The sequence below is a fragment of the Chelonia mydas genome, chromosome 1 (assembly GCF_015237465.2).
Source record: "Chelonia mydas isolate rCheMyd1 chromosome 1, rCheMyd1.pri.v2, whole genome shotgun sequence".
Classification (NCBI taxonomy): Eukaryota; Metazoa; Chordata; order Testudines; family Cheloniidae; genus Chelonia; species Chelonia mydas.
Window position 1 is genome coordinate 19,537,218 of NC_057849.1, and position 72,089 is coordinate 19,609,306.

The 72,089-nt window shown below is 42.1% G+C and overlaps 1 protein-coding gene across 1 annotated transcript; it reads right to left on the reverse strand.

The window, feature by feature from the left end:
• Positions 1-20,463: 20,463 nt before the first annotated feature.
• LOC102938756 (taste receptor type 2 member 40-like) lies at positions 20,464-42,087 on the reverse strand. The gene is given in 3 exon segments (XM_037889830.1): positions 20,464-20,809; positions 20,853-21,415; positions 41,983-42,087. Coding segments are annotated over 3 exon segments (1,014 nt in total).
• Positions 42,088-72,089: the final 30,002 nt, after the last annotated feature.

Below are 72,089 nucleotides of genomic sequence, written 5' to 3' on the forward strand. Positions count from 1 at the left end.
TTGGTTGTAAAAACTTTAGAGAAGTAGATTTGTGTCAAGGATTTTTATCGTTTGGATTGTAATGACAGATAAAACTTCCCAGGTCCTCTAGAGCATTGACCCTACAACTGGGCACAAATGTGGGAATATAAGGGGGAAGATGGCAAGTATAGACAAATTACAGAAGAATGATAAACTTTCTGCTGTAATACACATTGTAATAACATAATAGAGCATGCTTTCCTGGGAGGGAGAGCAAAAAATTAGCCCTCTCATTTCTTCTCCAGATTTTCAGGATTAATCTCCAGCTCTTAGGCTGTCTGGGTCATGGAAGTCACAGATTCCATGGCCCCAGGGCAAGCTGCTCAGGTGGCTCCAGGGAGAGCCACACCGGCCGCTGATGGAGCAGCCCCCCAGCCAGCTGCTTGGGCAGCCCCGCAGTCAGTTGCACCAGCCGCTGCTAGAGAGGCCCACAAGCACCCACACCAGCCGCTGCTCGGTGGTCCCTGGCAGCTGGCCCCAGGGACTGGCCGAGCAGCAGCCGGTATGGCTGGCCCCAGGAACTGCCCGAGCAGCGACAGGTGCAACTGGCCACAGGGGCCTCCCAGAACAGCAGCCCCGCCAGCTAAGGTTTAGTCAGGGGTATTTATAGTACCAGTCATGGACTGATCACGGGCCTGTGAATTTTAGTTTACTGCCCGAGATCTGTCCATGACTTTTACTAAGAATACCCATGACTAAATTGTAGCCTGACTTATGGTTGAAAATAAAACCTTCAAAAATTACCGTAGGGTAACCAGTGCAGCAACATCTAACTGAGTTTGCAGAGAGTCTGGAGCAATAGCTCTAAAGTCAGAACTCAGACGCCAGTGATGATACTTTCAGTTTCAACATTGTTTATTACTTCATAGCTCAACAACACATGTACTAAAGGAGAGGAAGTATCTTACTACAAAGATCTACGCAATCCACTCTGAGCTACTGCTCATTTTGGGTAGATGTTAAAGACCATGTGGTAGGACTAACGGGGGTTCAATTGCTTTCATTTTTCTGAAGGAGGTACAGAGCAAAAAGTGAAATCCCTGCAAGCTGCATGGAAACTTTTTAAAGACACCATAATAGAGGTTCATCTTCAGTGTATACCCCAAATTAAAAAAAACATCAGAAGAGAACCAAAAACATGCCACTGTCGCGAAACAACAAAGTAAGAGAAACGGTGAGAGGCAAAAAGGCATCCTTTAAAAAGTGGACGTTAAATCCTAGTGAGGTATAGAAAGGAGCATAAACTCTGGCAAATGAAGTGTAAAAATATAATTAGGAAGGCCAAACAAAAAATTGAAGAATAGCTAGCCAAAGACTCAAAAAGTATAGCAACAATTTTTCTAAGTACATCAGAAGCAGGAAGCCTGCTAAACAGCCAGTGGCGTCACTAGGCGATCGAGATGCTAAAGGAGCACTCAAGGACGATAAGGCCATTGTGGAGAAACTAAATGAATTCTTTGCATCAGTCTTCATGGCTGAGGATGTGAGGGAGATTCCCAAACCTGAGCCATTCTTTTTAGGTGACAAATCTGAGGAACTGTCCCAGATTGAGGTGTCATTAGAGGAGGTTTTGGAACAAATTGATAAACTAAATAGTAATAAGTCACCAGGACCAGATGGTATTCACCCAAGAGCTCTGAAGGAACTCAAATGTGAAATTGAAGAGCTACTAACTGTTGTCTGTAACCTATCATTTAAATCAGCTTCTGTACCAGATGACTGGAGGATAGCTAATGTGATGCCAATTTTTAAAAAGGGCTCCAGAGGTGATCCTGGCAATTACAGGCCGGTAAGCCTGACTTCAGTACCAGGCAAACTGGTTGAAACTATAGTAAAGAACAAAATTGTCAGACATATAGATGAACATAATTTGTGAGGAAGAGTCAAATTGGTTTTTGTAAAGGGAAATCATGTCTCACCAATCCATTAGAATTCTTTGAGGGGGTCAACAAGCATGTGGACAAGGGGGATCCAGTAGATATAGTGTACTTAGATTTTAAGAAAGCCTTTGACAAGGTGCCTCACCAAAGGCTCTTACACAAGGTAAGCTAACAGGGATAACAGGGAAGGTCCTCTTATGGATCGGTAACTGGTGAAAAGATAGGAAACAAAGGGTAGGAATAAATGGTCAGTTTTCAGAATGGAGGGAGGTAAATAGTGGTGCCCCCCAGGGGTCTGTACTGGGCCCAGTCCTATTCAACATTCATAAATGATCTGAAAAAAGGGATAAACAGTGAGGTGGCAAAATTTGCGGATGATACAAAACTACTCAAGATAGTTAAGTCCCAGGCAGACTGCGAAGAGCTACAAAAGGATCTCTCAAAACTGGGTGACTGGGCAACAAAATGGCAGATGAAATTCAATGTTGATAAATGGAAAGTAATGCACATTGGAAAACATAATCTCAACTATACATATAAAATGATGGGGTCTGAATTAGCTGTTACCACTCAAGAAAGAGATCTTGGAGTCGTGGATAGTTCTCTTAAAACATCCACTCAATGTGCAGTGGCAGTCAAAAAAGTGAACAGAATGTTGGGAATCATTAAGAAAGGAATAGATAATAAGACAGAAAATATCATACCCGCTCTATATGAATCCATGGTACACCCATATCTTGAATACTGAGTGCAGATATGGTCGCCCCATTTCAAAAAAGGTATATTGGACTTGGAAAAGGTTCAGAAAAGGGCAACAAAAATGATTAAGGGTATGGAGCGTCTGCCAGATGAGGAGAGATTAATATGACTGGGACTTTTCAGCTTGGAAAAGAGACGACTAAGGGGGGATACAATAGAGGTTTATAAAATCATGACTGGTGTGGAGTAAGTAAATAAGGAAGTGGTTTTTATTTCTTCTCATAACACAAGAACTAGGGGTCACCAAATAAAATTAATAGGCAGCAGGTTTAAAACAAACTAAAGGAAGTATTTTTTCACACAATGCACAGTCAACCTGTGGAACTCCTTGCCAGAGGATGTTGTGAAGGCCAAGACTATAACAAGGGTTCAAAAAGAACTAGATAAGTTCATGGAGGATAGGTCCATGAATGGCTATTAGCCAGGATGGGCAGGGATGGGCAAAAATTCTGTTTCCCAGAAGCTGGGAATGGGAGACAGGGGTGGATGACTTGATGATTACCTGTTCTGTTCATTCCCTCTGGGACACCTGGCATTGGCCACTGTCAGAAGACAGGATACTGGGCTAGATGGACCTTTGGTCTGACCCAGTATGGCCGTTCTTATGTTCTTATGTAAGGAGGCCTCAACTTTGAAAAGTTTGAGAAATGCTGCCTTAATTATTGAGATTATAGATTACATTGGCTTTAGACTGAAATCCTGTCAAATGGTGCCCCATTAATATTGTTATTACAATGGATATATATATATATATATATATATATAGTGGAACATCAGCATTACTTCCTTTTGCTAGAGGGATGTTCCTTGGCAAGTGATCTGGATTAGAGAAATAGCATCTTATTGTAAAAGTGTTACCGGCTTTTCATAAACAAGCTATTTTTAAACTGGTCTCTCAAATAACAGTGATTAGTTATTGCATTTAAATTACAATGTTTAAATGTATCACCAAGGTGGTAATCAAATGTCTTTCAATTCTGTACTGGTTACCTCTTGAATAATTGTGTATTCTTAATGATCCACTTGAGAATTACATGTATGCAAACACCAAGTTTTACCAAAATAAATCATCATGATTAATAGTCTTCCCCCAAGGGAATGCATGATGTGCCTTTATGAAAAGGTAGCCGTCAGGACTCATGGCTATATGAGATTATTCTCTGCTTCAACTTTATCTGCATGGGATTCCACCACTGTGACATATTTAATTTTTTTAATCAGAGACTGAAAACAGAGGTGCTTGGCCAGCAATGTGTTAGTCCTGATTCAAATTCAAATGTGAACATCTCCATTCCAGTTTGCACACTACTCATCTCTACTATTCTTATATTTCTGTTTGCATTTTTTCCACATTAAATCAAAGCCAAATAAGCGCAGGCAGGTGGGAAAAACTGCAAAAACCACCCAAGTGAAACTGTAAATTAGTTTCAACTTCTTCTTGAAAGTAGATTCACCTTCCTGACTAAGTCCTCTTAAAACTCTGTGGTACTTAAGATGAAATTCACCATTCTGCAGCAGGCCAGTGGAAGGCTTAATTGGGATCCAAATCATGTTTCTCCCCTTCCTGAATAGTTTTAAAGTCAAACAAGACTGGCCTTAAATGGTTGGATGTCTGGCTTTCTAGGGTCCCAAACACACTTGTAATAGAGCTGGCCAGAAAACAAGAACTCTGTTTTGGAAAAAAAAAAAAGGCAGTTATGGCATTTGCTTTCATTGAGCATTGAACAAAACCAAGACCTTTGAAAAGACTTCCTGAAAAAAACACGAGAGGTAACGTATCACCCCAGAACAGCCAATAGCTCAGTGATTGGGGCACAGACCTGCCATGTGGGACACTCAGGTTCAAATACATGCTCTGTCTGATTTAGAGCAGGAATTTGAATCTGGATCTTCTCTCCTACATCCCAGGTGAATGCCCTAACCACTCGGCTCTTCTGGAGGGGGGAGGGGCATCTCTTTTTCTCTCTCATTATGGACCTCAGAAACCATTTTCATGGATCAGCATTTTCCATCAAAAAAATCTTTTGTCGTAAAACTCATAGATGGACCGGATGTATCTCTCCAGCAGCAGGATGAGAAGTAAGCAATTTATTTAGGGCTTGCTAGATGGTGTGTTATGCTGCTCCATTTGGGGTTCCTTATCAGCAAAGTTCCTTTCAGATGTTTATTTCAAACTGTACTACATCAGCATGCACTAGGGAACTTTTAGCGTGTACCCACAAGGTCCACATGGACAGTTTGTATGTGACACACTGGTGTGCATTAGAATGTACACCCCAGCTGGTGTGCACTAACTCACTGTGTAGACAAACTGCTCAGTTTTAGTTCTGACTTACTGTCTGACTGGATCAAGTCACAGTCTCTCTGAATCTATCTTTCCCCAACTGTATAATTGGGATAAGAATTACCTACACACAATTAACAAACATCTGGAAGGAACTTTGGCTTTCAGCTAAGGATCTTGAAGTACTGCCATTTTTTATGTGTTATGCTTAAACCATAAGGTCTCAATATCAGATTTAAAGGCATCACCTCTAATAGGCTCTCATTCAAGTATATTGACCATTTACATGCCACTGATTCTGAGAAGCAATACAACTCCAAGAGAAAAGTTTGCCATGAAATGACATTTTCCTCAGAGAAGTAGGACACTGTTTGTTCCAAGAGCTGGAGATCAGGCTGCAGATGAGCAGATTGAAATGCCAGCAGAAACAAGGCTAGAGTTTACAAGCACAATGGCATGTGGGATTTTGAGGTTGTGTAAGCAGAAAGACCATGTTGGAATCATGTCCCGGCCCATTAGGTCTGAAACCCAGTAGTTCAAGTCAGAGCTGCTAGACTGCACTTGCACAGTGGGAGGACAGATTAAATGAATGTGCCTCCTATTCTAGTCCGGGGAAGTTAATTTCTTACAGGTGAGTTTATCGGTTACTTGGTGGTTCTCTCTTTATTGTGAAAGTGCAACCTACAAATGTAGATTTATTTTGTTACATAACTACACTCAAAAACAAAACAGTGGAAAACTTTAGAGCCTACAAGTCCACTCAGTCCTACTTCTTGTTCAGCCAAGCACAGACAGACAAGTTTGTTTACATTTACAGGAGCTAATGCTGCCCACTTCTTATTTACGTCAACTGAAATTGAGAACAAGCGTTCACATGGTATGTTTGTAGCCAGCATTGCAAGGTATTTACATGTCAGATATGCTAAACATTTGTATGCCCCTTCATGCGTCTGCAACCAATCCAGAGGACATGCTTCCATGCTAATGATGCTCGTTAAAAAAATAATGTGTTAATTAAATTTGTGACTGAAGTCCTTGGGGGAGAATTGTATGTTTCTGGCTCTATTTTACCCACATTCTGCCGTATATTTCATAGTTATAGAAGTCTCGGATGATGACTTAGCACATGTTGTCATTTTAAGAACACTTTCGCTGCAGATTTGACAAAACGCAAAGAAGGTACCAATGTGAAATTTCTAAAAATAGCTACAGCACTTGACTCAAGGTTTAAGAATCTGAAGTGCCTTCCAAAATCTGAGAGGGATGAGGTGTGGAGCGTGCTTTCAGAAGTCTTAAAAGAGCAACACTCCAATGCGGAAACTACAGAACCCGAACCACAAAAAAGAAAATCAACCTTCTGTTGGTTGCATCTGAGTCAGATGATGAAAATGAACATGCGTCGGTCTGCACTGCTTTGGATTGTTATCAAGCAGAACCCGTCATCAGTATGGACATATGTCCTCTGGAATGGTGCTTGTAGACTGAAGGGACATATGAATCTTTAGCGCATGTGGCATGTAAATATCTTGTGACATTGGCTACAACAGTGCCATCAGAACACCTGTTCTCACTTTCAGGTGACATTCTGAACAAGAAGTGGGCAGCATTATCTCCTGCAAATGTAGACAAACTTGTTTGTCTGAGTGATTGGCTGAACATGAAATAGGACTGAGTGGACTTGTACGTTTACATTGTTTTATTTTTGAATGTAGTTTTTTGTACATAATTCTACATCTATAAGTTCAACTTTCATGATAAAGAGATTACACTACAGTATTCGTATTAGGTGAATTTAAAAATACTATTTCTTTTGTTTTTTACAGGGCAAATATTTGTAATAAAATATTCTGTGTTATAATTGAAAGCAATATATTTGAAAATGTTAAAAACATCCAAAAATACTTAAATAAATGGTATTCTATTAATGTTTAACAGTGCAATTGTGATTTTTTAAATCGCGCTATTAATCGTGATTTTTTAAAATCATTTGACAGCTCTACTTATTACCTGCAAACATAGGGTGACCATATTTCCCAAAGGGAAAACGGGGCACCACGAGGGGCTACCCTGAGCCAAAGGGGTTGGCCTGAGCCCTGCTGCCCCATCGCTGCTTGTCCCCCCACATGTTCCTCCGCACAGCACCCCCACTTTTTTGGCAGAAGTGGGCATTTGTCCCATTTGCTCTTGCCAACTTGATCAGTTGGCAACAGACAAATGGGACAAATGCCCACTTTTGCCAAAAAAGTCGGCCAGAACAGGGCTTAACAAAGGGACTGTCCTGGCCAAAATGGGATGTATGGTCACCCTAAGGAATTCATAATTGTTTAGTGACATCTATTGTGTGAATAATTAGAAAAAAAATTCAAAAATCATTTTGAAAAAATGGAAGCACTGCTAGGGCAAATTCTCTCATGAACGTTTATTCCTGTTGTATTCACAATGCCTGTGCTTTCTGCAAACATTCCTGAAAACAAAAGTGTGCACTGGAAAGTATATGAAGAAGTGAATACAAGGGAGTCATGAATATCAATTCAGTGAAGCAGTGAGATTTATACTAAAGAATATTCTCAGATACCTTTTTTGGTTGTTGTATTCACCCAGCTGTAATAAATATAGTGATCAATTGAAACTTCTTTATATGTCTAGAAATGCTATATATTCCCCCCCTTTGCAGATGGAGAACATCAAAAAAAAAATTATAGATGCTTTCAGGAAAAGAATAGAAGCAGAGCGAGATTAATAGTGTGTCCCCACGAAGGACAAGTGGGCATTAAGGGTGAGGTGCTCTCGGTAAAGTTACTGCATAGGTTCGTTCATCTGCAGGGATATGAGGAAAGGATATTTTCCTTCCACAGTTAGTAGATAATATCTGTATCCACAACTTTAGCCTTTGCGACATTGACCTGTAGGAAGTGAGCAGTTTTATTTAAGATCCTCTTTGGGAAAGTAGGCAATAAGTATTTCCATGTCTGCATGTTCCTGCTTTTGTGGGGGAGAAAAATATCTTATGTTTTGTGAACAAAACTGCTTTGAAGTAATACTGGATTCAGCTAAAAGCTAAGGCGGTAACAAATTTCCTGGACTTGCCAGAAATCAAATATCAACTGTTTCCTACCTGGTAGCTAGCATGGAGTCACAGTATTACCTTGTATCATGCCACCACAACCTGAAGTAGTGGCTTAAGGAAGGTGATCTGCTTCCCTCAATAAATAGGGATTCTAGAGCATAGTAGGAAATGCCACAGCTTGACAGAACTTTATATGAAGCTGGATTCATAGATGTCAGTGTGAGTTCCACTTTAAGGACTGGATTGTGGCATTCAGTTACAACTTTGAGTAGAAAGTAGTGTGAAGCACCTGAGAGATTGTGCCTCCAGCAGGCATGCTCTCTCCTGGTGCTGCTCCATATACATGAGAGAGAGGAGTATATTTTGTGCCAGTTATTGAACTACTGTGGATTAATATTATAGGTGGTTCAGGCAACGTCACCTGTAGCAAAAGTTGCCTAAGGCTTCTCATTACAAGAAGCGGTTTCCAGTTGCTTATAACTTTGTCAAATTTTAACCATTTAACCATCTGAAATTTTTCATGCCAGGTGTCTGCCTCAGGCTATTATTTTTTTTTCCGAAAGTTTCAGCTAAAACAGTTCTGCTGTTTCAGAGAATGAGCATAAAGGGCAAATATTTTGTTTTTACCATGCTTAAAATATTCTTACACCTGTTTTGGTAAGAAGCTCCCACACATCCATGTTCTGTAGCAGAGACTTGAAATTTGCCAGGGGGTCTGCCTGGTGCCAGTGATGTGCCTTTTGGCTTGCCCATGAAAAAAATTTGACCTAACATTGGTCAAATTATGAACCTCTGAAAGTCTCAGTTCACATATGCTCTGCAGAGACCTGTTAGAGTTTGGCGACTAAGTTTTCACAGGATTCCGTCTGCACTGAGCATGCTCCAGCCCCTCATAGTTCCTATGTGCCATCCATCCACACAGAATGATTGAGTATGCTCCATCCTAGAGGCCATGGAGGGGAAAGGATAGGAGTTGTATGAGGAAACAGGAGCAGAAGCAAGAGGTCAGAGCAGTAGGGGAAGGTGAAGTGGGAGGGAGGGTATATGAACAAAAGGGACAGAGAGAGGCTGGGAGGAGACAGGACAGAAGGGTCTAACACCTACTGCACACTCCTCTGGACTAGAACCCTGGAGTTCAGAGAGTCAACATTTCTAGGTATCTAGCAAATAACTGTGAAACCCAATGGCAAATTTTGGGTCTCCATTTCCCCTTTTGTGGCAGGGCCATATAGAAGATAATAGCCTTCTACTGCTACGTACTACTCATAGACTCTGGTCAGAAGGGGCCATCATGGTCATCCAGTCTGACCTCCTGCACATGGCAGGCCACAGAACCTCACCCACCCACTCCTGTAATAGACCCTGAACCTCTGGCTGAGTTACTGAAGTCGAGTTACTCCATTAGTTCAAGTAAAGGGCTATGTTGTGGATGTAAAGATCCCAACCCTGCTGATGACCCACTGGGCGGGGGCGGGAAGGCACTATGGTTCAAAAGGATGACATTTTGTTTTTTCAATTTTAAGTTTTTAGAAAACATAAGGGGTTTTTGGATGCAATTTCCTATGTTAAATTAACATTAATGTTGAAAACCCAAGTACTCAATAGTTAGGAAATGCCAGAATTAAGGTTGCCCAGGCAAGCTTAATGAAACCGCTGAGTGTATGCATTATGAGTTATTCTAAACATTGGATTACATGCGGATACAGAGACTGCTGCACTATCAGAGCTCAGTACCATGAGTAAAGGCACAATCTTAGCTCTGTTTTGTTGGTTTATATGACAATTTTATCACTAGGATTTTTGTTTACACCATATCCATACATGCATCCTAGTGCATAAGGAATATAATTGTCCTGTTTTCATTACAAACATTTTCACTGTAAAGATAAAACACATAAAAGATAAAATCTGGGAAGGTGATATAAAGACTGTGTTATAGCCTCCATTACACGGAATTCATTTGATCTGATATATTTTGTTCACAGCTGTATTCAGTAGTTTTGATCTGCTACCTTATAATGAGAAATCCATAACATTCTGAACCATCTGAAAATCTCCCCAATGCCTTGGATAAAAAAAAACAATGGTTGAGAAAGCCAGGAGTGGTTTGTACCTTTGCCTTAAATTAGCTTTGCTTGATTATTGCCCTCCTCAAATCCATCAGCTGGAAGTTGAGGTTAACCTTTCAGAAATAATGAATGAGTGGATGACAGAATATGGGAGTAAAGCAGGCACCAGCTGAGTTTTATGCAGTGGATGACAAGCTGTCAGAACCTGTCACTTTCGGATAAGTAATAACAAAGTATTTCCTGGTTTCTTTTCAAAGGGGTTGGTTAATTTAAAAAGAATTGATACAGCATTGCATTTTCTTTATGAATTCAGCCCACATCCATACTTTAGATAGAAACATATACATCTTTGTCACATATGACCTTGCTAATGCAGTGGAATGAAAAACACAGTGTCTAGGTAAGCTGGGGAGGCTTGATGAGGGCTAGTTGCTTGCGACTCAGTCCAAATAAGAGTGAGATGATAGTGGTGGGATTCAGTGGTAAAGCAGCAGGGGAATTGCTGAAGGTTATATAAGACCAACAAACTGAGGCCCATTTGTAAAACAGAACCCTTATCCCGAGCTCAGTGACTTCAAGGGACTTTGGTTCCAGGCCATAAGCAGATGCCCAAGTTGCAGACCTGGCTATGAGCGTTGTATTCCACCTCTGCCTTGTACAAAGTGTGTGACATTTCCTTTCCCAAGCAGACCTTGCCATAGTTATCAATGGCTTTATCACCTTGAAATTAGTTTGCTGTACCATGTTCTACATGGAGCTATATTTTAAGATCAGTTGGGTATGGAAATTAGCACAGAATGAGGCTGCTATTTACTCAACAACATTTCAGTCAGGAGCACATTGCACCAGCACTGCCAAGATCAGCACTAGTTGCTGATAAGTTTTGGTGCAATCCATGGTGTTGGTTGTTACCTTTGAAGACCTAAAGTGTAGGGAGCCAACTACTTGAGAAACTGCTTGTCTCCACATTACATACATCTAAATCAGCTGGAGAGCCCTCTATATAAATTGGGGTGGCGGAAGGAGATGCTGGCCCTGAGTCCTCCATGAAGGGCACTTGGGTTTGGAAACCACAAGCCTTCTTGGTCAGGAAAGGGGCTAGGGACTAACTTTTAAAAAAACAAAATGAAAACTAAGAGTCTCCTTTTTGGAGCCTTAAGACTGGCTATACTAACAAGGGCCTTGTGAAAACTCACATAAATTACTGTGAGGGAAATCAAAATATGGTAACAGACGAGGCGAAGAAAGTCAGTACTGTATCATAGCATGAGTCATGTACTGAACTGTAGCATGGGAGTTTCCAGAATATGCTGGGTCCACAATTTAAAGACTTAACATGTGGAGACAATTTAAAAAGGCACATATGTAGCTACAGCTGCTGCTATCCTTATAGTCAACATCTCACATAGCACAATCCTTGACTGGATCCTTGACTGGAGCCTCTAGATGCTGACACAATACAAATACATCAGAAATAATAATGGTGGTTGCAGCAGCAGAAAATAAACAGAAGCAAGTGTATTCTTGTAATCCATACCTCCATGCCCCAAAGGGTACTGGGATGGGGGGGGGAGAGGTAATCATCTTTCTGTCAACCAAAAAATCCCCTTAAATTAGGTGCATTCCACGGGGCCTCTTTCACCCAGTATAAACACCTCCTTTATCCAGAGTGATATGGAGCGGGCAGGGCAGAATGGGGAATCAGGCCATCAGTCTCCATAGGAGAGCTGAGGGCTTCCACAGAACAAAAACACAGCTGTTTTTCCTGAATGAATCTTAACCTATATTGATTTTTTCTAAAGAGAGGATTTTAAGTGCCCTGTAGCTACCATGTTTGGTTTACATTAAAATATATTTTCCGTAGTACTTCAGAGATGATACCTGTGCTAAGCTGTAATGGTTTCAGCAAATCTATATTCATTTTAGGCAAAAATGTGCTGGTTAAGAACTTCACATTAGATTTAAATAAAGACAGGCACTCTGCTGGTTTGAAGACTAATATATCGGTTATATCTAACATGCCACTATTTAAAATGTATTGATTTAAACCAACAAACAAAAGTACATTGCTTCAAATAAATTCCTGTTGATTGCACTGGGAGAATATTAAGTCACTGGAATGTTTTTAGTTGATATGGGTTGGCTAAAAAAGCAAAACTGCTTATTTCCATTACCAAATGAAAGGAGATTGTTTTCAGATAATTTAGAGAAACATTTATTGGGATAGTCTTCCATTTTTAGTTATATTTCATATACTCACACATTGTGCCTATCTATAATCTATAGACACACTTATCAGAGTAGCAGCTGTGTTAGTCTGTATCCGCAAAAAGAACAGGAGTACTCCACCTTCTCTGTTGATATATATATATCTTCTTACTGTATGTTCCATTCTATGCATCCAATGAAGTGGACTGTAGCCCACGAAAGCTTATGCTCTCATAAATTTGTTAGTCTCTAAGATGCCACAAGTACTCCTGTTCTTTTTGCAGACATACTTATATAAATTAAAACATGTTCTTATTGTAAAAATATTGTCTCAAATAATATAGAGTACAAAACTAGTCAGTCCCCTTTCATTATTGTTTGTGTTCTCATGTTATCTGGAGGCCCCAACTGAAACTGAAGCATTGTTGTGCTTGAGACACAGGGTAAGAGCCAATCTAAATAGATAAGACAGTAGGAAGTATTATTGTCCCATTTTCACAGATTGTCCACATAGCTATTTTTAGAGGACGAGCCCATGTCTGTGGCCCTGGGCTGGGACTGGGAGGCTCACGCCTGTGGCCTCTGTAGATATATCCAATGTGACTTGCTTGAGTCTACACAGTAAGTCTCAGACAGAGCTGGATGTCCCAATTTCCAGTCCTGTACCTCAAATACAAGGCCATCCTTCCTCTCCTTTGGGCCCCAAACTTAACATGCACAGACCTTTGGCTTCAGCGGGGCTCTGCAGGGATTTGGTTCACAAATCATTCACTAGCTGATCCTTGTTTTCATGAATGTATTCATTATTGTAAAGTATTCACTGACCAAATGGCATGATATATTTTTAGTCTGCCAGTCATGCAATTATTGAATTGTTCAGTTGTTATTTGTGGTTCAATTATTTACCATTTGTGGTGTGTGGTTGGTTACCTGAGTCACACAGTGTTGTTCCTATTATCTGATTGGATGACTGAAACTTTTAAAACAGAATAATAATAAATTGTGAACAACATACTTTCAGTAGGAGTTTTCAGCCCAAAACTGTGAAACTTCCCAAGAGTCACATTCACGGGCAGCCAGTGGTTATCAAAATACTCACAAGTAACTTACAATACAACCACAGTGAATCCAACCTTGTGCTTTTATTTACAAAAATATTCAGAAATCAGGATTATTTTAAAAACTAAATGACCAGAGTTAACATAGATTCCTAGAACATTTAGTCTGACCTTTTGTATAACACATGCCAAGTAACCTGTGATTCAATTAGCACCTACATCTCCACATACTAGAATAATCTTATATTTATTTGGCACCTGTAATCGGAAAGGACTACAAAATGCTTTGTAAATATTATATATACAAGAATCTTTTCCTCCACTACCAAGTGGTAGCCAGCTCTGGGGTGGTAGGAGGCAGCCACCTAGCAGCACAAAGCAGTGAGATTTAAGTAGGGCAGAAAGTGTTGCCAACTGGAACAAGCCAGAGCAGCAGCCCGAGGGGATACAGTAAGTGGGGTTATGGGGAACACGGCTCACCCTTCTGTGCTGAAAAGTATAAGGGCGATCTACCTCCTTTTCCTGGCTGGGGGACCTGGGCTCCTCACACTACTTTACCTCCTCCTTGGCTGGCGCAACCAGAGCTCCTCCTATGGTTTCAATCTATGTTGAAGCACAGAGCATCCCCTAACACCCTACTGGTTCATCTCCAGCTTTCCTGACATAAAGTCCTTTTTCATATAAATGATTTGGGAGAGAAAAAAATAAAGGATAACATCTATTTAATATAGAAAAGTAGTTAGTGAGCAAGCAAAGTACATTTCTTTCCAACCAACAATGTTCTGTAGCAGAGGACAGGCTCAAACTCCATCCTTCACATGACCCATTGTCACTACTCAGGAGTGCTTGTTATATGGGACTCTCCTCAACGCTGAATGTCCTGCCTTTTATCAGTTCAAGCCAGACCTATAATATATTTTAATGTATTGTTTATTGTGTTCTTAATGTCATATTAGTGGCTCTGTTTGCTAACACAATTCCAGAGCATTATTGCTTAAGTAGCTTTCGAATTAAATTAGCAAACTGAATACTAACAGGAAAAAGAAACACCACAGTATGCTGCTGGATAGCACCTATAACAAATATCTCCATACCAGTCAGTCTGAGAAGCTCTGCTCTATGGTTATAAATAGACCCCCATCTTCATAAATAGGAGGCATATTGCTCAGAGGAACAAGCACATTGACCTTGTCGTAAAAAATAACACTAGTCTCCTTTCTTGGACCAATGTACATTTTTTTCTCCAGCAAAAAATGTTCAGTGTCTTATGTGGATATATTGACAGGCTGATATTAAGTGCCCATGAGTTTTGGTTTTACTCTAAGTATGTGTCCTTCCTGAACTGACCCTTATAAAAAGCCCTCCCTGAACTGATCTGTAAAGCACCTAACTATACCTCTCTTAAATCCCTCTTGGAGATCCATTTCATCTGTCATGCTTACAAGAAAAGGGTAATGATAATGGACAGCTTGAGGGGAAGTTGAGGAAGGTCAATGTGTCTTTATTCCATAACTCAAAGTAAACCCTAACTTAGCATGGAGAATGCTCCTGAATCCGTAATTTTGGCTGAACGGACTTTTGCACTTAAAAAAAGCAGGAATTAAACCTCTTCCTTACCTATGAATAATCTATCATTCTCAAACTTGACTTCACTGGTACTACTCCTATGTGTAAAGTTAAGCACGGATTTCAGTATTAGCAGGATCATGGCCTGAGTGAAGAATTTAAGAATTTACAGTTTATTCATTTATTATTAGTTTATATTTTATTTTATCTGCCTGTCTCCCCTTTCTCCATACCCCTCACACTGACTGTTGCAATTAGAACATTTGCGCATTTGTTGATTTTGAGAGCATGTAAAGATTAGGCCATCTTTAAGTTTTTGTGTTAGTTAAATTGGCAATTTTACCGATATTCATCATCTGTCATTATGTTCATTGCTGAATACTTTTGACGTGAAACTGATGTTTGAGTGTCTCAGCTGTCATATTTAAAAGGTTATGTTTTCAGCTCCAGAGTCATGAAAAAAACCTTGAACATGTGAACCAAGTGTAATCAATGAGGTACTGTCTTCCCCATTCTGATCCTGATGATTCCCCCCCACTGCCCACTCTCCCAAGACAAACCCTAGGCTACCATCTAGGCTACACATTTCCTCAATCTCTGTACTATCTGACAAGTATTTATCAATTTGTCCTCAACACTCCTGAGAGGAGGGAAGTATTATTTTCCCCACTTTACGCAGAGAGAGTTGAGGCACAGAGAGATTAAGGGACATATTTTTAAAGCTATTTAGGCACCTAAAGATGCAGATAGGCTCCTAATGGGATTTTCAACAGCATCAGTGAGAGTTAGGTACCGACCTGCCAGTGAAAATCTCACTAGGCACCTATCTGTACATTTAGGTGCCTAAATACCTCTTAAAGGCTGGCTCCAAGTGACTTGCCCAAGGAAACAGTGGAAGACTGTGACTGAGATGGACACTGAACCCAGACATCTTGGGTCCCTTAACCGTGGCAACTTTTATCCTCTTCAGAGGCTAATAGATGCCATTTTCCATCTCTGGTCATGCTCTGGATCCTTGCCCACACACCCAAATGCACAGTACAAGTCAGAAAAGGATTCTGCAATAAGCTCTCACTTACACCACTGCTTCTTGGTATTTCCTGATCGGAGAGCTCTGCAAAAAATCACGATTACCACACAGCGAACTGACCGGAAAGTGATCCAGAAGCAAAGCAAACCTGAGAGGTTTAGGGGCACTGCCTTGTAATCCCTATGACTTCAAAGGGCAATGGTGGATTAGCGGATTCAATTTGGAGCTGGAAATCAGACCTTTTGAGTTTGCCACTCACTTGCTATATGATCATCTAACCTCTATTCTCTCCAGAGACTTTTAGATAGTCTCATGTATAAAACTACCGCTGTCATATAGATGTTTGCAAACCCTGATGGTCTCTGGTTCACCGCTTGGCTCAGCGTCTCCAGGTGTATGAAGATGGTCAATTTCACTTAGCTAGTTTTTCTGCAACTGAAGCTGAGAATTGCTAGTATGGTTTCCTTGTGCTCCTGGTTTTAGTGCTGTTCCCTCTGTCACCTCTCTCCCTTTTGTCTGGGTTAGTTATAGAACTTACCTATTGAACTCAGCAGAGACAGCAGGGCAGCAGATATTAACCGGGACATCTCAGATTTCCATATCTTTCTTTTGTGTATGATATGGAGTCTTCCTTTTCTCTTGTGATATTTTTGGAGGCATCCATAATGTTAATTACCTCTCTTTGGTACACCTGGTGGCTGTAACAAAAGTGTAGCCAGGTTCATGACTCTTACTGCAGATGCTCATATATAGGCCATAAAAGCTCTGATCTTTTCCCTTATCCTCTGTATTGCCACCTTTATAGCTGAGGTCTACATATATATTGCCATTTTCTCTGTCCTATTTAGGCTTGTTGTTTCTCTATTTTCCCAAAATGTGAAGAGCAAAGGAAGGAAGGCTTCCCTACCCATCTTACTACTCTAATCCCTACTTCCATTCACTCCCCAATCATTTTTCTTCTCCCACTGTATGGGAGTACCCCTCGTCCCCTTCCTGGAATTCAGATGGTCACCCAATCACTTTTTCTAGAGCGAATAGGTAAAATGCAACTGGGCATCTGTAAACAGTGGTGTGAAAAAAATATTCAAATACCATTGAGCAGCACGTCGACTCAATAATGAAATGCTTCCAAGATTTGCATCCCCAGGAACGACAACAGAAAACATTTTCAGGTATATCATTTTCAAATTTCTTTCTGCTCATAGACAAAAGGCAGATGAGCATTTTCTACACTAACCAATTGATATTCCACACTGGACAACTGATGTTGCAGGAAAACTTGATCCATTTCAGAGACATCCCCTGAAATGCATTAGAGCTAGTCAGAAATTTTCCAGCAGAACTTTTTTCCTCTGGAAAACGGTGATGTGTGGAAACAGAAATGTTCAACAGGAATGTGTTGATTTCAATGGAAGCCAGGCAGGCTGCCACAAAACCAGAGCCCCCAGGCTCTTGGGCAGCCCACTTGGAAGGCTTCTGCAGAGTCAAGGAGTTTTGGGAGGTGGAAGCATTATTTCTTGACAATTTCCATTCCCTGGGAAAGATCGCATTTCTGACCTTTCATTCCTAACTGGAACATTTTTTTAAAAATAGGAAATTCCCTGTGGGATTGAAATTCCGATTGCAGCTCATCTTTAGTCAACATCTTGCCACTCAGATTCACCACATTTGCCATACTTGCAAAGTCCCTATAGAAATTCCGCATTGGGCTAGGTCTGGACATGGGAGGTAATTGTGACCCTCTACTTGGCACAGGCCTCAGCTGGAGTATTATGTCTAATTCTGGGTGTCACATTTTAGGAAATATGTGGACAAATCAGAGAGAGTCCAGAGGAGAGCAACAAAAATGATAAAAGGTTTAGAAAACCTGACCTGTGAGGAAGTGTTAAAAAACTGGGCCTGTATAGTTCTGAGAAAAGAAGACTAAGGGAGGACCTGGTAAAAGTCCTCAAATATGTTAGGGGCTGTTATAAAGAGGATGGTGATCAATTGTTCTCCATGTCTACTGAAGGTAGCACAAGAAGTAATCTACAGCAAGGGAGATTTAGGTTACATATGAGGAAAAACTTTCTGTCAGAGTAATTAAACTCTGAAACAGCCTTCTAAAGGAGAATGTGGAATCCCCGTCATTGGAGGTTTTCAAGGACAGGTTGGACAAACAGCTGGGGAGGGTCTAGGTTTACTTGGTCCTGCTTCAGCACAGGGGACTTGATGACTTCAAGGTCCGTTCCAGCCCTACATTTCCATGATTCTATAAGTATGTCTACACTACAAAATTAAGGTGACTTACATTATGTCAACGTACAGTCACTGCAGTAATTGAATCAGTGTTGTACGTCCACACTAACTCCTTCTGTCAGCCGTGTGCATCCTCATCAGGAGTGCTTGCACCGCTGTCAGTGTGGTGCATTGTGGGGCAGTGAGAGCTGGAGCAGGGTGGCGGGGCTCTGGCTGTCAGCCCTGGGCGGTGGGGCTCTGGCTGTCAGAAAATCCTCATAGATTTCGTGGTGTGAACTCTGACTTACACAGTACTGCACCCCCAAACTCTCCCCCCATCAAAAGTGTAGAGAACTTTAAAACTGAAGTGAAGGTTTTTCTTTCCATGTTTACCAACCTAAGAGATATTGACAGCAACTAGTTTCCCCAGTACACCCTGCACCAATACCTGCTATTACATCCAGCAGTGATTGAAAATCACATACACATTTTTTCTGCTAAGTTGATCAGCAGTAAACCACTTATTATTTATTATTAGTAGATTTCAGAGATAAGACTAACAAGATGAGAGAAAGAGAACTGGACTTGTCTTAGAGCTATTGTTTTTGTACTTTGGGGCAGATATCACCATATCATTTCACATTCAGCTCACATTTTGCAAGTTAACTTTGCAACTCTAAGTATTGCAAACTTCATCATTTAAAAAATTATGAACCTAGATTCTTCAGAAAATTATGCAATGAATTTCCTACTCTTACCCACCAAAAAGCAAGTATGTGGTCATTTACACATTCATTATGTTGAATAAATGTTTATTTACCTATAAAAGCTCCTTCGACAAAACCAATGAAAAACAAAGAAAAGAAAAAAAATCAAAGCAAACTGATATATTTACCATTTATATAGCAATTTTTGGCTGGTGATCTAGAAGCATTTTACAAATAGGGGTAAAACCCCCATTTTTAACAGATGGAAACAGACACAACAAGAGCAAGTGATTTACCCTAAACCAGGCTGCTAGTCAGTTTCAGGACTGGGAACCTGCAGACTTACAATCCTGTAACCAAGCACACTCCTGCACACAGAACATATAGCCTGAGAAAACGGGAGCTGGGCCAATACCTTAAAAACGGAACAAGTCAGCACATTATTTGATGAACCATGGGAACATGTGTTGAATTATGTATTTGATCAAAAGTATTCCACTAGCTCTAGTGGCTGTGCTGTATGTAAAACTGCATATGAATGTACAATATAGAAGGCTGCAGTAATAGAAATAGCTCATGACTGCTCACAACAAGCAACCAGTTATCAAATCATATGACAGTGCAGGGACTAGATTAGAACATTGACAATTCAATGCAGAGAGGAATTTTCTAAAGCAAGCATGAAAGTCAGTCTTTGTGCCTATATCTAGCTATACCATATTCATCACCTTGGCAATAAACGTCTAAAAAGCAAGCCATTATAAGGTATATCCTGTACAAGAGGGTGAATTTGAATCATCTATTTAAATCCCGAAATTGCTCAATGCATATCAGAGGCTTAATGCATACAAATGCTGTTCAGGTTATTATCTACAAACACAACTCAACTGCACATTTTCACATGCCTAGTTTTCTCCATTGTATTACTTTTAGCTGAATCATCAAGCTGGGAAACACATCCTGTGTACATACTGAGACAGTTATGTATGAATACAGGCGTTTCCTCCAAATCTAATCTTTCTTTGGTCTCAGGTCTTGCAGCAATGAGATGACGTTTGATGCCAGATTCACTGATCCCGGTGTAAGTTTTGACTGTGCTTTTCTCCCCCTGCCTTCAGCTGTGCATATACTTTTATTGTCTGATTCAAATGCCACTAAACTGGAAGATTGTGCCCACACTGCATCCTGTCCATGCTTTGTCACTTAAGCTGCCCAGAATGTTAATGTCTGGCTTCCTTTCCATTTATTCCCACCGGTCTTTAGAAACCACAAGCTCAAATACTCTTCTTCGTGCTTACAGAGATGATTTGTCCCCACATGGATGACCAATTCAAAAGGATTCCTCTTGTGACGTGCTTATGGAGAAAAGTGATGGAAATAAAATTTGAATCTCTGCCAATATTCTGAGGTTGTAAAGAGTGCCAGTCATATTAATACCTAAAAGAGGGAAATCATTTTTAATTGAGGGATAGGATGGAAAAGAGAATAAATGTTGAGAAAAGAGGGATCAGGCTTGATTCCAGTTCTATTTCAGGAGGGATGGCATCCCTCTGGGGTCTCATGATATGGTTTAAGAAGTCTCTTTTCTCAGATGGCACTATGTACATTGGAGAATCCTCACTTTTAGTTTGGAATTAATTAAAATCAAGATAATGGAGTGTACCGAAGCATATGCAGCAACCATTATTGCACAGATTTCAAAAGTCCAGATGTAGTTATCTACCTTGTTAAGCAGTAATAATAGAGTTTGAGCAGCAAAACTGGAAACATAGAGGATAAGGAAAGAGATTAATGCTTTTATGGCATTTATATAAGCTCCTGTCTTGGGATCCCTGAAGCTGGTTATATTTTGTTGCATCTTCTTGGTGTGACTCCATAGAGAAGTAATTAAAAGAATTGAAGACACCAAAGATATTGTAAGAGGAAAGAAACTCCCTACAATGTACAGAAAGAAAAAAGAGATCTGGGCTATGCCAATTATTGTCTGTCACAGAGTTGTTCTCTAGATGATCCGCTGTTGAGTTACAGTGCTGAATTGCACACAGAGTCCACAACAATGGGATAGAGGTGACAGAAGAAACCAGCACCGACCCCAGGAGCAGCCATGGAACCATCCCATAGATTCTCTGCTTCATTCACAGTAAGAGCAGTTGGGTGAAACTGATGATCTTCATGCAGTACAAGATGCTGAGGCAGGTGGCAAACCAGAGACTGGCATGGTTTACAAACATCCGTAGGATAACAGATGCTGTATACAGAGGAGCCAGTTTGAGTATATTTGGAAAGTAGAGACTGTGGATATGCGCTGTTAACGTCCCCTGCAACACAAATCTTGATGTGTTCAGAGGGATCAGGATCATATCAGAGGAAGAGATTTTTCTACTTTTGATCCAGTCAAGGCAATTAATGACTGCAATAAATCCATTTCCAACAAACCCTCCAATGACCAAAATTATTAAAATAATTAGTGGAATGCTAAACAGAGGCAAAATTTTTCTACTCTCAGTCACCACTGCCTGCCACTTGCGGAGTTCCAGAATAAATCTCCTCTGGGGTCAGTTGGTATTCAGCTAGCTGCATGCACAGCCTGCCTGCCTTTTAACTATGATCTGAAAGTGACCATGGGAAGCATTTTGCCAGTGCTGATATTTGGGATGCAAATCTCAGAATGGTTTAATTCTGGAATCCACATCCTACTCACACATCTGGTATCTACATATTTTCTTCGACAGGTTGGTGGACAGATGGTCAGCTGCTACTCACCATGGTTTACCCTACCATTGATATTCCTACTTAGAGTGAGAGGTGAGACCTCTGTGGCTATGGTTCTGAATGTACCTTATACTGTGGGAGAGGGGAAATGTTGGAGAAAGTCTGTGAATGTGGAGGATGTGCAAGGGCAGAGGTAGGGGGAAGAGAGAGAGAAGGATGCTCCCTCATCCCAACTCAGGAGAGAAAAAATAAAAATTAGAGCTCCATGGGGAACAGCTGGGAAAGAAAAGAACTAACTTTGGGGATAAGATGAAGAGTTGCATATAGTTATGTGGGGGAATAAGCGGGAAAGCTGAAAGGGAGGAATAACTAAGCAGAAGTAGAATATGAAACAGAAAAGTTCTTGGCCTGATTTTTAAGTGGCTGAGTGCTCACAGCTCTCATTGCTTTCAAGTAGGGTAGCTGGTGATCTGTGTCTCTGAAAAGTTCTCGGCAAGTTTTGTTCACACCATTGTAATAAGAAAACACAAAGTTTAATCTGGCAAAAAATAGACTGAAAAAAATATAATACAGTAAAGGGAACAAAGGAAAAGTTGAAGAGAGAAAAAGTATTCTGTCTAACCACATTTTAATGTATATACCTTTCGAATATATCTATTTCCTGTCCATTTCTATCACCCTGAATGGCTAACAATTATCACTGAACCATTATAACTGCCATGAAGGCTTTAGTAGGGGAGGGTATCTTCGGAGTAATGCAAAGAGGACAGAGCAGGGGCCAGCCAGGGGTTCTACCACCATGTGAATTCTCCAATCCTCAGCCTGGTGCCAGGGAATCACATACAGAATCTTCATCTGTCCAAAATCTGAAACAGCCTCAATGGAGTTGCTCTGTATTTTGGAGAGAGGAAGACCGCTCTCCCTTTGGCTGGGTGCTGCAATGAGGGCAATGAGGTCCGTAGTGAGGTATATGCGTGCCGCATTGTGCAATAGGCCAGGGCCTGTTAGCCTATGCAGTGCCTTAGACATAACTAATGTGGCAAGAATCATGGATTTATGGAGTAATCTCCCCGCATTTTCCCACCCCCAATCCCATCTAATTTAATCTAATATGGAATCCCCTTGTGTTCACTAATGTTGACATTAAATTCCTTCCACAGAAATAAATGGGGAAGTGGAACTAGAGATTTTGATGGGTGGATAGGGGATAGTTGAGGTATTTGGCACATAGAAAGAGATGGGAAGTTCTTTGGCACTAAGTCATTGGGTGGTGGTGATACAACTCTTTGGTCCATCGTTTTTGGCAAGGTGGAGGTGACTTTAAATAAGAGGAGGAGAAAGTTTAAAAATCCTCAGTTCTGAAGCCTGGAAACCCAGCCAGCCACTAGCTACTCCGCAGCCCCATGTGCAAATATTGCCATTACATCCTAACTTAATTTTTCTGCTAACATGAACAGCAATGAAATAGTTAATCTAGATTAACATAAATAGACTTTATAATTAAATTCTATTGTGATGTAAACAAGCAATTAACACCTTCCTCAGAGGTATTGTTTCTGCAGACAACACTAGGACAAGTTAACACTGGAGTTGGAGGTGTAATTTCCAGCTTGGGTAGACATAGTCGCACCCGCTTTGATCAAGCTAGTGAGCTAAATGTAGCTGTGAACCTGTGGCAGTGCAGAAAGCAGCCTGGGCTAGCCACCTGAGTACAATCCTGCCGAAGACCCTAGGTACGTACTTAGCCAGCTATCCTGTGCCACCAGGCTTACACTTCTATGTTTTAGCCCACTAGCTCAATCAAACCTAGTGTGTGTATGTCTACCCAAGCCAGAAATGACACCTCCAGCTGCAGTGCAGATGTACCTAGTTGCGATCAATTTATATTTTTGAGGTTATATTTTAGCAACCGAAAACACTAGAAACTCGTCTTTTATAATGTGATATTACACTCTGCAGCGTGATAGTTCAATCCACTTCCAAAAACTCAGTTAGGAGGCCATTTGAATGTTTACATAATAGCATCATATATGAGTCCCCAAATATTAAAAAAAATCTAAAGCTCCTTCAAAATGAGTGTAAGAAAAAACTAAAAGCAAATCAACGTATTTAGCATTTCACAAAGTGCTTTTCACCCAGAGGTAGCAGAGCATTTTATAAAGGAGGTTAAGTAGCATTAGCCATATTTTCCAAGGGGGAAACTAATGTTAACATGGACCACAACTTCCTTCTCAACAAAATGTGGGTAATGATACTCAATTTTGTAAAACAAAGCAAGACAACGAACTAGAATGCAGACTAGATCTAGATCAGTTGGTTTCCAGTCATATGCACACTATTTCTTACACACAGCATATGTATATTGCAACTTGTCACATACCATAAACATTTAATTGAATCCTAAATCACTCAATGAAACATGGCAACTTTTAAAAATTATGTCTTTGTATGAACAATATTAAACAAACTAGTGGTGGCAGAGTATGAAAACGTGTATTTGAATAGCCAGCTAGTTCAGAGCTGCTTACAGCAAGCAATATGTTGTCACCGTACTGGCATATACTTTGATAGGATCATAATTCATTCAATCAATTCAAATAAAAGGAGGGAGATTTTGAAGAAAACCATTAAAAAGTCCGCCTGTCTATATCTTCTTACACCACATTCACAACCTAGGCAATCAACCTACAGATAATAAGCCACTAAAAGTATAAAATAAATTACTATATGGGAAAGTAACTTTAATCAACTACTTACTTCTTAAGCCTCGGACATGGCTTTATCATCAAAATGCATGCACACCCAGCTCAATTTCCAATTTTGTTATAGTATTCAATGACAATTAGCAGAGTGAAAAATCTCTGTCCTCGCTATTACTTTCAGCTAACCGCTCACCCTGGAGAGTGTACAGTGTGCATGTAAAAGGCCAGGTATATCTTGTCCTAGCTGGATTTCATATTATTCTAAACTTTATTTTGTTGTTTGATCCTGCTGCAAAGTAATGGTATTCGATACCAGGTTCAATGAAGCGTGCAGGTTTGCTTCCCCATCATCTCTCACCACTCCTCTCCAATTCAAGCCCATCATAACTGCCAGAGATGTAAGGAGCACGGAAGATTGTTCCAGTAATATGCACAGTCCATAGTTTAACAAATGTATTTGGGCATAAGCTTTTGTGGGCTAAAACCCACTTCATCGGATGCATGCAGTGGAAAATACAGTAGGAAGATATATATATACACAGAGAACATGAAAAAATGGGTGTTGCCATACCAAGTGTAACAAGACCAATCAATTAAGGTGGGCTATTATCAGCAGGAAAAAAAAAACCTTTTGTAGTGACAATCAGGATCGCCCATGTCAAACAGCTGACAAGAAGGTGTGAGGAACAGTAGGGGAAAATAGCATGGGGAAATAGCTTTTACTTTGCGTAATGACCCAAAGTAAATGACACAAAGTAAAAACTATTTCCCCATGCAAATTTTTCCCCTACTGTTACTCACACCTTCTTGTCAACTGTTTGAAATGGGCCATCCTGATTATCATATCACTACAAAAGGTTTTTTTCTCCTGCTGATAATAGCCCACCTTAATTAATTGTTCTCGTTACAGTTGGTATGGCAACACCCATTTTTTCATGTTCTCTGTGTATATATATATCTTCCTACTGTATTCTCCACTGCATGCATCCGATGAAGTGGGTTTTAGCTCACATAAGCTTATGCCCAAATAAATGTGTTAGTCTCTAAGGTACCACAAGTGCTCCTTGGTTTTTTTGCTGATACAGACTAACATGGCTATCACTCTGAAAAAAGTTCATAGTTTGTCACCTAATCTCCCCTGAACTTCAGGGTGTGTAGCCTCCTTTCAATTCATTCCCACTGGTCCTTCAAGTAACAATCTCTGAGACTCTTATTAACAATAAAGATGGCTATCTGTAAGCAACCAGTCTATAGCCCTATTATTAACTGTTTGTAGTAATATAGGACCTCGGAACTCTAGCCATGGACAGGACTCCTGTTGAGCTAGAACTCCAAGCTGGAATGGATTCCTCTTGTGATGGTGGACTCCACTTGTGATCATGGAAGGAGAAAAGAATGATTAGAGAATTTCACATTTCTTTTCTATCTCATAGATATTTCAAGGGCACAGGGGCCATAGTAGCTACTCCAGTAAAATATTTATTTATTCAGCAGTAGGATGGAGAAGGGAAAGCAGTGTAGAGAAACAAGTATTGACTCCAACTGTCTTCTACAGGGGTTATCTACATCTGTGATCTTCTGATATGGTTTAAGAGGTCCCTTCTCTCAGACAGCATTTTGTACAGTGAAGATTCCTCACTGATGCCAGTTTCAGTTTAGAATTCATTAGAATCAAGATAATGGAGTGCACTGAAGAATATCCAGCAACCAGTAAAGAATATCCAGCAACCAGTAATCAGTAAAGAGATTGAAGGTGTCCAGAGGCTACCAGCTAGACAGATAGGCAATGTCATCAGGACCACAGATTCAAAACCAGAAACATAGAGGACAAGGAGGGAGAGCAGAGCTTGAATCGTATTTACATGAGCATCTGTCCTGGGATCCATGAAGCTGTAGGCATTACATCTCATCTGCCTGGTGTGTCTCCTCAGACAGATCAGCAGCAGGATGGATGACACCAAAAATATAATAAGGGGAAAGAAACATCCCAACAAATACAAAAGCTGGATATGGAGTTCTGTCACAACCCCATTAATCTCTCTGAGAGTGATGTTCTCTGATAGATTCCAAATTGATTTGCAGTGATAATGGCTATGATCAACCGAGATGTAAGGGAGCGAGGTGACAGAGGAGACCCGCACTGGCCCCACAAGCAGCCATGGAACCATCCCGGAGATTCTCAGCTTCATTTGCAGGAAGAGTGGTTTGGAGAAGTTAGCAGTATTCACAAAGTAAAAGACGCTGAGCCACGTGGCAAACCAGAGACTAGCAATGGTTAAATACATCCATAGGAAAGTGAGCATTTTATTTGTATGACCAAACTTCTCTCTCTCTGGAGACAAGAGAGAGTGGATGTATGATATCATCATCACATACAAGAGAAATCTCAATATACTCAGAGAGACAAGGATCATGTCACAAGGGGACAGCTTCCTCCTTCTGATCCAGTCAATACAATTAATCACGGCAATAAACAGATTTCCCACAATCCAACAATGATTTCAATCGCTAAAACAATTAGAGTGATTATTAGAAGTGGAGTCAACATCTTCCCTCTCACATTCACCAATGCCTACTTCCTTTCTACAGGTTTCATGGCAGCACCAATTCACTGATAGCCAGTTGACACTGTCCTTCTGCCTTTTATCTAGGAGCAGGAAAATACCTGAACATGATACTTTCTGGCATTGTTCCTGAGGATGCAAATTTTGGAAGGATTTAATTCCTCAGTCTACATCTTACTCACACATAGAGTATTTGCATATTCTCTTCCAAAAGGCTGAATACAGTTGGCCAGCTACACTTCTTCCCTCCACCTTTTGCCCTACCTTTGATTATAGGTGGAGCTAGTAGCACAGCCTGTTATTAAGGTTGCCTGACACTTCTCATTATAAAACCCTGTTTTCAGTTGCTTGTACTTTTGCTAACTTTTAACCATTTAGGCAGAAATGTTCCCTTCCAAGTGTCTGCCTCGAGCTAAATGTATCTGAAACATCTTGGCCAAAATGGTTCAGCTGTGTCCAAGAATGAGACTAGGGGAAATTGTATTGCTTTTCCCATTGTAAAAATATTCTGGCAATCATTTCTTTGAAATGTCTAATGTCCCCTGCTTTGAAGCAGATATGTGAGATTTAGCAGTGAGGTAGCCTGTGTGCTAAGGATGTGCCTTTTGCTGTCGCTGGAAAAACCCGCCCAAGTTATAAACCTCTGAAAAATCACAGCTTGCACATTGCTCCATAGAGAATTACTAGAATTTAACAGCTAAATTTCAGAAGATTCTGTCAACGATGAACCTGAGTGAACCTCTCATGGCTTCTAGAGCTGACCATGCACCATCCCCACAGACCAAGTGAGAATGCTCCCTCCAGCCCAGGGCTATGGGGACTCTGAAGGACGTTCCCTCTAATGGCTGCTTTGGCAAGGGTGTAGGAAGGAGATATGGGCACTGAGAACAGGAAGCCTGGGCTCTCAGCAACCCCCCTGCTGGGGCATTGGCAATGTAGGGGAGGGAGCTATTGCTTACAATGCAGTGGGTACCAAAGCTGGACTGGGTGGAAGGGAAAGAAGTAGACTGGGACAAGGAGTCAGGGGCGGGCAGGCTGGGGCTGGAGTGCGGAGGGGAAGAAATTGTGAGTAGGAGCCACAGGGGGAGCGCAGACTGGGACTGGTTGGCTAAAGAGACTGGTAGGGAAGGAGAATTTGGAAAGAGAGTGGGACAAGAACTGGGGAGAGGGCGAGGGGAGAGACTGAGATTGGATGAGGCACCCAGGAAGGGAGACAGGACCGAGAGTCAGTGGTATGGTCAGGGAAGAGACAGACAGGATGAATAGCTGAGAGGGGAAACTGGAACTGGCTGGGCAAGGAGACTGGGGACAAGGATTAGGGGCAGGAGAGGGGGATGAAAACTGGCTGGGCAAGGAGACTGAGACTGAGTGTGGAGAGGGGGAGAGACTAGGATTTGTGGGGAGCCTGAGGCTTGGAGAGCAAGCTTGGAGTGCAGTGTCACTGCTGCCTTATTGAGATCTAAACGTGTCATATAGGACAGGGGTCCTTGCCTATTGCACAATGAAGTGCACATTTTATTTGGAGGGGGCAATTCTTCTTGCAGCACCCAGTCAAAATAGATCTGTGGCCAGCCAGAGAAATTGGTGTTCTGTGGTGGCTGCTCAGGTTGTCGAGCTAACTCCCAATATCAGCCAAAGACTGTGGCTAATTGTGCAAGTGTGGCGAACAGGACCATGTGCTGTGCCTCTGTTTTCCAGCAACAAGGCTGCAAGTAAGACAAGGGACAAATGCTGCATTTTCTGTCTTTGCTTTTCTTTTCTCTCCCTTTGTGTGTTTTGTTTTGCCTTCTAGGAAACTGGATCAGACTTCAGCAACAGCAACGACAACAATAACAGCTCCAGCTTATCTCAACTAACTTTTTCTTTTTTCCCCCAAAAGAACAGTTAATAACATCTTTCATACTACCTATTAAGTTTTATTTTCTTCTAAAGAGTCTCTACAGACAAAGAGAAAGGGAACTAGTGATATAGCTAAAATGAAAGTTTATTTATTACTTTTCATTTCAAATGCTTTTTTAACTTTTCGCTTTTCTGTATCTTCAATAAAAAGGTTTAAAAATTTGTACTGGTGTGTTTGCCATGGAACTAAGCAGGCTGAGGGCTTTGTATACCAACCCCAGAGCCCTGTTTACATCTATTTAATGGTGCACAGTGACAGAGTCCTGTTAACGTCTTTGACTCTGGACCCACTAGTCCGCCAAGATTAATACAACAGCCCTGACGTGAGAGATAAACAGAATTTCTGTTTGATGGGACATTCTGACATTTCAAAATTTCATTTCATCCCAAACTGGAACAAAAAGTTGAAATTTCCAAGTTTTCCAAAAAATGAAAATTCTGATATATTTCATTTCAGAAACTTTGGAACAGCCTTGTTGAAGCATTTTGTTTTAACTATTATATAATGTCAAACATATGAAAGTGAAATATACCAATAAATATTCATCAAAATTATTGATGAAATCAGTATGTTCCCATGAAATGTTCTGATTTAATTAAATCTGCTTTTCCCAATGGAAAAATGGGCTTTTAATTTTTTTTTTACTAGCTCTAGACCAGGGCTTTGTTCCTTCCCCCAAATATCCCTTTCAGTGGGTCTGTTCTCTCAGTAGAACTTGCAGGGGGGGCAGTAGACCCCAGCTCTCCAAAGACCAGAGGGGAGGAAGAAGCATCAGGGTTTATTCCAAAAGACATCTAAAGTTAGAAGAGGAGCTGTGGCCAGGTGTCAAAGCATCAAAGGCACATGGGGGGCAAAGTGATTTCCCCAAGGCCGTACGCCTAGTCAATAACAGACCTGAGACTGGGAAAAAGGCACCCAAATCCCCATACAGCAGCCACGTAGTTTCCTGCACACACAATATGTAGCCTACAAATATTAGAGCTGGTCAAATACCTTAAAACTGAATCATCAAATCACATAATCGATTAAAATGGGAAACTTTTGCTGAATAATGTATTTGAGCACCAGCACATAACATAGTCACTAGAACTGGTTATGTGTTTCAGAGTAGCAGTCGTGTTAGTCTGTATCCGCAAAAAGAAAAGGAGGACTTGTGGCACCTTAGAGACTAACAAATTTATTTGAGCATAAGCTTTCGTGAGCTACAGCTCACTTCATCAGATGCATTCAGTGGAAAATACAATGGGGAGATTTATATACACAGAGAACATGAAACAATGGGTGTTACCATACACACTGTAAGGAGAATGATCAGGTAAGGTGAGCTATTACCAGCAGGAGAGCGGGGGGGTGGGGGAGAGAAAACCTTTTGTAGTGATAATCAAGGTGGGCCATTTCCAGCAGTTGACAAGAACATCTGAGGAACAGCGAGGGGGAGGGGATAGGGGGAGGAATAAACATGGGGAAATAGTTTTACTTTGTGTAATGACCCATCCACTCCCAGACTTTATTCAAGCCTAAGTTAATTGTATCCATTGATTCTTTTACATAGAGACTGTCCAGTTTGGCCAATTTTCTATGCCCCTCTGCCATGTACATTGGCCAAACTGGACAGTCTCTACGTAAAAGAATCAATGGACACAAATCAGATGTCAAGAATTATAACATCCAAAAACCAGTCGGAGAACACTTCAGTCTTTCTGGTCACTCGATTACAGACCTAAAAGTGGCAATTCTTCAACAAAAAAACTTTAAAAACAGACTCCAACGAGAGACTGCTGAATTGGAATTAATTTGCAAACTAGATACAATTAACTTAGTCTTGAATAAAGACTGGGAGTGGACGGGTCATTACACAAAGTAAAACTATTTCCCCATGTGAGCTGTAGCTCACGAAAGCTTGTGCTCAAATAAATTTGTTAGTCTCTAAGGTGCCACAAGTCCTCCTTTTCTTTTTATGTTATGTGTGAAACTGCATGTGAATATACAGCATCAGAAGCTGTATGGTACTAAAAATAGCTCACGGCTGCTCATAGCACACAATCAGTAACAAGTTCCTGACAGCACAGCGATATGTTCACAACAAGGTCAATCAATTCAATGCAAAGAGGGACTTTCTAAAAAAAATCATTCAAGTCAGTCTATCTACTGCTACCTAAATCACATTCCCCAACTGGGTAATCAACTTAAGACTTAAGCCATTAAAAATATAAAATAAGAGAAACTCAAATTAGATTTAACCTACACATTTCAGAGCAGCTAATTCACATAAATGGGTAGAGCTGTTTGGAACATATTCACATAAATGAAATTTCAGTGAAACATGTTGTTTCATCAGAATGCAAATGTTTTGTGAAGATGTATCTGTTTCCGTTAAACTTTTATCAGGAAGGTTGTTTTAGGTTCAGGTCACACACTCCCAGCCACACACTATAATCATACATGGGTGGTTAGGTTAGGTTACTGGCTTGGAATATGGGAGACCCAGGTTTTGGAGTGACCTTTAATGAAAATCTCTGCTGTGTATCAGGTACAGCAGGAACTTGAATCAGGATTTCCTGCATCCCAGGCCAGTACCACACATACTTCTATTTTTGCAAAAACAGTGTTTTGGTTTTTGTTCCAACATGGAAGGAAAACAACAGCATATTTGAAACCTTAAAATTTGCTGCAAAATGGAATTGTCCTGAGGTCAGATCTATAAATGAGCCCTATATGCTTCCTCTCATCATATCTTTCTGAAGAAAAATAACAGAAAGTTTCAGATTCTATTGCTGTCTTTAGTGTTTACAGAGGACCTGCTACTGGCATATCTAATAGTTGGAAATATTTGTTTGAGAAATAGAACAGAGAAGGGAAGAAATGTGGATTCCAGATTTGATTCCCATTGTTTCTCCTATAGGAGCAAAACAGTCTTTCTGAGGTCTTGCAGTAGGTTTAAGAAGTCCCTCCTCTCATTAGCATTTTGTATGATGGAGAATCCTCTCCAATGCCTGTCTGAGTTTGATTAATTAGAATCAAGATAACAGAGTGTACAGCAGGATATGCAGCAGCAGTGATTGCAGGTGTTCAAGTGCTGTGACAGCTGGACAGGCAGGCAATACCAGCAGAAACTGAGCTACAAAACTGGCAACATACAGGATAAAGGAAAGGGATTAGAGCTCTCGAACCTGTCCTGGGATCCCTAAAGAAGGTTTGTTTGTTTGTTTGCATTTACTTGCTCTGTGTCCATGGAGAGGTAATTAATAGGATGAAAGACACCAAATTGATGATGAGGGGTGGGGAGAAGAACTCCATAATGTAGAGAACAAAGACATATAAGATATCCTAGATATTGTCTTCCATATTGATGCTCTCCAGGAGATTCCCAGCTGAGTTACAAAAGTAAGTGCCATGATTAATTCAAATGTAAAGGACAGGTGCTCTGACAGGTCAGGACCGTGTCACAGGAGGAGAGTTTTCCATTTTTAATCCAGCCACTGCAATTAGCAAGTGCAATAAATCATTTCCCCATCACCCCTAGAGTGGTCTCAATCATTACAATGATTAGTGATACGTTCCCAGGAATATACATCTTCCCACTCACACTTGCCATTGCTTGGGAAATTCCAGGACATCAGATATCACTACAGCACTAAACAGCCGACATCTGGCTACTACACGCACCTGTCTTCTGCCTTTTGCCTAGGTGCAGGAGAAAATCTGAAAATGACATTTTTTTTTCTGGTGTTATGCCTGAAGATGCAAATCTTGGAAGGATTTCCATACTAAGCCTGCATTCTACTGACATGTACATTATTTCAATGTTGTCTTTCATGAGGCTAGGTGAGGATGTCAAGTGCATTTAGCTGTTCTTCCCAGTTTTTGCCCTGTCTTTCATCTTCATACATATAGAAAACAAAATGTGAGCCCTGTGAGGCTATTGGTAAACAGACCTCTTATATGATGGGACAGGGGAAATGTCTCAGAATAATCCATGCAGGTGAGGTACGGTGAAGTGAGAAAGATGCTTCTTCATCACATCTGAGGCTGTGGTGTGAGGGAGGGAGAAACAAAGAAGACTAAGAAGAGTTGTAATTTAGGGAGGAATGAAGGGACCTATTTGGTACAGAGAAAATAAGTTGGGTGAGGTAGAAAGGGGTGAAACAATATAGTAAAAGTGAAAGGAAATGGAACCTAAGAGAGACTCCAGATATCCAAATGTCAGAGTGAGTTTTGTTTGTTGCACTGTAACAAGAAAACAGAAAATATAAAGATGCCAAATGTTACATGTTTGCCATTGCTGCAGGAGCTAGGAATGGGTATGGATCCCAGATGGCTTCATGTGTTATTATACCACATCTAAAAATAAGAGATTTACAGTGGAGTCTGTGATGGGGTGGTCTGTCCCCTTGATGATGGTAGGGTCTAGAGATCATCCCACCCCATCCTGTGCTGTGGCTCCTTTGAGGTTTGGTACCCCAAAGTCTAGGAAAATTATAAAAAGCAGATATGTGGAGAAAGGAAGTGCTCCCAGGGAATAATCTGTATTTAGGGAAAATCTGTGCTTGTATTCCTTCCAGAGCCCAGCGCCTTGTAGAAAGGGTGGGGCAAGGCTCCCCTCTCTCCTATTCAACCAGAGCCAGGGCCGCTTCCCTCAGAACAGGGATAACCAGCGGGAGAAGCCTGCTTGCTGAACCCTCTGAGCCTAGGGATTAACTTGGGACAGGGACTAGCCCAAAGAGAAGTAGTGAAAGCCACAGCTCGCCCAAGGTAATAAGCACAGCCGCAGCAAGAGGAGCTGTGGGTCACCTGCGCTGAGGAGGGAGAACTCAACGGAAAACCCCAATCCCAAGTGGGGAGGACTGGGAAGATTCCCAAAGCTGAGGGGAGAATCTGTGTGTCAGGAAGGCCAGGACTAAAATCCCCAGCCTCAAGAAGGCAACTGCTGAACTTAAAGGGAAACTCTTTTGGGAAAGCTGTATGAACTAAATAAATTAGACCCCAGGAAAAGGAAAATATTGGTTAAAGACTCTGGAGGCAATTGACTTATTCCCTGCAGGGCCTTGCTCAGCCAGCAGGGGGCACAACAGGGCAGCCCCCCCCCCCCCCCCCCCTCCGTGACAGAACCCAGGCCAGTAGAGGGCGCATACTGTTGATTAAAACACAAAGACAACACTGGCAGGAGTATTGATAATTATCTACTCACACAAAAAGCAACTGTTGAATGACTGAAGATGTACACATATCTAGCCCATGTACCCAAGGGATACCTTGGCTGTTTCCCTTTTCCTCCCTTTCCACTTTTTTGTTCCAGGACTCAAGTGAGTGCAACAAATAATGTATTCTATTAGGAGAGGATTCATACCAGACTTGTTGATTAGTCAGGTTATGGGTATTTCCACTGAAATTGTGGTTCAGTGTCATGTAGGTTCTGTATTGTTTATATGAGTGCCTTGAGGCCCCAGCCGAAATCCAGACTCCACTGTACATGGGACTACAAAGACATATACTAAAAGACAGTCCTTGTCCCAAAAAATTTACAAGCTGATGAGACAAGACAAAGGGTGGGAGAAATGAAGTTGTGATATTCCCATTTTGTAGATAAGGAAACGAGGCAGAGAGAGTAAGTGACTTGCCCAAGAACACACAGTAAGTCTGTGGCAGAGCCAACAACTGATCCCAAATTTGAGTTCCAAGGCAATACTGTAGCCAAAAGACCATCTATCCTCATTATATCTGTTCTTATCTAGATGGTAAGCTTCTTGAGACGGGGCTGTATCTTCCGAAGTGTTTCTACAATACCCGGCACAATGGGCCCTGCTACTGATTGAGGCCTCTGAGCACTACCACAATACAAACAAATAAAAAATACCCTTGCCTCAAAATGCTGACAGTCTAACTGAATAACATAATACATGGGACAAAACTCCCAGTGTAAAGACACGAGAAGAATGAGGAAATAACACGGCTGAGGAAAGCCTTCACAAAGGAGTATAGAAGAATCAGATTTTGAGTTTAGATGCTCATCCTCAGAAAAATATAACATCCCTTGTCTTTTACTTTAAATGTGGCTGATTGTATCCCTAACAGTTTGTAAAGTAATTGTATCAAAAAGTGTCTGGTGTGTTTTGTGAAAAGCAAGTGTTTTACTTGCCTTCATAAACTAGCCTCCATATGGTAAGGAGTAATAAATCATGCTGCCATTTAACACATTATATTGCACATAGAAAGTTTTGCAAACTCAGTTGAAAGAGTGTGTGAAAAGGCGATAATCCCTTTCAATGTTTATTTGCAAGTTGTCATGCCCACTGTCATTACTGTGCTGGAGATCTTGTTAATTTCAGTACACTACAACTTGTTTTTTCAAAACAGTGTCTTCCATATGGAGGATTGCACAGAGGCACTTAATGGAGAAAGAGCCCTTCAGAATGACAGGCAGAGTGACTCATATGCACAAAGATGAAAAAATGATGTAAAATAAGAGAGGAAAGAGAGGAAAAGAAGAGAATTTGAAGGAGGCATAACCACAAGCCCATCCTTGCACATGAGCTGCAGCAACAGGAGTGCATGGGAAATGGGGAAAGTAAGTGGCCAACTCGTGCCACTTGTATACTAAAGCGTACAGGAAGATTATAATGGTAGGTTTACTAAGGAGAATTAGCTCAGGGGAGAGAACATGTTAGTGAAGATAAAATTGTGCTGATTCACACTGTGTCAAGGATAAACTGGCTTAACTGAACTTCCCTTGTCACTCCAATGTCAGCCTCACTATTCCCTTCATTTCCTTCTCCCACTTATCTCTGTGCTTTTGTTCATCTTCTCCTATGCCTGAAATGACCTCAGGCTCCCAACCTCTCCATTTAAGTGTCCTGCAAACCCACTTTCTCCATAAGGCCTACAAACCCACTAACCCCTATCACTGTAACACTCCCACTCATCTCCTTTCCCCTCCGCCCCAAGCGTAGGTGCCATCCTCAGCTGCACTCACCTCTAAGGGGATGTCCACACAGCAGCTGAGACCGTGCCTTAGACCCAGACACACTAGCTCTGCTCCAGCCAGCACACCTAAAAATAGACATTGTGGCATGGGCAGCGGCTCAGGCTAGCCAGCCGAGCTCAGACCTAGGGGGTAGGCAGGCATGGATGTAGGAGGCTTGCTCGAGCTGCTGACCATGCTGCAACATCAACATGGCTACTCTTAGCTTGTTAGCTCGAGCAGGATGGGAGGCATGCCACCAGCTACAGTGTACACATATCCTAAGCCACCCTTAGGCCTACCTTGAGCTTGGGCCAGACACAGGGCTGCACAAAGTTGACAGCTGTAGCTGATCAACTAGGGATGCAAAGGGACTTTAGCAGAGGTCAAAGACTGGGCCCTTTGCTTTCATCTCTGTTTCAGAATTCTAAATTACCACTTTCTCTGGACGTTGTTGCATCTTTGACTGGTCTTTGTCACTAAGACTGTAAACGCCTCAGGGTAGGCTTTTTGTCATTGTGTCTTGCCATACCGTCAGTGATTAATAATTAATATGTACTAGTAATAAACATCTCTGTGAAAGAAAAGCTGCTCAGTGCATGTATGCTGTCCCTCAGCTCTCTATACGCGTAGCTCACGTTTCCCTTTTCTATAATTAAGGCATTTGAGAAATATACAAGTACTTTTAAATGTTACTGAATTATTTTAACTTTCGAAGTTCCTACAGTTACTGAAATCTCCCTTCCATTCAGCTGAAAACTTGCAAAACCGTTAGTGATCATACACAGCACCTGGAAGAAAAAATCTCTAATTGCATCAGTCAGCACAATAGACCTTAGTAACCTGCTCAGCCCAGGGGACCCAGTGACATTTTATGCTTTGAGACAGGCACTGCTGAATCACCGGGAGAAAGGAAACTTAAATGCTTTTCTCTTTTAGGTAAGGGGATGAAGAAAAAAACCTGACAAAGCTAGACAACCTGATGGGAGAACCAATTCATAGATAAGTCAGTTTGCGTGCAGGATGCTCTTTCTAAATCAAACGGGAAATTGAGCCAAATGAGCTGATCGTATACACACTGAATGGAGAATACACATACAGCCATATGCAAGACCTAAACAATTGTTCAGCTGCAACTGCAATACTGATTGTAGCAGTGTTCTCTCTGGCTTGTCTATGTCAAGCAGAGATATTTCAAGAAAGAATGCTGCAGCCCATCCAGTGATCTAGATGAGACAGTCAGATTTACCTTCTTGTCTCAAACGAGCACAGATTTTCTTTGCAAAGCCACAGCTACAGATAAATTCCAAGATTTAAATGTTCTGTGTTTCGCTAACACCCCAATAATTCCCAGCACACAACCACAGCACTAACAACATCACTAAATATTAGAGAATTAACTGCACCACTTTGTGCAGGTACAGCACCTTACACGTGACAATGTGCTTTACCATGACTAAGACTCAGCATCCACGTTAAGTACATTTAGCCATATTCATATTGCAGATGGCTACACTGAGGCACTGAGAAATTATTGCAAACATTTTCATGCCTACATGAGTCATCTAAATCCACTCATAAGCACTAAATAAAAACCAGACTGGGTTTCAGAAGCAGAGACGTCCTATTGACATCAGATGTTCCCAATTGCTATGACTTGAGAGGACTCCAGTGACCCATTTGTGTATGAAACACAGAGGCTCCATCAGACACGTTTATGTTGTGATTCCTGTTAATCGCCCATTGCATCTAATGATGGGAGAGACCATAATACAAGACACGCACTTCAACTTGAACAGCCCTTTCAGGGCCTCAGCCAAAGAGAGCACTTAAAATCATCAGTTTCCGTGCAGAGAGATTCTCTGCAGAGAAGGCTGATGTTCTGTCTGTCATGAACACAGACCCCATGTGTCTGCAGGAGGCACAGAGAGAGGTAACAGCTTCAGGCATGCATTTTGCGGCAAACGTGGAAAGTAGGGTGACCAGATAGCAAGTGTGAAAATACGGGACAGGATGTGTGTGTCTGCGGGGGGGGATAGGCACCTACCTAAGACAAAGCCCCGAATACCGGGACTGTCCCTATAAAATCAAGATGTCTGCTCACCCTAGTGGAAAGCAACACCCATGATAGCACAATACTTGTACATGGCAAAAGACTGGTGAAACACGCTGCTGTATGAAACACTGAACAACTAGAGATGCAGTTTGTATCTATCTGGCTTTGCATTCTTTTCAGTTCTTCTTGTAAGGATATAGATAATCAGGCCTGCCTGTAAAGGCCTATACTTTAAGAATGTAGGTATATGTTTATCATTTAGCTAGTAATAGAGGTATACAAGAAAGAATCTGTGTAAGGGCCTTCTCTCACTGTGACAGTCTGAGGCCCTGTTCTTAGGCCAATGCCTTTGGCTAAGCAGCAGAGGCAGCCATAAGCTGGGAAGCGACCGGTCACATCCTCACATTCCAAACTAGTCAATATGGGGCTGTTAGGAAGGTGATCCGATCTATCACCTCCAGAGAAAGGGAAGAACCTAGAAGATGTAAAAGGAAATTTAGGTTGATAGTTTTCTGTCTGGTAAGAACTCACTTATCAATAGACACAGCTGGGAAACCCTTATGTCTTTATAGATGTAGTTGTGAAATCCTCACTTCTGTATTGTTTTGTCATTATAGTTCCCACTTTGCTATTGTTTATTGGCATGGTCTCTGTCTTGTTCTGTGATTGTTTCTGTCTGCTGTATAATTAACTTTGCTGATGTAAACTAATTAAGGTGGTGGGATATAACTGGTTAGCTAATCATGTTACAATATGTTAGGATTGGTTAGTTAAATTTCAGTAGAATGATTGGTTAAGGTATAGCTAAGAATATTACTATATAAATTAGGGGCAAACAGGAAGTAAGTTGGGATTCGAAAATAAGGAAAAAGGAACTTGGATTTAAGCTTGCTGGAAGTTCACCCCAATAAACATCGAATTGTTTGCACCTTCAGACTTCGGGTATTGTTGCTCTCTGTTCATGCGAGAAGGACCAGGGAAGTGGGAGAGTGAAGGAATAAGCTCTCTAACACTTCTCTCCACCTTGTATTCTTCCACTTCACTCCTAGGGTGCGTTTCTTTCATATCCCTCTGATATTTCCCCTGGGACAGAGACTATTGTGACCTTATGTTAAAAAACAGTGTCTAGACGACAGCATCCGCAGCTGATGGCAGGAAGTAGTCAGATCCCCCTCCAAGACCCGGGGAAATAGTAGTAGGGGCTAGCACCCCAACTACCGCATCCACTCAGCTCAGGACAAGGAGCAGCCAGAAGTACAGCCTCAAGGAACCACCAGAGCTACCTGGGGACCAACTGAAGGAGATGCGAGAGCCAGCCAAGGGTATAGCAATTCTGGCATTCCTAAAGCTCATTCTACACTGCACCTTCGTTAGGTTTAAGTTTTGAAAACCAGGACATTTGTCATAATACCTGTACAAATTAGGGCATTAAGTCTCCAGATTTCTGGACCTTCTGCCTTGCCATGTATTGCTTATTTTAGGGACATAAGTTCAAATGCAGGATCAGGCCACAAGTATACATGAGTGTGACAATCGTATCATAGGTCTCCGTCACATCACCATTCACAATGTGGCATGATTCAGCACAATTGACTGTCCTAGAAACTTTATGGAGTATCACCAGATAGACAGTTTATGAGTTTTGTTCATCAGTGTGTGTGTGTGTGTGTGTGTGTGTGTGTATTTATCAGAGAAATGCTTATTGTAAGGTGTGGTACTATTCTGTTTAGAAACTGTACATATCACCAGTAAAGGCTGTTTATTACCTCAGACTTTGTGATTCATTGATTAGGCACAGCTGCTTCCTGTGTTACATAGCCATATGAGTAAAAAAAGAAACAACACATACTACCAAGATTTATATAGTCTCTGCTTACAAGAGTTCCTGTATCTCAGAAGTAGGGGTGTTCTGGGTTACAGCTGAGGTAACTTGACATGGCTTTGTCAATGTGAAGTAATAATGACCACCAACGTCTATATATTGCCTTGCATTTGCAGGGGGTGTCTGCCATTGACCTAACAGCCCCATACCTATAAGATACGCATGGGTAATGAGCCTGGATTTTCATGAGTGCTGAACACTCTACTCCTATCTACTTTGACTGGAGTTGTGGTGGGTGTTTTTTACATTTGGAAAGTGTGTAGGACCTGATACCTTGGAATAACAGAGCTTAACATAACAGAATATAGAGAGGAGAGTATTAAGAAATTGTTTAATCAAAGCCACAAGATTATTCCTTATTTTAATATGAATTGTGAGTGTTTTTAATGCTTACAAAAGTGAATTACTAATAGCACTGGTGAGTAACACTTGGTTCAGATAGGCTCTGAGAATACTATGGCTTTCTTTCCAAAGAGATGTAAATCTGTTCCTGTGCATCAAAGATTTAGGGCACTTTTCTCAAAAGTAGAGGTGGCTAGCCATGATGGTGAAGTTTAATTGTGTAATTATCTAATACACCTAAATTGCCCTTCATTTTGTCCCAGAATGGTTTGCATATATGCCATCTGGCTCTGCATACATTCTACCATTTTTATTTTTGAGAAAATGCTTTTTAATAATTATGCTCTCAAACTGCAAATGTAGAGTTTTGCCCATTCTCCAAAGTTATAGGTGGTTGAGCCGGAAGCTAATTTGAGTTTATACATAAAGGCACTAGGGACTCTGTGTAACAGGTCCTCCTCGGCATCGGACCCATAGAGGTTGTGAATCTATCACCACCCCAGCTAGGCAGCCTTTGCTTTTTATCTCCAGCTATAGGAACTCATGCTTTAAGCTGCAGAAGTCCTCAATTCAGCTACTAGTGCATCAGCCAAAATGTGGACCTTGGGCTAATTTCAGAGTTGGAGATTCATGGAGCAACATAGTATGTACAGTAGTATCACAGCTGGGGAGTGCGCATTGCAGCAGAACCAGGATTAGCACCAGGAAACTGCAAAGGACTGGTGAGGTTGATGACAAAGGGAAGACTGAGAGGGGACATGATAACAGTTTTCAAGTACATAAAAGGTTATTACAAGGAGAAGAGAGAAGAATTGTTCTTCTTAATCTCTGAGGATAAGACAAGAAGCAATGGGCTTAAATTGCAGCAAAGGTGGTTTAGGCTGGACATTAGGAAAAAGCTTCCTAGCTGTCAGAGTGGTTAGGCACTGGAATAAATTGCCTAGGGAGGTTGTGGAATCTCCATCATTGGGGATTTTTAAGAGCAGGTTTAGATGAACACCTGTCAGGGATGGTCTAGATAATACTTGTCCTGCCACGAGTGCAAGGGACTAGACTAGATGACCTCTCGAGGTCCCTTCCAGTCCTATGATTCTATGATTGGGATATGACCAATAGCGGCACATTCATAGCTAGCGCAAGAAATCCAAGTGACAGTGCAACTTAAAGTTGGGTCTGTCTGTTTAAAAAAAGGTGTAACAGGATTGTTCTTAGCCCAGCATCCAACCCTGCCACTGCTGCACTTTCCCCTTCTTGGGTTTTCCTATAACTGTAACCAGGTTCTCATGTCGGTCAAACACCTTCCCTCCTTGGGGGAATATCCTTTACTAAAACATGGTTCAAACATCAACTTACAACCAAAACAAGCCTCTCTCCCACTCCATGTTGTCTTCAGCCTCTTGTGAGGCTTACTTCTTTCCCCGAAACCCAAGTCCTTCTTTCTTTACCCTCCTGCACCTTCGAATGCATGTGGCATCCACCAGTTTCTGCCATTTTTAAAATGTGGTCTTGTGCAGGTCTGCTCAGATTGCTGTCAAGTTGATGGATTTGGCTTCTCTCACTATTGTTCTGTGTAATGTTTCTCCAGGTTACCCTCTTTCTCTTTCCATGTTGTATCCTTACCGTCACTTGACTTGGAAGTCATGTTGGTGCCATCCTTAAAGCCGTGTCCTAAATATGTTCATTGTCACCTTCTTACCATGTTGTCTTATGATGTTGCAAGAAACACTCTCCAATGAACTCTGAAGATCTTCCACATGCATTTATGTTGGAATTAATCAATTGCTGTTGTAGATTTCCATGATTTTGTTTCTTAAAGGAGGACAGACATGATGCCAGTATGAAAAATTCACATTTTTTGTCAGTGTCAATCATGCTACTTTTCCAAATCTTTTCAAGTTAATGAAAGTTGTTTGCGGCTTTTGGTATTCGCTTTTTGACATCTAGCATGGTGCTACCATTACTGCACATCTCATTCCCTAGATCATAGTAAAAGGACTTACTTCTTTTAGCACTTCTATGTCTACTCTGGTTGTCGCTTTGGGGACATTGAGAGCCATATATTTTGTCTTCCCTTTGTTGATGAACAAATCAAAGTGTTTTGCCATTTCTGCCAATAACTGTCTTTTATTCCATTAACTGATGTACTGAACTAAGCAGGACAATGTATTCAGCAAAAAGAATGTCATCCAGTTGTGCTTTATCATATGTCCAGAATATTCCTCAGTGTTCTGTGGTTACTATCTTGATGACAGGGTCAATGACCAGTGTGAATAACAGAGGGGGCATAATGCACCCTGGCCTTACTGAAGTTGTCACTGCAAGTCATTGGCTGATGTCACTATCTCTAACTGAACATTTGACATTATCCCATAGAGCACTGATGATTCTAATGCTTGCCGCTGTGCACTTTCTATGTTTCATCTGAGAACAAAGATATTGTCCACACCTGATCTCAGTGCTCTAAAACCTGCTTGTTCCTCTCTAAGTTGGAGATCTATTTGTTTCTTGATACATTTCCTTGATACATTCCAGGATGATGTTGCCCATGATTTTACCAGGCATTGAGAGTAATGTGATTCCTCACCCATTATCACAGTTGGGAAGGTCCCCCTTCTTTCACAGTTTTACTATAAGGCATTTCCTTCTCTGGGCTGGGTATTTTTCTTCACTCCACATTTGATCTGAAACCCAAGGAAAGTCTGGAGGGCAGATTCATTACTCACATTAAGCATCTCTGCAGTAGTAATATCCTCTGCATTTGCTTTCTCCCTTTTAAGTTTACCAATTGGTTTTCTAATTACTATTGTAATATTTCCTAAATCAACACTCAGGCCTAGTGGTAAGTCCTCATCACCTGTTTCTAGTGGTTTGCTTGGACTTTGTCCACTAAAACAGCCTGAAAATGTTCTGACCATCTTTTCCTTTGTTACTCTTGTGTACAAAGAATCTTTCTATTTATACCTTTTATAGGGCCTCCATTGCTGCTAAAGTTTCTTATTAACTGTTTGATTGTCTTACTCAAGGTTGTAAGGTCACCTCTTTGGCTAGCATCCTCAGCCTCTTGATGGTTTCTATCATCTCTCTTTTTATGTCGTCTAGTGCTCCATTTTGCCTCTCTGTCTAGAGCTCTGGAGCTCTCTGATGTTTTCCCAGAGTATCAGTGGCTTGGTTGTCCAGATCCTGCTGCCTGGCAGATCCTCAAGCCTCTTCCTCTTACGACTTCTGCTCCTTTCCCTTACTGCAGGTAGGTCCAGCCAGCCCTTTTAATCTGGCTGGTGTGGAGAGACCCTTTCCAAGTCCTCCCTGACTCTGGGTCCCACCTGGGTCTCCTGCAAGAGCCTCTGTGCAGGTCTGTCTCAGTTACTCTTGTGTCAGGGCACCAGGACCCAACTCCCCCAATACCTCTAAGCAGGAGAGCTCTGCCAGGCCCATTCTGGGCTTCTGTGGAGAGACCCTCCTAGATCTTTCCTCACCTTGGCCATCGTCTCTCTGACTGAGGAGACTTTCTCTTATAGGAAGACACATCCCAAGCTATCATCACATGATGCCTGGTCACCTGACACCCCTCCCCCCGCCCCCACAGACACAAGTCCTAACCCATTGCCTGAGACCAAATAACTAGGCACGGGGTGGATGGACCCAAATTCCTTAAAGGTGGTGACGTGAATGTGTGCCACCACCAGCCATGTGGGCCACGTGTGGAAAGCACCACCCCACCCACTTTCCATGGGGAGGAGAAGCAGCTGAGAGCTCCTTTAGACTTGACAGTCCACATTTTTCTGTTTTTCCTGTCAAACTGAGGCTGAACATTTTCCTCTGGGAGGCAGCAAGGGGTTCAGGGTGTGAAGGGGGTTGACTGTGGCAAATAGGACAGAGAACGTTTGGGGAGGGTGCTGTTCTTAAGGGAGAGAAAAGTGGGGAGAAATATTTTAAAAGTTGTGTATTTTTGACTATTTTTATTCTTTTCATCTATACCAGTTAGTATGAAGATAATGACAGAAGCTAATTCTGGCATTTCCAACTTGATAGCACAAATACTTCTTAAAATTATTTAGGTTGCAAAGAGAAGAACTATGTCCATTTTTAGAACACGTTGTTTGCAGACACTAGCCATTTTAGAGCTATTATTAGCAAATGGCTTCACATTGATATTGTGCTGGTCTCACTACTGTTTACACAACCAGTGTGCCATTTTGACAGCTGACTGCAGTTCAAATCCCTCTGTAAACACTTTACATCATATGTGATGCACATTTAGATTAATCCTGATTTTCATTGCTTACTGACACCTAGAGTGTTGTAAGTGACACATGTCAGAGCAAATTCTGTCCGCAGTGAAAGTTGTTTTCAAGCTCTCTGTACCAGCTTTTTCCCCCCACAGACTTCAGTGGGAAGAGAAATAGGCCTAGCTGAGATATATACAATTTTACACAGCTGCTTCTGAATCTGGTACCTAAGGTGGGTTAATTGGGCTGTTTTTAGCTGGGTCCAAGTTCCCAAGCCACAAAGAAAATGAACAAATAAACCATCTTGCTAACTCTTGTTTATTTTTCAGTCAATAGATGTCACTTGCATGGGAGCGCAGCCTGTGATGTTAGAGTGCAATGAAATCTGTTACAAGCATGCCTGAGTACAATTATTTCTCAATTTTCTTTCAGCTTTTTAACTGTGTTAATGAAATATTACTTTGTAGGATTACCATAACAAGTGGGGAATGGTGCATGAAATAAAAAGCTGTCCAAAGCCTACAGAATACACACAACACAGTCATGCTCACTGACGTCAGCTGGTACAGAGAGCTTGAAAAGCACATGCTGCACGTGATGGACCCGATCCTGAGTGTCGGTGAGGGCCGGGGTGCAAGTAGGGCGGTACCCTCCAATATGCAGTACCGGCAAGAGATTTTTAAGGGGAAAGCGGTACCAGAAAGACTTGCGGCTAGGGCTGCACTCTGCTCCTTAACAGAGCAGAAATCGGCTAATAAGGACATTCATTCTTTATATGGCTTTAACAGCATAATGCACATGCTAACAAACTTAAACAAAGGCTTTGTTTAAAATTTGTTAGCACATGTATTGTGCTGTGGCATTGGCCAGGAGTCCTCAAAAAGGGTGGGGAGGAGGGGGAGGAAAGGTGTTTAAACAGTGTTTTTGATTCTGTTTCTCCCCATTGGTCTGAATTATCCATGACATCCATACTGCAGCACATCAAGTCCAAATCATTAGAGGAATGCCTCTGCTTGCACTGACCAGAGGATGTTTAGATTCTGATGCCAGAACCAGTTCTGCAGCCTGATAGGAATCAGGTATTGTCCCCAGTGTACCTAGAATTCTTCTTTGTAGCCAAACTAGTTTAACATGTGTTTTGTTAACTGGAACTGGAGCAGCAAAACAAAGAAAACAAATGCCTCATTTTCCAGCTTTGTGGGTGAGAGAATTATAAATGAAGATTATAATGCCGGACACTGACAGCCTTAAACCAGCTGCCTCAGGAATCTGCCAAGAACTTTGCTGAAAATATGTTCCTCATCTTAGCAACGGAGCTAAGACTTATCACACATTTGCCCACCTTTACTGGAATGAAACTCCTTCTGATCTGACAGCTCAGGCATTGTCAGTTTCATTCATAAAGATTTACAAACTTGGAACCTAATCCTGTAAACCCTTAATCATTTGATCAATCCCATCGAAGACAATGGGACAATTTGCATGGGTATAGACCACTTTTGTGGGCTGGTAAGAGTTTCAGGAGTCTGCTCCTATAAAGTAGTTGAATCCCCTATTTAAATGCAATGTTTGGGTACAATACCATAAAGCAGTTTAGGATACAGTTCTACTTAAAATTTGTCTTTTAATAAGTCATACATATGCTGAAATGGCTCCTTACCCAACTCCCATATTCTATATAAACAGACTGAATACTACATATTTGGGGTGGGGGGAGTGAGTAGTTAAGCATGTTGATGTTTATATATGAAAAGGGGGGTGTCAGAGTGGATGGGGAAATTGTGGGGGTTGGGGCAGGGAGGAGTCACATGGAGAGGTCATGTGCCCACTGCCCTTCTGCCCCTTCCATGAGTGCAGTACCGTCAAGAAATTATTTCTGTTTGCACCACTGGGGAGGGCTTTCATTAAACCCAGTGGAAGTGGCTTACAGGATTTGCATTAAAGTGGATTCATTCAATGGGCACAAAACTCTTGTATGAGTCTTACAAGATTTTATGCCAAAATGATGGAAGTACGAGATCAGTCAGTCCCAAGATGTATTTGTTTCTGAAAGTGGAATTCTCGCAAGATAAGATTTTTCATCAGTGTTGAATGAAGTTTCATAAGAATGGCTGTTCTAACATGATTTTGGTTGCATCCAAACCATAACCAAAGAGAGACTATAATTATTTGTATTGGTCTAGCATCTACAGGCAGTCAAGGATTGGGCCCCATTGTCCTAGGCACTGTACTCTTCCACAACATACCCACCACAATAAGAATAGCCCTGTCCCTAACAGTTTACAATGTAAAGGTATAAAACAAGAAAATAGGCCCCATCCTGGTTTGGATCTGACCAAGAATGGCCTCCCACTAAAAACTCGTCTATACTGTGAAAAGGATTCAGATATTGAATTACTGGTTATAACTACTTGTATCCAGCAAAAGAAGTGAGAGCATGTAGGCCTAATTCTCCACTCACTTATACCACTAACAGTGGACTTCAGTAGAGTTACTCCTACTCTCACTTACATCAGTGCAAATCAGAATAACACCCATTATTTCAGGATATAAAAGGCATGTTACTATTGATTGTGGTCATCCACACAGGTAATCACTCATGGTCGTCTTCATCATGTCAAACCTGTTTCTAATTTCAGTATGACTGCGTGCTGACTGTGGGTTCTTGTTGGTATTAGTTCACACGTTTTCACACCCTCTGAGTTTGGTTGTAAGTTCTAGGTCTCTACACACGGAGTATGGTCAGGTCTAAAATGAGGAGCAGCAATAGCAAGGACTTCAACCATTTTTTCATCCTGATTTCCTACCTTTCCCCTCAGAAATCAAAATTTTGAAATTGATAACATTTCAACTAGATTAATTGTTGGTTAAAAAGTTTTAGGGGGAGGGGGAAAATCTGTAAAAAACAAATGCTGAAAGTTTTCCCCATTTTTTAAAATTTCAAAATTTTGTCTAAATGTCTTAATTGACAAAAATGACAAAAGACAAAGACGTCAATGAGTCCAGCAAAGGCAAATCCTAAAAACAAAACAGCTGAGCTTCAAGATCTGCATACTATAGATGGAGTCTGACTGAAAGGTTAATTCTATGGGACCAAAAGGTTTAGATTGACAAAGGCCATGGGAACTCCCTCTCGAAAAACTTGCACCTTTCCAGGGGCAGCCAAACACTTTGCTCTAAGCGCTGTACAAGAACTCTGCTGACTTTGCTGCGATGGCTGAAGCTGACACAGCAGCATTTTGTAGGGTGTTGGGTTGCACTTCCACAGGCTGACACAAGTGACTTATTGACAGCATGGGTACTGTAACGATAAAGGAAGTGTTACAGAAATCCAAAGCATCAACTAATGAACACTAAAACCAGGAAAAATAGGTTTACTGTACAAGATCTTATTACCCCCCCTTTAAACACCATTTGATAGTGTACCTTGGTAGGTAGCATGTATCCTTTGTGTCAATTGCTGGGTATTCTACAATCAAAATGGGTCAAACTGTTAACTGAACAATGGGCCCAACTTTTGATCTGATTTATACTGGTTTTATACCAGTGTAATTCCATTGACTTTACTGAAGTTAGTCAAGGTTAAAACAATGTAACCTGTTTTAGAAGCCAAGGCAACATCTCCCTGCTCCCCTTCCCAATCTTTGTCTCACAGAGACAGAGGGGTGGGGGTGAATGTAATGGAAGGAAAAGAGTATCTCCAGATCCTTGCTGGCTGAGTCCTGTTGAAAAGCAGTGCAGATGGTCTGCTGAGAGTTTATGAATTGGCTCCTCCTAAGAGCTAAACTAGTTTCCTGAGAGACAAACTGGAGTTGTTGTTACAGGTTTAAGTCCTAAGTCTGTCTGACTGCTTGAAACTCAGTCAACCAACCAATCACTTTTGTACTCCTTCTCCGCCTTGGCAATGAATATGATTCTGTCATGTCTTCAGTCAGGTAGTGCTCACATCTGACACCATATAGCAGTTGGCATTATTGATCCAATCACAGCAGCTGGAGTCCCCTCCCCAGCTCTACCCCCCATCCTTTGCTGAATATTTTCAGTGTGATGAGCAAGGGCAGCAAAACGCATTTTGTCATTCTGCTGTGATTCACCGGCCTGCCCTCCATATGGTGTTATGCTCCTGTCCCCATATTTCAGTGGCTTCCAGGGGAGCGTTCATCCACTTATCTGATACTGTGTTGCCCCCTAGTGACAGATACTTAATTTCTCTCATGCTTCATTCCACTTCATCCAGTTCCTATGGTGCTGACTCCCTTCTCTGCAGTATTCCCAAGGTTTCCTCAGATCATGCCCTTTCCTATGTTACACCAAAGCCCCTTAATCTAGTCCCTCTGGGACGTTAGTTGAGTCAGACACATTTTGACTCCATGATGTGAAAAGAGCCTAACTTACTGCTATGCTCTCGGCCACAGCTATTTATATGCAGTGGGCTAAATTCTCCCAGGCAGAAACTCTGCCGGGGACTTAGCTGTAGCTAAAAGCAGCTGCAATTTCCCCTGCCAGGGTGACTGCAGGTGGCAAGCAAAGCCTGGAAAGTAGCGTAGAGAGAAAGGGGAAACTAGCTGGGAAATATGGGGCATAGCCAGATTTATTGGAGAATGTGTTAATTCACTGCATCCCCGGAACGTTCTCTTCTCTCTTCCTATAGAGCCACTTCTCTGGCAATGTGCACCTCCCCAGTCCGGGCAGGGTGTGGGTGGTGGGAGGGTTGGTGAATCTAACCAACTCACAGGGAGCTTTGCAGGGGTGGGCAAGGGGTTTTTTCTTTGTGAGAACTGCCTGGGTGTCTTCTGCTGGGAGAGTAAGAATGGACAGCTGGTTTTCGTGTGCGGGAATGGAGGGAAAAGTCAGTATAACCAGTGTTGTTGGGCTAATAGCAGGATTTATACTTTGGGACCTTCAGCACTAGAAACCAGAGCTTCTATGGTGCGAGACAGAAGAGTATATTCCTTAGGAGGAAGCTATTGCAAACTCAGACCTCTTATATGGACCAGCCACTAGAGGGGGACAGTGACCCACAAACTGCTTATTTGGGTTCTATGCATATCTCATACTCTTTCCCAATCACTGAGAGGTTGGAGAAGGACTCATAATGTTACTATACTCCCCGACACTGATTTTTTGTTTGCTTATTCCAAAGGTGTACATGCATTTGCTCATGTTTGTGGAGGCAGTGAAATAGCAACTTGTGACTCCTGCAGCAGTTTGCAACCTAAGCAGCCTAGGGAAGAGGACTTTGACTTGGAAAAAGTTTTCTTCTGATCTTCTGGTTTTACCTATTGAGTTGCTTTCATTGCTCTTAATGATCATAAAATATACTCTTAGACAAACACGAGCAAAGCTTTCCTGTAGTCAAAGGGAATGGCTGTGCCATTATCTTATCACTATTCCCTGCACAAAGAATAATTCAGATTCTACAGCATGCTGGGTATTTGAACATCTTGTTTCACTCAAGACTGTAATTCAGCATAATCCTACTTATGTTGCTAATTGTCTTTGCATATGTTTTGCTTAATTTATTTTCCTTTGACACCAACTCCCAGTGATATCTCCAAAAGTAACTAGTAGATACAGTTGTCTTTTTCTGAACTACATAATCTCCCTAACAAGAAGATGTGACAGAAGTGGGAATTTTCTGCAGTATTTTTATGAACTATCTGTATGACTGTACCTATCGCTTTGCTATTGCCACCCAGTGGATGCAGAAGGGTTAAAACGCTGCTTCTGGGGCAAAATCAGGAGACAGGAGGTGCTTTGTCACATAGCTGTCTCAGCGGATCGGAATGGGTCACTAAGAACTAGCTGGAACCAACCCATCTCAGTGGAAAACTTACAGAGAAAATGGAAACCTCAACAACGGAACAATTGACACTTATCCGTGGGAGGCTCCCAACAGGCTGAACATGTGAATGCAGCATGGCTTTGTAGCAGGATAACAATGGGCAGAAGTGAAAAGGACCGGCCTCACAGAGACACTGGTCTTTTAGTTGGGACTGAAACAGGAGGAACAGAGAAAGGAAGAGAAGATGGTTCCCACAGCAGGATGGCTTGAGGAAGCCCTGGTGCTGGCCAGTCTGAACTCTGCCTTAACCTTTGCTTCGCTATGTGAAACCAAGAACTTCCCTAGGCTCTGTTGTGAAAAGGCTGCACGGAGATGCAGCACATGCATTGATCCCTGAAGAGGAACAGGAATCTGCCTCCCACTGGGCAGAGCTCACAGTGAGAAGCAGGAAAGGTGGAGCCCCAGGCTCAGATTAGGAGGCGCTGAGGTCCTGTGATCTATCCTTGTGGAAAAGTCTGACCTTCTTGCAGGTCTGGAACACTGAAGGGGTCCTCCCAAGCCATTCCTTAAAGCCAGGGCCTAGCACAGGTCCTGTGGATCTGTGACAGAAAGATATTCAGGCTAGGAATTGACTCCACCTCAGACCCAATTCTAGCTAATGGCAAAACTCCCATTGACTAGCACTAGTCTCACCAATGATAATTGATCATGGATCAACACAAACCCAGTGTTAATGTTGCAAAATGGCAGTACAATGTCTCCGGCTAATATCATCACTAGAATAGCAGCATGGGACGATATTCGTTCCAGACTGCTTCAATCAATTCGTAAATAGCGTTTGTTCATCCTTGGCTATGGAATCACTATTTTCCTTTCCCCTTCTGCTCTGCAGCCTTATTTTATCTTTCAGCATTACAAAAGCATCCAACAAATAATGAGACAAGTGGGTGGCCATTCCCACTTGCCTCACAGTTCTGTAGTAACGTGTATAAATATCACAGTGCTTAGAAACCAGTGGTATGGGTGTTGTAGAAATATTTGAGCGAGTTCAGAAGACAAGACAGCCTAGTCCCTGACTTTTTAAAGAATAGGTTCTGTGGCTGGAACATTGCTTTTCACATAACCCACCAAGTGATCTTTGAATGGGAATTTTACTATGTTTAAGTTTTATAGTCCTTAGCATCTGATACTCTTGATGTGGGTTTGTTCTTTGGGAAAATGCCCGATGTGTAGTCCAATTAAGACTTCATATGGCTCTGGAGTAGTTGTTTACATGTACGGATAATCTCACACAACAATCTGATATGGATGGACAGTACCACTTCTTTCATTGGGAACAACTACCATGCAAATGTGGGTCTCAAATCCCTTTTGGATGAGTGTATTTATTAAGTAAAATCTGCATGACATAAAGTATCATTTATTACAGCTTTTCCTCATTACTTTTGCCCATTTCAACCCAGTTACTTGACTACTATTTTGTTTCAAATATAGTATGGTGTTGTTCCACTACTAAACTAAGCTGTACAGATGACAGCACTGATACAAATTATGGCAGCATACAATGCAACCTATCACCAAGTTAATAATGGCTCTATATCATCATGCATTGCACCACACGTGTGCATTTCATCCTCTGAGCAAACTTCATTGCTGCTCCTGAAGATGCAGCCACATGAGGCTTTCTAGGAGACTATCCAAGTACAGCATCATTAGCGACACTGCAGGGATATGACCAGAAAAGTAATTTAGCATTTGTGATAATTAGATCATGGGACTTTGAGAAAACTAGATAGCAACAATGGCAAAAAACCCCCTCAAGAGCCGAAAAACAAAATAAAATCAAAATAACAAACAAACCATGCCAAATCTCTTTTTGGAATTGTTGCAAACATTTTCACTAAGATAGGAACTCATCTGGAAGTTTTTCAGAACTGTGGCTTAGGTTGATTTGTTTTCCCAAACAGATTCATCCATCCTTAATCAGCAGCCCCAGCTGTCCCCGCTGGGAAAGTCTGCATCTCTTTTCTGTTTGTCCCCGGCTGTGCTGAACTGGTATTTCCAGAAGTAATTACCTCATCGAAGTTCAGTTGAACACCCAGAAATACTAAGAATTGCTAATTCAATGCCAGCTATGCTGATTCACCATGCTGAAAATGCCCGTTCAGCTCAGCGAGGGATGGAGGGAGAACACGGAGAGATAGGACATTACCAACAGACGCAGGCTGCTATACAGCTGGAAGGAGAGGGGATGGCTGACTGTTTCCCAATTATGGATCCAAGACAGTGTCTCAATTAACATACAAACTACTGTTACAGAAGAGTTAGATAAGAGAGAGAGATCTGTGCATAGGTGTCTATGTATGTAGTTAGTTAATATAAAAAGTGCACCATCTGCTGGCACATAAGAATATGTAACTTTGCCATTAATAAGTTAAATAAAATTGTTGCTGCTCCTGTTATCCACTGCACATTACTTCCAGAGTCCCGCACTTAACAACACAAACCACCCTGTTGTTCTGAACGAACTGAATTGTAATTGGGCAAAGCCCCTCTTCCTTGAATTGCTACCACAGAGTTGAATAAGTAGATTAAAATACACTAGCAAGCACCTCAAGGAGTATAGAGAAGCTGCTGCTTTTGCAAAGGTGGTATTTTTAGTCTGTCCATGACACAAACATTTTACTGTTTTCACAACTCCACATCATTTTCTATGTAAAGTCTAACTGCATTCCCACAACCTGTTATAGTGGGAGACTCATTTACACTGCTAATATTAAATGGCTTTATATGTGTGATGTATATAGTTATGAAACCGCAAAGTTTTCTCCTCCGTACTACACCTTTACCTTTCAAGAGGATCCCCTCTCCCTCTGTATAACACCCTGTGAGTTATTTCCAGATGGCTGCTGTGACAGAGTGAATCACACATCCAGTCTGAGCTCTCGAAATAAAGCCTTCATATCTGTTCGGTTGTTGTTTTCTTTCTACTAAAATAAAAGAATCCGTGAGGGAAAGTACAGTACATGGCTGTTCTTTGACTACAGTAAAGCACAACACTATTGTCAATTGTCTCACCTTGAAGGGCCCCAAACTGCTAAAGGGCCTGCTGGTATTTAAATGTGCTGGTATTTAAATTGCTTATTCTCCACTGAAACAGAGCAATGGAGAAAAGCAGCAGTAATACAGGGTTTGGGGAGGGGAAGTGAAGAATAACTTTTCTAATTGAAACTGCAAGATTAATTTCAGCAGGGAGCATGTAATCATCAGAGCTGGAATTTGTCCAGAACACCAAGGTTAGGACCCTTACTCTCGTGAAAAGGACCATGGGATCATTTTATCATTTAATAGCTATGAGTAGTTGGGACTGCTATTTATATGTAAAAAGACAGCAGCCAAAACGTCTCTGCTTTTCCTGTTATTCATTGCCCAGGTTTGTCCAGTCTACAGGGAGTCTCTCTCACGCGGCTTTGTGTCAGTGATGTCTATACATTACTTTATGCAGACTGAACTGAGGAAGCTAATACCGTACACAAAATGCAATATTCCTTTATTCATTATGAGTAAGTCATTTTATATTTCATATTAGCAACATCTTGCCAGTGTTTAGATCTGGCTAATAACTGTAAAGTGTTGCTTCACGTTCCATCTAACTTGATGGAAAGGCATTAGAGTAGTACCAGGTATCTCTGTCATTCACTTGTTATAGTATTTAGCCACTCACTCAGAACAACTTTGCCCCAGATATCCTTGAAAGTCCTCCCATGGATCAATAACTGTTTAAACGATAAGAAAATAAAGGTTGGAATAAATGGTCAATTTTCAGAATGGAGAGAGGCAAATACTGGTGTCTTCCACCAGGGGTCTGTACTGGGACCAGGACTAATCAACATATTCATAAATGATCTGGAAAAAGGGGTCAACAGTGAGGTGGCAAAATTTACAGATGATACAAAACTACTCAAGATAGTTAAGTCCCAGGCAGACTGCGAAGAGCTACAGAAGGATCTCTCAAAACTGGGTGACTGGGCAACAAAATGGCAGATGAAATTCAATGTTGATAAATGCAAAGTAGTACACATTGGAAAACATAATCTCAACTACACATACAAAATGGTGGGGTCTAAATTAGCTGTTACCACTCAGGAAAGAGATCTTGGAGTCATTGTGGAGAGTTCTCTGAAAACATCCGCTCAATGTGCAGCAGCAGTCAAGAAACGTAACAGAATGTTAGGAATCATTTGGAAAGGGATAATAAGACAGAAAATATCATATTGCCTCTATATAAATCCATGTTACACTCACATCTGAAATACTGCATGCAGATCTGGTCATTCCATCTAAAATATATATATATTTGAATTGGGAAACGTACAGAGAAGGGCAGTTAAAATTCTTAGAGGTATGGGACAGCTTCTATATGAGGAGAGATTAAAAAGACTGGGACTTTTCAGCATGGATAAGAGACGACTAAGGGGGGATATGACAGAGGTCAATAAAATCTTGACGGGTGTAGAGAAAATGAATAAAGAAATGTTATTTACTCCTTTACATAACACAAGAAGTAGGAGTCACCCAATGAAATTAAAAAGCAGCAGGTTAAAAAGAAACAGAAGGAAGTACTTCTTTATACAATGCACAGTCAACATGTGAAACTCCTTGCCAGGGGATATTGTGAAGGCCAAAAGTAGAACAGAATTCAAAAAAGAACTAAATAAGTTCCTGGAGGATAGGTCCATCAATGGCTATTAGCCAGGATGGGCAGGGAGGCAACACCATGCTCTGAAGTGTCCCTAGCCTCCGTTTGCCAGAAGATGGGAATGGGCGACAGGGGACGAATCACCTGATGATTATCTGTTCTGTTCATTCCCTCTGATGCACCTGGAATTGTCCACTGTTGGAAGATAGAATACTGGGTTAGATGGACCATTGGTCTAATCCAGTATGTTCGTTCTTATGTTCTTATGCAAGAGTAAGGCTGTGATTATGTCACGGAGGTCATGGAAGTTATAGAATCCATGACGTCCAGAGACCTCCATGACATTTTCTGCCTGGGGCTCCTAGCGCCTGGACAGCAAGGGGACCCCAGAGCTCCCAGCCCACGCAGGTGGTGGTAGGGAACCTGCACTGAGGGTGGCAGGGAACGCCCCCCACAACTCCAGCCACCACAGGCAGCAAGGGGACCCTGGAGCTCCCACTTCCCATGGGCGGCGGGGCCCCCCACAGCTGCCCCCCACAGCTGCCAATAGTGACAGGTGGCAGGGGGCACCCCACAGGTGCTCAGCTGCAGTGGGGGGACCCCCAGCAGCTCCCCAGCCACCGCGGGTGGTGAGGGGACCCCACAACCCCCAGCTGCTGTGGGTGCTGGACCCCCCCCTCCCCATTTTGTCAGGAATATTTTTAGTAAAAATCAGGGACAGGTCAGATATTGGTTTATTGCCCGTGACCTGTCCCTGATTTTTACTAAAAATATCAATGAAAAAATCTGAGCCTTATGCGTGAAATACAGTTCCACCACCAGTCTGTGTTAACTGTATGCAGTGCTTGAACACATATATCAAATTTGCTGACTATTTCCATTCTAATGGTGACAAGGACTTCTTGTAGAGAAAGACTAGGAGGCACATTCTTGCCATATAATTTCTGAACATGGAGCAGAGCCAAATTCTCCACCAGCTTTCACTTTGTGTTGCCATTTACACCTGTGCGAAGTGGGTATAAAACACTAGCACTCACTTATACACTCCCTTTGTAGTGAGGTAAATGACTACAGAAGATGCAAGGATGTGGAAAAAACAAGCTCACAGACTATCCAGTGGCTGAACTGGTTAACTTTCAGTAACATAAATAGGGCAAATGTGCCTTGAGTTACATCCATCTAATCTCAGTGATTTCTACAGGACTGAACAGGTATAAGTGAGAGCAGAATTTGGTCCATAAATGTGAGAGAGGACTACGATGGATAAAACTGCATTTTAGAAAAATTGTATTAGCTCTATTTAGTTCCATTAAAAAATAACAACTATCTTCCTAGTTATATCACTTCACTAAGATGCATGAACTGTACTGTGAAATTTACATGAAAACAACAGCTGTCAAACAACAGTCATTACAGGGGAAAATGTACTAGGGTGAAGATAGGCAACTATGAATTCTCTCTGGCAAAATTAGCAGATTCATCAGAATTAGCTTCTGCATGACCAAATGGGAACAGAATTACTTCCTCGAGCATGTGGGTCCTCCAAGTACTATAAAAAAGTTAGCATTAATTAAAGTGTTTATTCTCCATCTGCAGTTTGGACTTCATTTTCATCCAGTCTGCTCTGTGCAATGTTGTGTGCGCTATACATGCACATGGTTGAAATAGTGTAATTTAGACATTTCCATTAAGCTTCCCCTTGGCTATGCACATCTAGTTTTAATAAAACTCATTTTAATAATGTACCATGGCACACAAGGAACAGTGGTGCTGAGGAAAAAAGAAATCAGCCTATTAATTTTGGATTCAGTCACACCAGCAGGCTCCCTCTTATCTGCCTCAAAACTCGTCACCGGAGGAAGCAGCTAACAAGACACAAGTGGGCTGAGCCCATTGCCCTTCAAGGGCCAGCCCAGCCTGTGACAATGCCTGAGTGGAGGGATGCACATACCCGAGGATACAGGGAGGAGACAGCTCCTGCACCTCACCAGATGCAGGGAGTGTGACTAGGATAGGCCCTTGTTTGGATCTTGAAAAGTCACTCACCAGCCAATGTACACCGCATGTGGCCGGGGATAACGTAGCAGCTTCTGACTCAGGCAGCTTCTGTCTAAAGCCACCCCAAACCTGCAGTGGCTTGCCCCTCCTCAGCACTCAGCTCTCCAGCCGAGCCACTTATAGTCCCACCCTTTCTGGAGGAAGAAAGAGTCCAAACCAACAAACAAATCCAATAACCATATGCCAGGTCTTCAGCCCCATCCTGGGCTCAAAAGTCCTTGCCACCTTGTGTCGAGAGGGCTTTATATCCCCTTCCTTGGAGGCAGACAGGGCAACACAGACCCTCCCTCTCCTCTGGGTTCCAGCTAGGTACCCTGTACTGATCAGCTAAGTTCTGCTTCCTCTGACTCACTGCTGGGTCACTCCTTACCTTCATCTGCCCCCAGGTCCCTTTCAAAGAGCAACTCATTCCAGTGCTTTGTCCTTGGAGGTTCAGACTCCTTGCACCACTTCCTCCCAGTTTGCCCCTCTCTGCCTGAGTTGCAACCATTTAGCTCAGCTGTTAATGGTTAAACAATTAGCTGCAGGTGGGAAAGTTGCTGTTCTGTCTATTAACCCTTTGGTTGCTGTTGCAGTGTAATGTCTATACACCCCACCACAGCAAGGCCCACATCATGCTGAGGAGTGTGGGGGGTAGTCCTTAAGCAGTTCACCCTTCAAGTATGCACCCATGGAATCCAGCCCTAGAGCTGGAGATCATAGAAGATTAGGGTTGGAAGAGACCTCAGGAGGTCATCTAGTCCAATCCCCTGCTTAAAGTAGGATCAACACCAACAAGATCATCCCAGCCAAGGCTTTGTCAAGCCGGGCCTTAAAAACCTCTAAGGATGGAAATTCCACCACCTCCCTAGGTAACCCATTCCAGTGCTTCACCACTCTTCTAGTGAAACAGTGTTTCCGAATATCCAACTTAGACCTCCCCCACTGCAACTTGAGACCATTGCTTCTTATTCTGTCATCTGCCACCACTGAGAAGAGCTGAGCTCCATCCTCTTTGGAACCCCCCTTCAGGTAATTGAAAGCTGCTGTCAAATTTCCCTCACTCTTCTCTTCTGCAGACTAAATAACCCCAGTTCCCTCAGCCTCTCCTCATAAGTCATGTGGCAGCCAAGGCAAAATGAGCTATAATTGACTAGTATCCAATGCTGTTTTTGACAACTTTATGTTTGTTTTTTCATTGTTTAAATTTTAGAGTGACACACTGCACAATGTAAACACAATATTTAAACAAAACTGGTACAAATGGTCCACGCAAAACAAACAGGCAACAAACAAGACGACAAACTAAAGTGGACCCTTATTAACAACTACACGCTCCTTAACTTTCCTACCAGTTCCTGTATCCCCATTTCTGTGCTGGCAGGCTCCTTCTACTAATTGCTCCTTGATGTCTTTAGGGTCTTTCCCCATATCTTTTGTTTATAATCATCCTAATTTACCATATATTCCATACTAAATTGGTGGATGTTACCTGGTTTAGGAGCATAGGAATTGCCATCTCTGATCGGACTAGTGGGCTATCTAGCCTAGTGTTCCAACTTTGACGGAGGCCAGGAACAGATGCTTCAGATGAACGTAAAACATTTCTTGACAATGGTTAAACTGTTGGTTTGCAGAGACCGCTGCTAAAGCTAATATTGCTTCACTGTTTCCTTGTACTCCCCAATCTGTTTGCATCTATTTTTTGTATCTTGTGTTGTACTTAGCCTATGGAATCATAGGACTGGAAGGGACCTTGAGAAGTCGTCTAGTCCAGTCGCTTGCACTCATGGCAGGACTAAGTAGACCATCTCTGACAGGTCTATGTCTAACCTGCTCTTAAAAATCTCCAGTGATGGAGATTCCACAACCTCCCTGGGCAGTTTATTCCAGTGCTTAACTACACTGAGAGTTAGCAAGATTTTCCTAAACCACCCTTGCTACAATTTAAGTCCACTGCTTCTTGTCCTATCCTCAAATGTTAACAAGAACAATTTTTCTCCCTCCTCCTTGTAACAAAATTTTATGTACTTGAAAACTGTTATCATGTCCCCTCTCAGTCTTCTCTTCTCCAGACTAAACAAACCCAATTTTTTCATCTTCCCTCATAGGTCATGTTTTCTAGACCTTTAATCATTTTTGTTGTTCTTCGCTGGACTTTCTCCAGTTTGTCTAAATCTTTCCTGAAATGTGGCACCCAGAATTGGACACAATACTCCATCTGAGGCCTACTCAGCATGGAATACAGTGGAAGAATTACTCCTTGTGTCTTGCTCACAGCACTCCTGGAAATACATCCCAGAATGATGTTTGCTTTTTCTGCAAGAGTGTTAAACTGTTGACTCATATTTTGCTTGTGATCCACTGTGATCCCCAGATCCCTTTCCACAGTACTCCTTCTTAGGCAGTCATTTCCAATTTTTTATGTGTGCAACTGAGTGTTCCCTTCTAAGTGGAGTACTTTGCATTTGTCCTTATTGAATTTTGTCCTATTTACTTAGGCTATTTCTCCAGTTTATCCAGATCATTCTGAATTCTAGTCATATCCTCCAAAGCACTTGCAACTCCTCCCAGCTTGGATTAGTCTGCAAACTTTATAAGCGTACTCTCTACTGATTGATGATGATACCGAATAGAACCAGACCCAGAACTGATTCCTGTGGGACCCCACTTGATATGCCCTTCCAGCTTGACTGTGAACCACTGATAACTACTCTCTCGGAATGGTTTTCCAACCAGTTGTGCACCTGCCTTACAGTAGCTCCGTCTAGGTTGTATTTCCCTAGTTTGTTTATGAGAAGATCATGCAAGACAGTATCAAAAGCCTTACTAAAGTCAAGATATACCACATCTACTGCTTCTCCCCTATCCACATGGCTTATTACTCTGTTAATAATCAACCTAATAGCTTTCTTTATTAATTATTATTATTATTCTTATTATTATGAGGTACTATGTCTGCACTTAATGGCAGCGTCTAGAGTACATACTCTGCGTGCCCCCCAGCCAGATTTAAGGCACTGCTGAGGTGAGTAAAGATGTGCCAGTACTTTGGGGTATGTACCCTACATTGCTCTTTATACATCCAATCCATGCCTCCCCACCTGCACTGCTATTGACTCCTCTTTTTAGCAATGTAGTGTCCTGCTGCCGGAACATTTCCCCAGTGCAAGGAAAGGTTTTGGCAGCAGGGAAAAGGCTTCGGAGGGGGGGAGGCAGTGGGGAAAGGCTCTAGCAGCTTCCCACTGCCTCCTACCCATCAGAGCCTTTCACTGCCATGTGTAACTACACACTGCAGGATGGATGCAGCCTTCTTTTCACTGCGACGTATATCTACAAGAAACCTACACACAACCATCAGTATAGACAAGACCTTAGATTGGAAGCTTTTTATGGCAGGGATCATCTTTTTGTTCTGTGTTTGTACAGTGCCTAGCACAATGGGGCCTTGGTGCAGGATTACTGCTTTGATAAGACAAATAATTAATACTGTACAGTTATAGATTTTATTATGCCCAATTTCCAATTTACCTTCACTATATTGTTCACTATCATATACTTCAATCGTATCCCATTTTATTCACCTCTAAGGTACACAGTCCCGATCCCTTTTATCTTGTGTCTCACAGAAGTATATTTTTTCCTCTGATCATTTTTATTGCCCACCTCTGAACAATTCACAAGTTCTGCTAAGGTGTGTGTCTTGTTTTGTTTTTTGGGACAGGCTGACCAGACTGAACATACAGCTTTCAAGCGGAGAGCACACCCTTCATTTATGTGACAAGCTAATAGTTTCAGTATTATTTACTATACCACTCTTTATCAATTCTAACACATAGTTTGCTTTTTTGACCACTGCACTGAGAAAAAGTTTCCACTGACTGGGCCTCACTGTGCTGTACAAACACATAACAAAGACAGTCCCTGCCCTGAAGTGATTATAGTCTAAGTTCACAATCTATTATTCTGTCCCAGAGCATTTTCTTGAGTTCTTACATCCATTTAAAACCAAGCAATGTGTATAGGTGGTTCAAATTAATCCTTCCAATCTACATTGCTTTATATTTGTCAACAATGCATGTCATTTACCATGGGGATGCCCTCATAGTCATCTCTCATTTTGAGTCTCCTAAATAATTTTCTGCCACCTGCAAATTTTGCCCCCTTATTGATCTCCCCTTTTCCAGATCACTGAAGAATCAGCAGATTTAACTAAACCTGTGAAAGAATTCTGATTTGGTAGCATATAACATCCACTTTGCAGAGGTGTAAATGATCACACAAGGTGCAAGGCAGTGGAAAATCAGGTCCAGAATCTGTATGGAACATGAAACTGACACAAATTTTCACTCTATAGAAGGATTGCTTTGCAGAGAGATATTGGTGACTGCATCCATCCCAAACCTCTGTGAGATTGGGTGTGAACAACCCCTTCAATTAACATAACTGTCAGGACAGATTAATCAGAAGCTGTGGGCTAAAGGGGCTGTAAGCTAAGAAACTGTTTCTTTGGTTCTTGGTTCCTCCTGTATTCGGAGAAGCAGAGCATTGTAAATAAATGACACTGCATCAAAGAAAATACCTAACTCTCACCAATTTCGGGTCCTAAATGGAACATGCTCATGGCCCTGAACTTTGACTAGCCACTTAGGTAAAAAGGATGTTTGTCTCTTTAGGAGGTGCTTGAAGCTGCCTCAGGCAAGAAGCTGCCTCACTGTGTAACACCTCAGATCTATCCCATACACACCCCAGAAGCGTGTGATTAACAAGCAACCTTGAGCTTCCACAAACCATATTTGGAAGGTGAAATTGATTTTCCAGTGGATGAAGAGAAATTACAAAATACAAACAGTCGGAAGAAAAGTACAAGCCCAGTTCTGTGTATTAAAACATCCCTCTAGTACCTATACGTGGCCACAATCCATTTAAACTCCTGACTTTGTAGTGCTGAAAAAAACTACACTTGATTTGCTTTAAAACTAGTCTCTTGTGTAATTTAAAGCCTGTAGTTCCACAACATTCAAATCTGCTATGTTTTATATAGTCCCTGTTTTCTACCAATTTTTCCCCCTTAACAGTTGGCTACTTTCCCCCCCACATTTTAATTGCTCCCTTTCCGCACTGGGGCAATAAAAGATTTGATAGTTAAGCCTCCTTGTCTCACCCGCTAATTCAGCAACCAGTTTGCAATTCCAGTGGGCCCTGCATGTATGCCTCGTAGGGCTCAAATTAGTTTCTTTTACTTAGCACAGCGGGGAAAACAACACCTCCACACACAGGCCAAGCGGGCACAATCAATATCAGGGAATCTCATTTTAGTTTTATTGCTGTTTACTTCAGAAAGCAAGCACTTGAACCAAAGCTATGATCCTTGATGCAAGGACTGGGATGCTCGGTACATATGTCAAGCATGTTATGAATGATGTATCTGCTAGGAGTAAGTGTTGCCCCGTGCGTAATGTTAAAGTGGGTTTTGATCATCTGATCAAAGAATACAGTAAATCAACCTGCACTTTAATGCATTGAATACAATGTTTTGTTCTTTCTGGAACAGAGGGAACTTGCTCTATGTAGGGCAAAGCTGTTCATAACATAAACTACCTGCATTGTTTGTTTCAATAGCAATTTTTGCACATCGCTTCCCCACTGGGAGTCATTAGGCTTCTTAAAACGTGGAAGGGATTTTGTAGTCCAAGAGCAAAATCAAAAATATTCTTTCATGAATAGGGGTTAACTGTTTTATCAGGGAGGCTGGGGGTGGGGAAGGGAAGCCTCTGCTTACATACCTAAATAACTAAGCTATTGTAGTTTGATCCTGCACACTGCAGGTACGGAGTTTTATGCAAAGTAAAAGCGGGACAGTGCAGAAGAACCACATTGATGAGAGTGCTGCTGTCCGGGCACATTCCTCACACTGGAATCACAGGAAGCTAAGTGCCGATTAGCAGGATGAGAATTATGCTTAAAGCCATGCTGCCTTGCACATCTAATTCTCCAGCCTCGTCATACTCTCTTCGTACCCTGGGCATTTTCCATTGAGGGAGTGGGCACACACAAACATAACCCTACTCAGAGCACAGAGAACCATGCCTAGCATCTGAACTTACTCGCCCGCAGCTCAAGCCTCCATTTGCCCTGGAGCACAACACTTTTGCACACCCATCTGCGCACAGGAGTTTGCAGGATCCAGTCCATAATGTTCTGGTAATAGCACTATACGATCCAGTACACGGACATGGTCTACCTATATAGAGACCAGGGACTTTCAGTAGGAGTAGCAGTAATATTGTTCTACCTTCTGTTACCTTTTATTGTTCTGGTTTTCTGTTTGTTTTCCATTCCTCTTAGGAAAAACAAACGAACAACAACAACAACAAAACCCCACACCTAAAAAACCAATGCACTCAAAATCAGTTTTTACAACAAACAGAACACTCCATGTTGCACACGTCCCCTCCCCCCTCCCCGCCCCAGTTCACTTGAAGTCAGATTTTGCCCAAACGGAGGCTCTGGCATTCTAACTCACAACCTCATAGGCAGACTCTGCAGGCATGGTTAGACATGGAAGCTCGTACTGTTACCTCCTATATTGCATATGTTCTGGGTGTAACACTGACAGACCCCGGTCGTTGGTGGGCGTGATCAAACCTGGGACCCCTGGAAATTATTGCATGAGCCTTTACTGCATGAGCTAAAAGTCACATGGCTCTTAGCTAAGGCTGTAGCAGACTCATTGATCTCTAAGTGGTCTCGGTGCCACTAGAGGGGACAGAACACCACACCCAGGAGGTGTGGGGGTTACATGTGAAGAGCCCTGTAAATCCCCAGGTATTCCCTTTTATCCGCGGATATCTGTGGACCATTTTTGTGGTCTGTCTGTGTAGGCAGGTAGACTTGGTTCCACAGTCTGGTAATCAGATTCTTTGTGGCCAAAAGAAGATGTGAACACAAGTCTTTGTAATAATTTTTAAGGCTCTAATCTCGATACCACAGAAGTCAATGGCTGTCTCTCAGCTGAGTTCAAGGGGAGCTGGGATAAACTTGGTCAGAAGAGACACAGATTGAATAGAAAATAATTAACAAGTTTTTTCTTTTTTTCACAGGCTGCTAGATAGTAGAAATAAAATGACAAGAGGTGGAGAAAAAGAGCTTTTGTCTGATCAGCTTTTCCAGCAGTCTTGGAAAAGGGAATTTGAGTTTACCAGGAGTCATGTATATTCTGAATAAATCTCTAACTTGTACCTTAACAAATTAATGACTTTGTGCATCTGAGCATATGCTGCCCAGTCCTAGGAAACAGTCCGACTGTCCTTCTCCCAGCCTCAAAATATGAGAACTTCTCAATAATTCATATATTTTTTTGCAGAGTCATCTCCCAGAAGATCAGATCCAGCATCCTTGGGGAATCGACTGAACAACTTTATCCTTAACATGTAGGTGGCACAATATATCTACTATAAATAATGAAAAAAATCCGACACCCTTCCAAATAGTTTCCCATATGCTCTGAATGGCACTAAAGGCAGCATTAACAGTAGCTGTGATGTAATAGCAGCATTGGGTGAAAAATTCCCATTAACTTCAACGGGGCCAAGATTTAACCCATCCATTCTTTCTACTTAACATTTTGGTGAAGTTGTATGACTACTTTTTTTTAATTCTTGTTACTATCAATGGGTAAAAATTGGGAAATGTTCCAAGGTGCCTAAGGGAGGCAAGGCCCCAACTCCTTTAGGCCTTCTCTGAAAATCCCAGCTTTTATGTTTAATATCCAAGAGAGATTGTGGGTGCTCATCACCTTGAAAATTAGGCCACGTATTTAGGGACATCATTTTACGTTTATGAATTGGAAAAATTTGACCTGTTCTAATTCCCTAGAGAGGAAAGATTGTCCTGTGCTTAGGGCACTGACTCGGGATTTGGAAGATGTGGATTCAATTCCCTCCTCTGCCACACACTTCCTGTATGACCTTGGGCAAATCACTAAGGGCCAGTTTTTTAAAGGTATTATTGTGCACCTAGAGATGCAGATAGAAACCTAGTGGGGTTTTCAAAAGAACCTAGGTGCTTTTGAAAATCCCATTAAGGACTGTCTTGCACAGGGGTAGGCGACCTATGGCACGCGTGCCAAAGGCAACACATGAGTTGATTTTCAGTGGCACTCACGCTGCCCGGGTTCTGGCCACCAGACTGGGGGGCTCTGCATTTTAATTTAATTTTAAATGAAGCTTCTTAAACATTTTAAAAACCTTATTTACTTTACATACAACAATAGTTTAGTTATATATTAAAGACTTTTAGAAAGAGACCTTCTAAAAACGTTAAAATGTATTACTGGCACACGAAACCTTAAATTAGAGTGAATAAATGAAGATTCCGCACACCACTTCTGAAAGATTGCCGACCCCTGGTCTTGCATCTTTAGACATCTGCCCTGCCCTCAATCTGTGCCTTAATTCCCCATCTATAAGTGGGGGTCATAACAGCAGTTCACTACCTCCCAGCGGTGTTGTGAGGTTCATTACTTTAAAGACTGTGAGGTGCACTGATCCTACAGTAATGGGAGGGCCACAGAAGTAATTAGAAGAACTGTGGAAATTTGTTGAACACTATTTTAATATATATATATATATATATATATATATATATATATATATATATATATATATATATATATATATATATATATATATTATAAAGGTTCATAAAGCATGAGCCTGGAGGGATTGATGCTTTTTTTTTAAAAAAGGCTCCCATAATATTTCTCTTGGACTGATGGTATATCGTTAGTGCAAAATATAGTATAGCTGAGCAGGAAATGGTTTTCCCATCCAGTGAGAAGGTTGTTTCTAAATGGAAATTCACGGAACCAGACAAATCAGTGTTTTCTGACAAAAAAATCTTTTGTCAAAAAATTCCTGACCAGCTCCACTATAGAGTACATGTTGATGCCATGATGGATGCCTACAGATTGTCACATTGAAGGAAACCAGCCTATGTTCACCTCATATGGGAAGGTTTCAGGGGGATAGCCATGTTAGTCTGTATCAGCAAAAACAATGAGGAGTCCTTGTGGCACCTTAGAGACTAACAAATGTATTTGGACATAAGCTGATGAAGTGGGTTTTAGTCTCTAAGGTGCCACAAGCACTCCTCATTGTTTTTGCTCATATGGGAAGCTACATTTTGCTTGACTGACAGAATTTCTCTTAAAGAGTTCCACTCAAAGGCTAAGGGTGAAGCACCACATTCTCTCTCGGTCAACCTGGCTTTGTGACTAACTAAGGGATAGCATCAAGCAGGAGAAGAGATGTTTAAGCTCAAAGACAATGGTGGCACAGGAACAAATAGGTATAAACTGGCCATGAATAAATTTAGGCTGGAAATTAAAAGATGGTTTCTAACCATCATAGAAGTAAGGTTCTGGGACTGCCTTCTCATAGGAGGAGTGGGACAAACAACCTAATTCGTTTTAAGAAGGAGCTTGATACATTTATGAATGGGATCTGACAGGGTTGCCTGTGATGGCAGAGGACAGGAAGTCCTTTCAAGTCCTATGTTCTATGGATACAGAAGAGAGTATGAGAAGTGATTGTAGACATTTTTCATTAACTGAGTTTTAAGAAAATATAAGGGGATTCTCTTAATTATTCACTTACAGTTTGTTTGAACTAGCTTATTAGTTTTCTTTTTTAAGAACCACCATCAACACTGAGGCATGGTGTTAGCATATATAACAAATTTATTTACCTATTGATTTATAAGAGTCCCGTTTTTCCAGGAAAGGGTATAATAAAAGTACATAATGTATTAATATTCATACAAGTTTCTATGCATAGCAAGCTAAGGAAATAGTGCTAAGATCCAGACCTGGGAATAAAAGAGTATGGTTCGGTGCTTGGCTTCAGTAACATTGAAGTCTCATGAGACGAGCATGTGAAACTTTCAAAATGGTAGAAAAGTTCTGAGATCTATTTTATCAATTCTGCTCCACTTAATGTATTTACTGATTGACTGCCCACCGGCAATATTCTTAGTAGGAACAATATCAGGCTTACAATAACCACATGCTATCGCCCCAATGCTGCGAGGGCCTCTACTCCAATGACCGTACACAAAGTCAGTGGTGATTGCAAGCACTTTTCATCTCATAGTATTGGAGCCTCAGATTGTTCTGCATTGCATTTTAACGGTTTTTGCCTTAGTATTTAGTCATTAGGGCAGGGACGTTTTAATTAGTCCTTTTTTATGCAGTTCACCTATTGTCCAGTGTATCATATCTTGACTTATGGCATTATATAAGTCATCCCAAATCTCTGCGAATTCTGCAAACAGACACATTTTCTCTTCTTAATGACAATCAGAACCAACCACATACATTTAGATATCTTCCTCCACAGAGGAGTTGCACATTGCTGTACAATTAAATGCTATACAATGGCAAGTACCGTATATACTCGTTCATAAGCTGCATTTTTTTGGTAAAAAAGGGAAGCATCAGAAGGGGGTCGGCTTATGAATGGGTATAGAGAGGGGGAGAGGTGGGACACAGTTCCGCCCCCCCCCAGCAGAAGAAGCAAGGAGAGGCAACACAACCAGCAGAGTCAGAAGGGAAGAGGTGGGACCAGAGTCTCTCCGCTTCTGGCCACGCTGCTCTCCCCCCAGCCTCCGAAGCAGCTGCAGTTCTGGGGCTGGCAGGCTGCAGCCCTGCCGCTTGGCCCCACCCACCAGAGCAGGCTGTGGCTGTGCCCCCCGGCCCAGCCCACTGGAACATGATGTGGCCATGCCGGCTGGTCTGGCTCGCTGGAGCAGGCTGCGGCCCTGATGCCCAGCCTGCCAGAGCAGCTCCAGCCAGGCCAGAGACATCCTCCCCTGGCCCTCCCCAGATAAGGTGGGAAGGGATGGGATGGGGAGAATGTGGGGGTCCTGGGCTAGGAGTGGAGTCATATGGGGGGTGGTCACAGGGGTTACTCCCCTGACCCCCAGCTTCTCCCCCCCAAAAAAAAATTCCCCACCAATTGCTGTCCCGGCTCCTCAGGGTCAGCCGCTGGCGGGCCGGGACACTTTGTTTACTTAGGTTTACCTCCGGGCCTGCAGACGTTCGAGGTAAACAAACCATCTCAGCCCGCCAGCGGCTTATCCTGATGGCCCGGGAGCCAAAGTTTGCTGACCCCTGAATTATAGGGTTGGCTTATGAATGGGTCATAAAAATTTTCCATTTTTACTAATCCATCTTGGGGAGGGGGGTCAGCTTATAAATGAACCAGCTTATGAGCGAGTATATATGGTAATTCATAAGAGAAAACAGCAAATCTTTTCTTCAGCCTTCTAATAGAACTTAAATAGTGGCGAGCAATGAATTCCATAAACAAAAGGCTTTGTTAGAAAATATCCAGGCAGCCATTTCATTGGGATTACAAGTAGGACAAATCGATATAGATGTAAGCAATTGAACAATTAGATAATGGTGTAGTGACTTGGTTTTCTATAAATCCAGAAAATTAGCCATTACGGGGACTATTAACAACATTTGAAAACAGGCACTGATTTGTTATATTCGGAAAAATGAAATACACATTTCCCCTTTCAGATAGCTGTGTGATGGGTACAGAGAGGCCTCACCCCAGTAGACTTAAGGAGAACCTATGGGCCCAGCAAGACCCACTCTGCTATACCTGCAGCCAAAGCAAGCATGATGGGGAGAATAAAAAGAAGAGAGCCTGGCTCAGTTCATGGGCCATGGCTGACTGGCCAGGACAGTGCTGTGCCTGAAGACAGCTCTGCTTGCAAAATTGCAGGGAATCCAACCTGCTAGCCAGAGCAGCCATTGGGGACGAGCAGTTAGACCCCAGGGATGATGTGGTCCCCCAGTAAGAGATTGTTTGGGAACCAAGCCTGAAGAGAAGGGAAGGGATGCCCCCGCTAGAAGAGCGAGGGATGGCCCAGTATTGGGTGGGATTGTTTTTTGTTTTGGAACATTTTGGGGCTGAGCCCCTCCAACCCCCCACAGAGTGGGAATCAGACTGAAGGGACAATTGGCTGGCAGGCTAGAGCCCTGCCACAATGGGCACCTGAGACAGGGAGACCCCACAACCCTGTCAGGGCACCTAGAAGGTCCATAAGGGGGTGCTGCTACAGCCATGCAACTATAAGCTGCCTTGCCAAATTCCTTTGAAGGGGAAGAAAGCAACAGGAGGCAATTCTCTCCACATTGCCTGTGCATCCAATGTATAAAATTATCAGAGTACATTGATTGGGGGCTCAGTTCTGGCCACTCCTAATGCACTCCTGGCCCTCTGCGCAGCCACGTTAGACTTTCCAGTGCCATGGCTCTGGGTACTGAGGAAAGGAAGGGCTGCATCCCATCCTTCAAGCAAGTGGGCAAAGCAAAACCCTGGTACTACCTCCCCTACGTGTTGGCCAGTGGCAATGGCTGGATGCGAGAGGAGGACTGTGAGGTCATAGATTACACCCCAACAACAAGGGGCGATGGAGGGGAGGCACTGTACTCCTGAGTCACAAGGGCTTTTGGTGCTACTTCTGGGGTGGCACCGCTTAACCTCACCCTTCCCTCAGGACTGGGCCTAAGACATCAGGTAGCCCTGGGTAACGTCATCATAGGATCTGTGTTTGGGTCATTCACACCACATGGTGTTAAGAACAGAGGTAAAGCGCTGCCAGAGGAAGACATCTGCAGTGCACAGCGCTGCATGTTATAAACCTTAGAACACCTTGCAAGTGTGTCACACACTCTTGGGTGCCATCTGTTGGAACCGTATCTGTTATTAAACTATCTCCATACAGACAGTTAGAAAGCACCCCGGCAATCCAGGGTGAAAGGTCATGTTAGGAATGTTCAGCCAACCCATCTTGACTCACTGCTACCTCCCAATCTTAAATGTGTTTATCTGTAAAGCATTTTATATGGGACAGACCAATCGCCAGAATATGCATGCGTATTTATATCTGGTCTGTATTTTTTCCCCACAGAATATTAAATGCACATATAGGCTAATGGCTATAGATAAGCAGACAGCTCCCTGCACTACAACTCGTGTGTGAGACAGGATTTTGGAAGCCCACCATGGGGGTGCAGGCCTCCTATTGTGTTATGGAGCCCAGATCAAGAGGGGATCCCCACAAACCACAGCACTGCAGATTTGACAGGGAGCCTGAGGCAGTACAGGTGAGGTGTGACGTTAATAATGAGTGTAATATAATATCTCATTAAAAGGTGACTCAGGACCAGAAAGAGTTAATTAACTCACAGACTGACATGGCCCAACTTTAAAGACTCATTATGCAGATATGTAAATGAATAGAACTTTGAAATGCAATGTTAGAGATAGAAGGGTAGCTGTTTGCTCAGGTCTTGTGATGTAAGCAAACAAGTTTTGACTATTAGTATGGCTTTGATTCAAAGATAAAAAAGGGAGTATTAATATATAGGAAGACACTTGAGTGAAATAGTATTATTGTCTATGTCTCTCTGAAGGTTGTGGTAACCTGTATCTGAACTGTTTAATGGATACATTACCCTGTGCTAATTGCCATGATGTTTGGGAGAAGGAAAGTTAAGCCTATTGTTTTCTCAGGCCAAAAGGCTGCTGGAAATGTATAAAAACCCTGGGACACAACCCTTCTTCATCTCAGATCTGCTTTGGGGTTCAAGAGGGGAAAAATCTTAAGCCACAAGAACTGAGATCCCCAATCGTTGACTGGAGTAACCCTGAATATAGACATTGGACTGTAATCTATGGACTATTTCTAAAAAGAATTTTGGCAACTACAAACTCATCTCTGCCACGTATCTGAACCTCAAGAACTGAATTCTAGTCTGTATGTATATTAGTCTTTTAACCAACACTCTATCTCTTTTCTTTTTTAATAACTTTTAATTTAGTTAACAAGAATTAACTATATGTATATATTTTGGGTAAGATCTAAATTATCATTTGACCTGGGTCTGGGGCTTGGTCCTTTGGGATCAGGAGAACCTTTCTTCTTTTACTGGGGTATTGGTTTTCATAACTAGACATCCCCATAACGAGTGGCACTGGTGGTGATACTGGGAAATTGAAGTGTCTAAGAGAATTGCTTGTATGACTTATGGTTAGCCAGTGGGGTAAAACGGAAGTCTTCTCTGTTTGGCTGGTTTGGTTTGCCTTGGTGTGCAAAGGAACCCCAGCTTTGGGCTGTAACTGCCCTGCTCTAAGCAATTTGTCCTGAATTGGTACTCTCGGTTGTGTCCCACTACGGGCAGCATCGTTACAGAGGCACTGGTGGGTCTGCTGCTGCATGGATCCACCAGTCATTCCCCCTGAGGCTGGAGTAGCAGCCATGGAGTGGCCCTCTTTCCACTCTATAGCTTTCAGATAGGAATTCAAGAAGAATTCTCTATTGCAGTCTGACTGCTCAAATTGTTCTCTGGGGACAGGATTTGGACTCTATTGAAATTTCTACACACTGCCAACTTATAAAAAGAACCAGCTTTAAAAAATAAATTCTGGATGTATGTTAGAAAAGATGACTGGAAAAACAGAGATAAGGTTGGCTCCCAACTGAGCTAGAATATATATTGATATGGGCGTTGGAGAGTGTGTGTCTCTTTTTACTTCAATTAAATCCTCCTGCAAACTGTCTGAGAGAAAGAGACTAGATATCACAGGTGAGTGGGACTTGGTATCTCCTAAGAACCAGGACAGCTTATCACTGTGAAGAAAGACAATGACACACTAGGGGTCCTCCAAGGAAGTAACATATACAAGACTCATTTTTATAATGTGGGGGTTGCTGAATTTAGGAAATAAAACAATTAATATTGCTGGGAGGTGGGGTTAAGATAGGGGTTGGCAAACTTTTTGGCCCGAGGGCCACATCGGGGTTGCAAAACTATATGGAGGGCCGGATAGGAAAAGCTTTGCCGTGCCAAACAGCCTGGCCCCACCCCCTATCTGTCCCCCCCATTTCCCACCCCCTGACTGCCCCCCTCAGAGTCCCCGACCCATCCAACCCCCCTTGCTCCTTGTCCCCTGACTTCCCCCTCCCAGGACTCCTGCCACTAACCGCCCCCCAGGACCCCACCCCTATCCAACCCCCACTGCTCCCTGTCCCCTGCCCCAACCCCTGTCCACACCCCCACCCCCTGATAAGCCCCCTGGGATTCCCATGCCTATCCAATCTGCCCATTTCCTGTCTCCTGACACCCCCCCCCACCCTCTGACCTATCCAACTCCCCACTGCTCCTTGTCCCCTGACTGCCCCCTTCCAGGACCCCCCACCCCAATCACCCCCCAGGACCCTCCCCCATCCAACCCCCCCTGCTCCCTGTCCGCTGACTGCCCCGACCCCCATCCACAC